The sequence below is a fragment of the Ylistrum balloti genome, unplaced genomic scaffold (genome assembly GCF_031769215.1).
Source record: "Ylistrum balloti isolate Yb309-2 unplaced genomic scaffold, AGI_CSIRO_Ybal_v1 Utg369578, whole genome shotgun sequence".
Lineage (NCBI taxonomy): Eukaryota > Metazoa > Mollusca > Bivalvia > Pectinida > Pectinidae > Ylistrum > Ylistrum balloti.
In genome coordinates, this window is record NW_026781870.1 from 37,729 (window position 1) to 109,817 (window position 72,089).

The 72,089-nt window shown below is 33.6% G+C and overlaps 5 protein-coding genes and 1 long non-coding RNA gene across 7 annotated transcripts in view; 4 read left to right on the plus strand and 2 right to left on the minus strand.

The window, feature by feature from the left end:
* Positions 1-8,521: 8,521 nt before the first annotated feature.
* On the plus strand, positions 8,522-11,976 carry LOC132543068 (uncharacterized; the record flags this gene model as incomplete). The annotated part of the gene is made up of 4 exons (XM_060206526.1): positions 8,522-8,612; positions 10,075-10,314; positions 11,320-11,457; positions 11,912-11,976. Coding segments are annotated over 4 exons (534 nt in total), but the record flags the coding sequence as incomplete, so codon positions are not given.
* Positions 11,977-14,526: 2,550 nt separating this feature from the next.
* LOC132543078 (receptor-type tyrosine-protein phosphatase alpha-like) lies at positions 14,527-28,049 on the plus strand. The gene is made up of 16 exons (XM_060206536.1): positions 14,527-14,682; positions 14,960-15,047; positions 15,483-15,541; positions 16,152-16,188; positions 18,840-18,937; positions 20,239-20,367; positions 21,795-21,940; positions 22,286-22,421; positions 22,788-22,910; positions 24,146-24,245; positions 24,827-24,900; positions 25,367-25,498; positions 25,870-25,995; positions 26,296-26,453; positions 27,303-27,438; positions 27,960-28,049. The coding sequence occupies exons 1-16, from the start codon at positions 14,527-14,529 to the stop codon at positions 28,047-28,049; spliced, it is 1,788 nt and encodes a 595-aa protein (XP_060062519.1).
* Positions 28,050-29,747: 1,698 nt separating this feature from the next.
* On the minus strand, positions 29,748-40,587 carry LOC132543187 (ras-related protein Rab-10-like). The gene is made up of 6 exons (XM_060206661.1): positions 40,250-40,587; positions 39,227-39,287; positions 38,463-38,601; positions 37,221-37,310; positions 36,344-36,445; positions 29,748-35,340 (listed from the first exon to the last, which is right to left on the minus strand). The coding sequence occupies exons 1-6, from the start codon at positions 40,374-40,376 to the stop codon at positions 35,257-35,259; spliced, it is 603 nt and encodes a 200-aa protein (XP_060062644.1). The 5' UTR covers positions 40,377-40,587; the 3' UTR covers positions 29,748-35,256.
* A 1,855-nt stretch (positions 40,588-42,442) lies between these two features.
* LOC132565731 (uncharacterized) lies at positions 42,443-45,476 on the plus strand. Its single transcript, XR_009553958.1, has 3 exons — positions 42,443-42,464; positions 43,516-43,628; positions 45,401-45,476. It is a non-coding gene; the product is annotated as an uncharacterized LOC132565731 (long non-coding RNA).
* Positions 43,968-60,059, minus strand: LOC132565727 (serine/threonine-protein kinase ICK-like). The gene is made up of 13 exons (XM_060230463.1): positions 59,786-60,059; positions 56,299-56,353; positions 55,263-55,384; positions 54,649-54,728; positions 53,256-53,388; positions 52,793-52,964; positions 51,674-51,841; positions 51,093-51,332; positions 50,438-50,670; positions 49,879-50,105; positions 49,161-49,259; positions 48,606-48,726; positions 43,968-47,876 (listed from the first exon to the last, which is right to left on the minus strand). Exons 1-13 carry the CDS (start codon positions 59,884-59,886, stop codon positions 47,864-47,866), a joined length of 1,764 nt encoding a protein of 587 aa, XP_060086446.1. The 5' UTR covers positions 59,887-60,059; the 3' UTR covers positions 43,968-47,863.
* A 4,462-nt stretch (positions 60,060-64,521) lies between these two features.
* The window catches only part of LOC132543001 (phosphatidylinositol-glycan-specific phospholipase D-like), a 23,640-nt gene continuing 16,072 nt past the window's right edge, over positions 64,522-72,089 (plus strand). Inside the window, exons 1-10 of one of the 2 annotated variants that reach the window (XM_060206457.1) lie at positions 64,522-64,605; positions 66,463-66,521; positions 66,801-66,879; positions 67,306-67,403; positions 68,612-68,722; positions 68,884-68,932; positions 69,079-69,142; positions 70,853-70,960; positions 71,075-71,102; positions 71,599-71,738. In XM_060206457.1, the coding sequence (XP_060062440.1) occupies positions 64,560-64,605; positions 66,463-66,521; positions 66,801-66,879; positions 67,306-67,403; positions 68,612-68,722; positions 68,884-68,932; positions 69,079-69,142; positions 70,853-70,960; positions 71,075-71,102; positions 71,599-71,738 (782 nt within the window). In that variant the 5' untranslated portion in view covers positions 64,522-64,559. Of the gene's footprint in view, positions 64,606-66,462; positions 66,522-66,800; positions 66,880-67,305; positions 67,404-68,611; positions 68,723-68,883; positions 68,933-69,078; positions 69,143-70,852; positions 70,961-71,074; positions 71,103-71,598; positions 71,739-72,089 lie in introns of those variants that run through there. The other variant, XM_060206465.1, reaches the window with a different exon arrangement.

A 72,089-nucleotide genomic window follows, 5' to 3' on the forward strand; every position in this document is an offset into this window, starting at 1 on the left:
TCAAACACTAGCAACTAGCCCCTTTATTGTCTTTTTTGACAAGTCATCACAAATGTGACGTCATAAATAAGCGCCTTTCAAGAGGCTCGTGACAAAGCAAAGCTGATGGGTTTCCTTGGTCGGATTTAATACTGCTCATTTTCAAAGCTGCAAACGCTCTTATTTAACTTTTTTTCCATTTTCGCGGAGAGAATGTAATGAAAACTGGTACATTATTACTAACAATCAGAGCTGACTTCCTGAAGAAGAAAACAATCCAAACCTCTTGAACGCTTTCATTTAGTACTGTTTTTTTTATTTAACTATTAAATGTCTTTTTGCTGTTCGTCATCAAAGTTTGGAAATACTTCTGCCACACGTGAAATGATCTTTGTAATGTTTTATATGTAATTGATACTGGTTGTTTAACTGAAGTGTGAAGAATGTTCTGTCTTACCTGTGAAGTTGAAACATTTTATATCACATAATCATTTTCATATTAAATTAATTATGCACCTGTAGCAGAGAGGTGAGTTTATTTCTAAGCAGTATTATATTTTTCATCATTCATCATTGTTTCGGGGTTTTAGTGCACATAAAATGTATTTTCCTCTATGTAAGAACATAGATTCAAAACGGCAGCTTTGCTAAGGAAAGCTTTATCTATTTCAAAGACAACACCCAGAAGAATAATAAAGAATGTGAATGTATGCTTAGCAATTGAAAACCATATGTTTACCATTTACAAAAAGACTAATCAAGCTTTAGTACATTACACTTCAATAATAAAAACTTTTTAAAATTTTTTCTGTTACTTAGACTTTATAGTACAATTATTTAAATGTTGCATCTTATACACGTCCCATACTTGTACTTAAAATATTAATGAAATTCCGTCACGTTTTTATCAGAAAATACTTTAAACGTTAAGAGGGATGTACTGTTGTCACATTTCTGGCTGTTTAGTCATGTGTTAACTCTATCTAATGACTTTGAAACTAATGTCAACATCATATCTTTCTTAAGGTCACATTTGACAGGCAAGATCGGTGGAAATGCATAATGATATATAAAAAAACATTAAAAAATACTGTTTTATTTTAAAAACGGCCACAAAACACATGGTATCTGAGCGAATCTGCACTGGGCGATATAGTAGTGGGGAGTTATAGTTGAAATTTTGGGGCAAATAACTTGTAATTGGGCGATATGAATCAAATCTTGGACATAACGGTCGAAACGGTTTTTAAGTGAAATATCTATAAATCAGGAAAGGTAGACCAATGGATAAAGACTAGACATTTCAGTACAGTAATAGTGAAACACTGTTTGCTTAAACCTACCACGTAAAGCTTGGTACTTGTCTATCTGTCAATGCTACCTGTCAAAAATAAAACAATGGCAGAGCTTTTAAGTGAAAGCTTCAATACATGTAAGTGTGATTTTGGTTGTGGGTGGGGGCGGGGGGCTTGACACTGGACAAAAACAAATAATTTGATGGGATAGCGTAAGCGTAAGAATACAATATTGGTTCTCTAACATCTGAATAATAAATATCTATTAGTAAAAATGTTAAATATGTTAGATTCCTCTCTCTACGATAAAACATAAATAGAGGATGCAGCATTCTCTATACTCCAATGGATACAATCACTTTCGCTCTCTCTGCACCACTGGAAAATGTCATGGCAAAACTGAAGGTTCCATGTGCGACATCTTGTTTACAAGGCGGAAAGACTATTCTAATCCTTTGATGTACATTAAACGGAGCTTGGGGTCGCATACTGGTATATTGTAATGGTTTCGAAGTTGGGTGTAGCTCCTTTGTAATCTTCAAACGGAGCATATCGGCATGTTATTTGTGGTTATTGTTTTCTCCTGGAACCAATCATATCACTTCACTTTTGCCTGCAATTCTACGGAGTGTTGCCGCAATAGCAACAGTCAATCAAAATAAATCATGTTGGAGTCTATTAAGTTTTCAGATTTAACGAGTAACTTCCCTTACAAATGATATCTAATTTTCAATTTAATCGATAGTCGCTAACTAAGGAAGAAAGTAATTAATCATGGTTTGAAATTAATAATCGGTCAAACACTAGCAACTAGCCCCTTTATTGTCTTTTTTGACAAGTCATCACAAATGTGACGTCATAAATAAGCGCCTTTCAAGAGGCTCGTGACAAAGCAAAGCTGATGGGTTTCCTTGGTCGGATTTAATACTGCTCATTTTCAAAGCTGCAAACGCTCTTATTTAACTTTTTTTCCATTTTCGCGGAGAGAATGTAATGAAAACTGGTACATTATTACTAACAATCAGAGCTGACTTCCTGAAGAAGAAAACAATCCAAACCTCTTGAACGCTTTCATTTAGTACTGTTTTTTTTATTTAACTATTAAATGTCTTTTTGCTGTTCGTCATCAAAGTTTGGAAATACTTCTGCCACACGTGAAATGATCTTTGTAATGTTTTATATGTAATTGATACTGGTTGTTTAACTGAAGTGTGAAGAATGTTCTGTCTTACCTGTGAAGTTGAAACATTTTATATCACATAATCATTTTCATATTAAATTAATTATGCACCTGTAGCAGAGAGGTGAGTTTATTTCTAAGCAGTATTATATTTTTCATCATTCATCATTGTTTCGGGGTTTTAGTGCACATAAAATGTATTTTCCTCTATGTAAGAACATAGATTCAAAACGGCAGCTTTGCTAAGGAAAGCTTTATCTATTTCAAAGACAACACCCAGAAGAATAATAAAGAATGTGAATGTATGCTTAGCAATTGAAAACCATATGTTTACCATTTACAAAAAGACTAATCAAGCTTTAGTACATTACACTTCAATAATAAAAACTTTTTAAAAATTTTTCTGTTACTTAGACTTTATAGTACAATTATTTAAATGTTGCATCTTATACACGTCCCATACTTGTACTTAAAATATTAATGAAATTCCGTCACGTTTTTATCAGAAAATACTTTAAACGTTAAGAGGGATGTACTGTTGTCACATTTCTGGCTGTTTAGTCATGTGTTAACTCTATCTAATGACTTTGAAACTAATGTCAACATCATATCTTTCTTAAGGTCACATTTGACAGGCAAGATCGGTGGAAATGCATAATGATATATAAAAAAACATTAAAAAATACTGTTTTATTTTAAAAACGGCCACAAAACACATGGTATCTGAGCGAATCTGCACTGGGCGATATAGTAGTGGGGAGTTATAGTTGAAATTTTGGGGCAAATAACTTGTAATTGGGCGATATGAATCAAATCTTGGACATAACGGTCGAAACGGTTTTTAAGTGAAATATCTATAAATCAGGAAAGGTAGACCAATGGATAAAGACTAGACATTTCAGTACAGTAATAGTGAAACACTGTTTGCTTAAACCTACCACGTAAAGCTTGGTACTTGTCTATCTGTCAATGCTACCTGTCAAAAATAAAACAATGGCAGAGCTTTTAAGTGAAAGCTTCAATACATGTAAGTGTGATTTTGGTTGTGGGTGGGGGCGGGGGGCTTGACACTGGACAAAAACAAATAATTTGATGGGATAGCGTAAGCGTAAGAATACAATATTGGTTCTCTAACATCTGAATAATAAATATCTATTAGTAAAAATGTTAAATATGTTAGATTCCTCTCTCTACGATAAAACATAAATAGAGGATGCAGCATTCTCTATACTCCAATGGATACAATCACTTTCGCTCTCTCTGCACCACTGGAAAATGTCATGGCAAAACTGAAGGTTCCATGTGCGACATCTTGTTTACAAGGCGGAAAGACTATTCTAATCCTTTGATGTACATTAAACGGAGCTTGGGGTCGCATACTGGTATATTGTAATGGTTTCGAAGTTGGGTGTAGCTCCTTTGTAATCTTCAAACGGAGCATATCGGCATGTTATTTGTGGTTATTGTTTTCTCCTGGAACCAATCATATCACTTCACTTTTGCCTGCAATTCTACGGAGTGTTGCCGCAATAGCAACAGTCAATCAAAATAAATCATGTTGGAGTCTATTAAGTTTTCAGATTTAACGAGTAACTTCCCTTACAAATGATATCTAATTTTCAATTTAATCGATAGTCGCTAACTAAGGAAGAAAGTAATTAATCATGGTTTGAAATTAATAATCGGTCAAACACTAGCAACTAGCCCCTTTATTGTCTTTTTTGACAAGTCATCACAAATGTGACGTCATAAATAAGCGCCTTTCAAGAGGCTCGTGACAAAGCAAAGCTGATGGGTTTCCTTGGTCGGATTTAATACTGCTCATTTTCAAAGCTGCAAACGCTCTTATTTAACTTTTTTTCCATTTTCGCGGAGAGAATGTAATGAAAACTGGTACATTATTACTAACAATCAGAGCTGACTTCCTGAAGAAGAAAACAATCCAAACCTCTTGAACGCTTTCATTTAGTACTGTTTTTTTTATTTAACTATTAAATGTCTTTTTGCTGTTCGTCATCAAAGTTTGGAAATACTTCTGCCACACGTGAAATGATCTTTGTAATGTTTTATATGTAATTGATACTGGTTGTTTAACTGAAGTGTGAAGAATGTTCTGTCTTACCTGTGAAGTTGAAACATTTTATATCACATAATCATTTTCATATTAAATTAATTATGCACCTGTAGCAGAGAGGTGAGTTTATTTCTAAGCAGTATTATATTTTTCATCATTCATCATTGTTTCGGGGTTTTAGTGCACATAAAATGTATTTTCCTCTATGTAAGAACATAGATTCAAAACGGCAGCTTTGCTAAGGAAAGCTTTATCTATTTCAAAGACAACACCCAGAAGAATAATAAAGAATGTGAATGTATGCTTAGCAATTGAAAACCATATGTTTACCATTTACAAAAAGACTAATCAAGCTTTAGTACATTACACTTCAATAATAAAAACTTTTTAAAAATTTTTCTGTTACTTAGACTTTATAGTACAATTATTTAAATGTTGCATCTTATACACGTCCCATACTTGTACTTAAAATATTAATGAAATTCCGTCACGTTTTTATCAGAAAATACTTTAAACGTTAAGAGGGATGTACTGTTGTCACATTTCTGGCTGTTTAGTCATGTGTTAACTCTATCTAATGACTTTGAAACTAATGTCAACATCATATCTTTCTTAAGGTCACATTTGACAGGCAAGATCGGTGGAAATGCATAATGATATATAAAAAAAACATTAAAAAATACTGTTTTATTTTAAAAACGGCCACAAAACACATGGTATCTGAGCGAATCTGCACTGGGCGATATAGTAGTGGGGAGTTATAGTTGAAATTTTGGGGCAAATAACTTGTAATTGGGCGATATGAATCAAATCTTGGACATAACGGTCGAAACGGTTTTTAAGTGAAATATCTATAAATCAGGAAAGGTAGACCAATGGATAAAGACTAGACATTTCAGTACAGTAATAGTGAAACACTGTTTGCTTAAACCTACCACGTAAAGCTTGGTACTTGTCTATCTGTCAATGCTACCTGTCAAAAATAAAACAATGGCAGAGCTTTTAAGTGAAAGCTTCAATACATGTAAGTGTGATTTTGGTTGTGGGTGGGGGCGGGGGGCTTGACACTGGACAAAAACAAATAATTTGATGGGATAGCGTAAGCGTAAGAATACAATATTGGTTCTCTAACATCTGAATAATAAATATCTATTAGTAAAAATGTTAAATATGTTAGATTCCTCTCTCTACGATAAAACATAAATAGAGGATGCAGCATTCTCTATACTCCAATGGATACAATCACTTTCGCTCTCTCTGCACCACTGGAAAATGTCATGGCAAAACTGAAGGTTCCATGTGCGACATCTTGTTTACAAGGCGGAAAGACTATTCTAATCCTTTGATGTACATTAAACGGAGCTTGGGGTCGCATACTGGTATATTGTAATGGTTTCGAAGTTGGGTGTAGCTCCTTTGTAATCTTCAAACGGAGCATATCGGCATGTTATTTGTGGTTATTGTTTTCTCCTGGAACCAATCATATCACTTCACTTTTGCCTGCAATTCTACGGAGTGTTGCCGCAATAGCAACAGTCAATCAAAATAAATCATGTTGGAGTCTATTAAGTTTTCAGATTTAACGAGTAACTTCCCTTACAAATGATATCTAATTTTCAATTTAATCGATAGTCGCTAACTAAGGAAGAAAGTAATTAATCATGGTTTGAAATTAATAATCGGTCAAACACTAGCAACTAGCCCCTTTATTGTCTTTTTTGACAAGTCATCACAAATGTGACGTCATAAATAAGCGCCTTTCAAGAGGCTCGTGACAAAGCAAAGCTGATGGGTTTCCTTGGTCGGATTTAATACTGCTCATTTTCAAAGCTGCAAACGCTCTTATTTAACTTTTTTTCCATTTTCGCGGAGAGAATGTAATGAAAACTGGTACATTATTACTAACAATCAGAGCTGACTTCCTGAAGAAGAAAACAATCCAAACCTCTTGAACGCTTTCATTTAGTACTGTTTTTTTTATTTAACTATTAAATGTCTTTTTGCTGTTCGTCATCAAAGTTTGGAAATACTTCTGCCACACGTGAAATGATCTTTGTAATGTTTTATATGTAATTGATACTGGTTGTTTAACTGAAGTGTGAAGAATGTTCTGTCTTACCTGTGAAGTTGAAACATTTTATATCACATAATCATTTTCATATTAAATTAATTATGCACCTGTAGCAGAGAGGTGAGTTTATTTCTAAGCAGTATTATATTTTTCATCATTCATCATTGTTTCGGGGTTTTAGTGCACATAAAATGTATTTTCCTCTATGTAAGAACATAGATTCAAAACGGCAGCTTTGCTAAGGAAAGCTTTATCTATTTCAAAGACAACACCCAGAAGAATAATAAAGAATGTGAATGTATGCTTAGCAATTGAAAACCATATGTTTACCATTTACAAAAAGACTAATCAAGCTTTAGTACATTACACTTCAATAATAAAAACTTTTTAAAAATTTTTCTGTTACTTAGACTTTATAGTACAATTATTTAAATGTTGCATCTTATACACGTCCCATACTTGTACTTAAAATATTAATGAAATTCCGTCACGTTTTTATCAGAAAATACTTTAAACGTTAAGAGGGATGTACTGTTGTCACATTTCTGGCTGTTTAGTCATGTGTTAACTCTATCTAATGACTTTGAAACTAATGTCAACATCATATCTTTCTTAAGGTCACATTTGACAGGCAAGATCGGTGGAAATGCATAATGATATATAAAAAAAAAACATTAAAAAATACTGTTTTATTTTAAAAACGGCCACAAAACACATGGATATCTGAGCGAATCTGCACTGGGCGATATAGTAGTGGGGAGTTATAGTTGAAATTTTGGGGCAAATAACTTGTAATTGGGCGATATGAATCAAATCTTGGACATAACGGTCGAAACGGTTTTTAAGTGAAATATCTATAAATCAGGAAAGGTAGACCAATGGATAAAGACTAGACATTTCAGTACAGTAATAGTGAAACACTGTTTGCTTAAACCTACCACGTAAAGCTTGGTACTTGTCTATCTGTCAATGCTACCTGTCAAAAATAAAACAATGGCAGAGCTTTTAAGTGAAAGCTTCAATACATGTAAGTGTGATTTTGGTTGTGGGTGGGGGCGGGGGGCTTGACACTGGACAAAAACAAATAATTTGATGGGATAGCGTAAGCGTAAGAATACAATATTGGTTCTCTAACATCTGAATAATAAATATCTATTAGTAAAAATGTTAAATATGTTAGATTCCTCTCTCTACGATAAAACATAAATAGAGGATGCAGCATTCTCTATACTCCAATGGATACAATCACTTTCGCTCTCTCTGCACCACTGGAAAATGTCATGGCAAAACTGAAGGTTCCATGTGCGACATCTTGTTTACAAGGCGGAAAGACTATTCTAATCCTTTGATGTACATTAAACGGAGCTTGGGGTCGCATACTGGTATATTGTAATGGTTTCGAAGTTGGGTGTAGCTCCTTTGTAATCTTCAAACGGAGCATATCGGCATGTTATTTGTGGTTATTGTTTTCTCCTGGAACCAATCATATCACTTCACTTTTGCCTGCAATTCTGCCATGGCATGTTCCATGGCTGCAGAGAGCGAAAGGGTTTGTATCTCCAGGGGTGTCGAGGATGACGATGCAGTTAATATTTTGTTATTTCCCTTACATTGTATGGGGAAGGTAGGAAGGTATTGTTTCTACTATTGTTTATTATCAGGATACACTTTGCTTTTCTTATCACTGTTATGCGCACTACAGTTAACACTTTGACTATTTGATTACTGGAGAAGGCCAATTAAGATTTCTTGTTCATATTACAGAAGATTTATCACGAGGGCGTCAAACCAGTTCCACAAAACCTCGCTTGGAAAGAGGAGGGCCTTCACGTTTAGTTGTTGATGGGAATGATTCCGACAGCCTATATGATCCGAATAACAACTCCATTCCACAATGCCTGTATACAACAAAAAACCAAAAAACTGCCTTCTGGCAAGTTAACCTTGAGCAAGATGTTGTGATAGATCACGTGGTAGTCATATTCCAGAAAGGAAATACTTCGCAAAGAAAACGTAAGTGTTGACCATTTTGTAGCACAGCAGTGATTTAAAAGAAAAACATTAACAACATAAACATGATAGGGAATTCTCGATCGTTAATGAAAAGTCTTAATTATCCATGCAAAAAGCCGAGTGAATTAATTGTTCCTAATGTCAACATTACATGATTCACAATGGACTTTGGTGTCTTTTCTCTATTCTTTCTACTTATTTTCTTTATAATAACCTATGCAATATCTAGATATCTTCTATGTGTTAAGCGTCTGACCAAATGGTGAAGGTGACGGGTTATCGATATATAAGCTTTTAATGAATTGCAAAGCCTGCATTTTACGTTCTCTGTCAGCATCATGTTCCCGAAAACGGTGATAAGATAAGCTATATCAATGTAAGGTCATCCGAAATCATCTTTGATTTTTTTTATAACGAAAATAGCTTGACTTTACCATCAAAAACGATTTGTGTGAACGATATACATTGGTTCTTCAATGAAGTCGTTATTTGGATCCGTGGATTATTTAAAGTTATCGATACTTCTACAGATATGTTTTAGTTTCTATAACATAATTCAAAGTTTATTCTTAGAATTGTTTAACTTCACATTGCTGATTCTCATATTGTAGATGGGTATGTTATTTACTCAGTTTTGAATCTTTCTTTCTGATGAAGTAGTAGCCATGCAGACGACTACTTTCAAAGTTATAGAATATATATCGTGTGTAACAGTGTACAATAAGGATATTGAAATCATCACGTACAGCATACAGTTTGATGGAAAATTGTCCATGTTGGTTTCGTTGTAGATCAAGGTTAACGGCAGATGTGGAAGAGTCTTGCGTGTCTTGATTTCCTAATCTGTCGGATATGTAAGATGGGAATGGTCAACAAATTGTCATTAAATCAATACGTCATCAGTGTTACTGAAAGTGAAATTGAATTATTTTGCAAGATGTTTGTGGGCTGGCTTTGTAAGCACTTCGATAAATTCAGCCACGTATGTTCAAAAGCAAAAACAAGTCAGTCAGGAGAAGGGCACATGTATGCCGGTAGTCTGTAAGATCTTTCCGCCGAAACTCCACGAAGATTTATGATTTTTATATACAACTAATTATTTGACAATCTAGTTACAGGATAAGAAGAGATCATCAAGACTCCAATAATTTTATAAAGATAACAATTGTACATCTCTTAAATTTAAAAACAAAAATCTGAAAAATGAAAAACTGAGAGACAGAGTATAAAATGAAATTTATTTATCCCCCATTCTATGGGTTTGGGCTTACACTAACAGCGTGAAATACGTTCAATCGCGTTCCTTTTCAAAACAATATATGATAACCTCTCATCAATAGTTAATGCATCCTAATAATTTTGTATGCACTTAAAAAAAAATTCAGATATATGAACTAAGAAATGTATGAATAATGGGGTACTGTACATTTCTTTCCATCCTTTTCTTGTATTGTAACCACAGAACAAAAACGTCGGAATGGATATTCCATTATTGTAACGGATTCTCCTACATACCTACCCATGACATCTGCTAACACGTGTTACAACGATAAGGATCCTGACCTGAGTGCAGAGAACCATGAAAATAGATCATGCAGCATCATCGGAAAATATGTCACTATTTATAACCAAAGGAAGACCCTTTCAGGACCAAATTATAGCAAGAATGCTGTACTAGAATTGTGCGAGGTTCATGTTATGGGTATGTATTTAAACTTTTTTTCCGGTAAGGATGTACACTCTTATTGAACAAGAAAGAGAGAATTATTGATTATTGATATTATCACCATTATAAATCTTTTTACAAAATTTATCAATGGGAAGATGTAAACAAAACAATAGGTATTGTCTTAATGGTCATTTATAGGTGTCTTTCTGACGTTTCCATGAGTTGAAGACTACAACAGATCATCTTATTATATACCTGCGGAAACAGAACAAATATTTGTTCGACTTTTTAATTAAGACAGTAGGCATAACTTTTGTTTAGTTCCAATAGTTTATCCAAAACAATCAAAATGTCACATTTCCACATGCATCAGCTTACTTAATAAAGAGAAACAATAAAGATCATCGCACGGGCGTTTATACATTTTAAAAATGGAGGGAATGAGCAAGAATTGAAATCAACAAATACCTGAGTAAAGACGCTTGTTATTCAGTATTTTCCTTTAATTGATGTACAAATGTTCTATCCCTTACAGCATTTCTTTGTGTTTACAATATGGGTAAAATATTACTAGCGTAACAACAGAGAAAACTTTTTTAACAATACAACAATGGATTTGTATATAAGTAAGGTATTAATATTGTAAAACAAAACAAAAACAAAAACAACCAACCTATTCAAGCTATGATGTATCCCATTTGTAGGATTGAATCGTGTATTTACAAACATGACACAAATCTCCCCTTTAGAATCTTGTAGAGAGATTTTATGGTGAAAATTGAGAATATGCATTTATCTTAATGACCAGGAACGGAACCATCTGGTCCATGAAAGAAATTTCCCAATGAGGTCATTATAACGAACATAAAAGTTAAAAATTTCTATATAACTGCATCTCTCGTAATTTTCGTTACAGTATGAAAAGAAAGATCAATCAGAGTGACAACAAACGGTAAAGTACGCTAATAAACATGAAAAATCTATCCCCACATCACATTTGTGTTAATAGCACATAATACAGACGGTGTTTCCTAACAGGTTGTCCATTAACCAAATATGGTACTGAATGTAAGGAAGACTGTCCAGAAAACTGTAAAAACCGATTGTGCTTTCCCAGAAATGGAACCTGCATGAAAGGATGTTCACCAGGTTACCTTCCACCAAAGTGTGGACAAGGTAAGTGTTTGTGTGTATTATTGACTTAAAGTTATTGGACATATTGTTTGATGTTTGTTGTGATGATATACATGAAAAATGAATGCTGTGTAAGTAAAGTAATATTTCTCAGCTAATTTCAACCTCATTGGGTGAAAATTTTCAAACGTTGGAATATGAGTTTGGTTTTTAGAATATTAAAGTTCATGAACACGTTAGATAATTGGCGTCGTGTAAGTCATACATTATCGAAAGTGTCAGGTTAAATTACACCATGGTATTGCAAGACATTATACCTCGCATCATAATCACACCTGCAGTATGCACCACTTTCACATTTGCCAATTCGCATGTAACGATCGTTTTTATCCATTTTGATTTCGGAGTAAACATTTTGACAGTATTTTCGTGTTACTGTTATTTAATAATATGGCTGATACTTATATGGTTTGTAGTGTGTTTCTGTTATATTCAGGATTTCAAACAAAGAAAAAGAGATTTTTAAACTGGTTGTTTGAAAATTCTATTGGCGAAGTCTAGCAAAGTAACTAGAATCATACATTTTATAGATACCATATAGAATGGGTATTTTTCATTAAATGATATATGTTTGCTAATTTAAACCACGTGTAATTATTATATTTCATATAAGATATGATGCATTTAAACCCATTCAGAGATTCATTTGCATTACCGCGGTCACTCCAAAATGCCGATTAAGAGAGGAAGAACGGATATTATGTGGAATTATATGTCTATTTACATTGTTTTATTCAATAGAACAAAGACATCCAGGAAATTTCTATGATCCGTTTCTATCTTGAGTCGAAAGAAGCTGTGATTTAACAAAGGGTAAAAACAAAGAAACAAACGTACATGACATAACATATACAAATATATATTGAGTAATCGGTAAACTATAGTCCGAATATTAAATATAACAGTGAAATAAATCTGTTTCCCTTTGAATGACGTTTCTGTGAGCTTTGGGGCTCAAAACATGGGTAGCAGTGATTCGATCATGATTAAGAGATGTTTTCATTGTAAAATTAAGATTACTGTGTAAATTCTGAAGCGGTAGTAATGGTGACGTGACATGCAATACTTTGGAGACGTCAGAAAGTAAATGTTTCCAAAATTGTAAGTAAGTGATGATATTACTGATTCAAGGAAGTCTTAAATATGATAAAGGGATGACAGAAAGCTTTCAATTCTTTCTTATTAATTAGCGCATATCGCGACATAAAGAAAATGTATTTTCCAACTTATCATTTTCTTGCTTTATATATTGTTATTCGCCAACTGCTTAATTGCGCTTCCCAAAAATTTTCGGGGGAGAATATTGTCGGCGTCTTCCCGTCCGACCTTTTGTTTTCGGATCATAACGTTGTCAACTGTTAAGCTAGGGTCATTTTTGATGATGAACAGTGTACAAAATTCAGGGCCCGGGACCCCTCAATTAAACAGTTATTGCCCCTTGTTAAAAAAATTATCCAATAAAGTTGTTTTCGAGGATCATTCATCAGTTTTACTTATACTCTTGTTCGGAGATTTTTTCGGATATTATGAATGTGTATATTACAATCATGGAAATCATAATGTCCGTTATAGAATGATTAGTATAAACCATCGACGCTGCAGTGTGCAAATCGGACCGATAATGTTTCTGTAATAAAGTAACGCTTTATAATGTACACACATATTATACGATACATAATAATGTACGAAGTTATAATATTAGTTTGTATTGTTACTGGCTCGTTGTGCTGACTAGACACGTGATAACATGGAGAGCTCCACTGGTTGATGCGCAAACAATCTGTATTAATTTTTGTGTTTTCAAACGAATTTTGATGTCAAATTTAGAATTAACATGGTGTAAGTATTTGTCATTGTATAATATCCACAGAGAATACAGGACAAAATTGCAATATAGGAGAATGTATTTAAGGCGGATTGACGAAACCCAACGCTCGATGTCAAAGTGATAATATTTTGATATGATGATTGAAATAAAGTAAATTATCAATCGATTCTTGAATGTCATCGATAGTCATATGATATTCTTAGTTTTTCCAGCATTATTTGCAGCTCCCAAATCTAAGTCCAACTCTGCTGCAGGGATAGTTGGTGGTGTTGTATCATCAGCAACTGTGGTGATAATCTTATTGGTTTCCCTGGCTACTGTGGTGATAAAGAGAAGAAGGTAATATTGTCTATGGTTATGTTTGTATTGATTTCGTAGGATTAAAGTCCCATTCTTTTAATATTCATAACGTTTTCAAAATTCATAATCAAAACAAATCATCAAACCTTTTTCTCATTGAGCTATGTTGAGGGACATTTTTGTAGAACACTTTCGTAAACGTTTCTGTAAATCAACCAGTTGAATTGAAATATTTTCTTTTTATCTTTGCAGACATTATAGAAATATGTTTTCCATAAGAAATGCAGGCAATGATCAAGAGCAAGGTACTGTAAACATGCTATAAGCATGAAAATAGAATTAAAACTGATTTCTTTTACAGTTATATTTACTGATGTTCAGATATACTCTTCGCCCTGATGCATGAATATCTTACCTTTACCTAAAAATTAAAAATAAAGTATTGGTAAAGTTTACAGATGTTTACTACATGAAAGTTTTTTTTTTTTAAAAAATCATTAACAGGATTTCATTCTCAAATACCGTTTTCATTCTCGATGACGAATTCATCGATCGCTATTTTGACTACTGTTCTGTAAATGTTGATTTTGATTTGATTTTCAAATATTCGTCGTTTTACCAGAAGTATAACGTGAACAGATGTTTTTTCGCCTGAAATCATGATATGATGTCACACTTTGTAATGTCATAATGAATATATATATACATTTAGTCGCGATGACTCAATGATTTTACATTAAGAAAGATGAAATAATGACAAAACAAGAAATCTGAAATAAGTTCTATTCTTATTTCATAAAAAGGAAATATGAAAACTCATGGTCCGATTGTATATGTATAATAGATTATTAAAAACCCTCTTATTACATACACACCAATTCTAACCAGGTGTCGTGTATGATGACGTTACATCAGATATACATATGGATGACGAACCAAACCATACAGGTATGATAACGTTTGAGAGCGTCATCAACAATTGCAGGGAAAACGTAGTATCAAGGAAAACGCTAACAGAGCATCTTCGAATGGAAATCGCCAGAAAAGAAAACTGCGACGAATTTGAAAGGGACTTCAATGTTAGTATATAGATGTAATGTATACATATGTGAAATTAAAATGAATTGCTAAATAAGAATGGTTAATATATATTGTACGAAACAATTTACACCAGAAAATTGACATAGAAACCCCACGACGAATTCCTGTATACTTCTCTAGTAGGTCTTTAAGTTGATTTTATGCCATTGTTACATCATCGTCTCCTCCATAATTGACATTGGATATTAAGAGGCATCCTTTACATATTGAAAATACCACTATCCTCGTCTATGTAATTTTTTGTTTACGATTTAGGATTTTCAGTCTGGTATCCAGTTCCCTTGTGAAGAGTCAGTTAAGGATGAAAACATGAAAAAGAACAGATACACGAATATAATTCCGTGTAAGTGTTATCAAAGAAAGCTGCACAATATTCTTTTGTTTAATGTTTCAGCGAAAATATTCAACATAATTAATTCAAACTAAAAAAACAAAGAAATGTTTTCGCGATTTTGTTTCACGTTTAAAACGATGAATGATACAGCTGACCCCCGAATAAAGTTATATTTTATATATGTCTCAAAGTAAGTTCTTAAAGCTTAAACATTAAAATTTATGTAAACAGACCCGGGAAGAGCGGGGAGGGAGACAAAACGATGATGGCAAAGTAAAAATGTAGCTCATCAAAACCAAAGAATAACAGTAACATAGATTACTTTGATATGAACAAATGGTCAGGGACGAAACAAAAGGTGTTTCATGATGAGAGATATGATTGAAGTAGCCGATCAAAATCAAGGAACAAAAATCGATAAGACTTTCTTTTCTGGACTTACAGACGATCACTCCAGGGTACAACTTGGAAACCGAAGTTACATCAATGCTAACTTTATAAAGGTCAGTAAAGAGGTTATATTGATGTAAGTTTGCATAGGCTCAAATTCAGAATGTTGATAATGCAGTTGTTGAGAGACACTTTAAATGCAGTTCAAAAGATTTTAAGCCAGCAATTTTTTCCATTAATACTTTGTTTTTAATTTCGCTTTATAAAAATTGTAGAGATGATAAGTAGTATCTGTTGCAGTAGCTGGGTCACTCATTAAAAAGTGCCACTGAACGGAAAACGGATGTCTCTCTCTCTCTCTCATGCACACCACCACCACACATACACACACACACTAACTAAAACACTTATTGGAATGGGGAATGCAACAGTTTTCCTTTTGGATATATATATATAAACTCTCGATCCATTAAGTTTGTCGTTAAAGAGCATTATATGTCTGGTTAAACGGAATGTAGAAAAAGGTAAGATGATCAAGATTGATATTCAATAGTGTCGGCTAATTCCCTAGTAAGTTTCAAGCAAAATGTGCAAGTCTCTTTATTTATTTGTGACCTTTAACTTAACTAAACGTTTTGATTTTGTCATTCTTGAACTACACTGAGAAGAATATTGAATCACGTTGGTTTAACAATGCTTGATACCACGTACGATTGCTTTCAGAATTTGGAAGGAACAAATGAGTATGTGGCAACACAAGGCAAGTAGTAAATAACTGAAATATGACAACACGTTCTATTTACATTAAGACATCATCCGATATATGATCATGAGAAAAGAAAGCACTCCTGTGTAAGCAAGGAAAAAGTTCTTTTTTCCAAGACACAAGCAGCCTAAATTTGATTTCCTTCGTCGCATTATGTTCAGGAAGTTTGCCTGCGGCATCAATCCTCCAGAAAATAGTTCAATATGAAGCCCATGTAGGATTAAATATAAGTACTCAATAGCTATCTAATATTCATCGTGTAATACTATATTGAAATTTAAAAATGCAAAAATATAGATTGATTTGTTGGATTATAAAATAACCTTATATATATATATATAAGGTATACACGATATATACAAGGTATACATCAAATAAATTCATACGCAGATGTAGTAGTCTCTCTCTCAAATAGCGAATCGAATGATGTTTCACAACAAAAAGTAATTGAATGCTCCTACGTCTTTTTCATCTTAACGTCTACAAGGTACCATACTGTGTCACAATTACTTACCATATCTATTATACGTTAATACTGACAACCACGTTGCGATAGCTCTGAAAGGAGGAGTGCCAGTTTGGGACTTCCGGTGGCCATGACGAATACTTTTTATTTTTTGTCTATTAAAAACTTGAGGTCAGGCGGTAATGACATGAAATTAATCTAAGGTCAGCTCAAGGCTGTTCAGTTGTTATAGGGGGACGAGTGGTGGATCTAATTCATAATTATTGCAATATTTATCAAACTAAAATTTTTTTTTTAGTTTTTTTTCTCTTAAATGTCATTTGCTGATATATTTCAAAACCTTCATTAGAAAAAATGACCAAAAAATACGCCATTGTTGAAAAGTAGGTCACGGTAATTAAGTGCCCTAATTACTAATTAAGTCACACTTGAACACCGTTTTTTGTGTTAATAAACAATACGTTTTTCACCTGCAGTGTATTTATTTGAAATATGTTTGCATGAATTAGAGCAATGAAGAAGTTACAGTCAGGATAAGAGAGGCATGCCATTTAAATAGACTAGTTACAATTTAAAGTGCAAGAGCACCAGTCACTCTCTTATTCCAGTTAATGAAAATGAATATTGAATTATACTGTATGAAAAATTATTTCAAATAAATTTCACAGTATAATAATTCTTCCGTGCATTAGTTGTATTCTTGAGCTTTAACATAAGATTGTTTGACACTAGAGCTTTAACATAAAATAGTATGACATCATGACATCTCCCTGATGTATACCTTGTTAATGGTCTTGTTTCAAACACTAGCAAACTTTAGTAATCTACAATGCAGTGTATGTAACACATGGTATATCCAGATATATAAGGATACTTTGTTCTGTGCAGTTCGTACATTCATTGACTTATGCACATATCTTGTGTATCACTAAACCGTTAAATACAATTTCATTCATACAAGTGTGACATATATATAATAGTATTATAGTATTTTGTTTAGTTTATGTAAACTTTTTGTTATTTTTGCAAAATGCCAGTAAACAATCAGTGTGCATGCTGCAAAGCAGATTATAAAGTCAGAATATATTGTCTGAATCAGGCAGATGTTCTGTCTTTCTTGAAAGATAACATCAATAAAGATTTATGTTTAGGTGACCCTGTATGTAAGAAATGCAGAGGGAGATTCTACAAACACCATGAACCAGTAGAGCATTCTAACAGTGGTTTAGACCATCAGAATGAGACACCTGACTCTAAAACAATCAGACTTTATAAATCTTAGTTTTCCAAGCTTTTACAGTCAGTTTACACATCTCTGTACTCTTCACTAAACAGTGCAAGGACTGCATTAGCTGTTCTTCTTGTAAAGTTGAAAACGGGCATGTCCTAAGCAATTTTAGTTATTTTTTCAATGTAAGGTTGGTGCCAGAGTAGTCGGCTGCTGTGCCCACATTGCATCTGTCCTATGGTATCTTTCTTATGACCGACACCAGTCTGATACTGCATAAACAACTGCCCCCTCAAGTTTCCTTAGTTGTGTTGATGACACAATGACGGTGGAGAGCTGGTCAGATTGTGACAGCGACAGTAACTCCTAAATGAATATCCCAACACCACCATTCCCCTTACTAAAGCAGTAAACAAACATTCAGTCCCGTAAGTAATAGAAAAAGGTCATTTATGATCCTGTGAAACCCGGTGCTGAATTGATTATTTCCATTTTAATATCATCCATATTTGCAAACATATTTCAAACAAATACACTGCAGCTGATACACACATTGTTTATAGATGTATTAAGACAAAATACGGTGCTCAAGTGTGACTTAATTAGTAATTAGGGCACTTTTAGTTTGATAAATATTGCAATAATTATGAATTTGATCCCCCACTCGTCCCCCTATAACAACTGAACAGCCTTGAGCTGACCTTAGATTAATTTCATGTCATTACCGCCTGACCTCAAGTTTTTAATAGACAAAACAAAAAACAAACAAAAAATAAAAAGTATTCGTCATGGCCACTAGGAGGCCCAAACTGGCACTCCTCTTTTTCAGACAATCAAGTTCAAGTAGGTGTAATATTGAACTTACTCGTGATATCTAACTAAAAGCAAAGTATTTCTATAGTGCGGCAAAGCATTCTTGTTTAAAGAACCGTTATCAATTTGGCATTATAGGTCCGAAAGGTTGCACTCTTGGTGATTTCTGGCAAATGGTCTGGCAGCTTAAGACGAAAAAGATAGTGATGCTCGCAAAGTGTATAGAAATGGCAAAGGTTTGTCTTTTCTTTGTAGAAACATTTTTCCTCCTTTTTAAACTCATCATGATCGAATTGTTGAGGATTGTACAAAAGACATACAATATATTAGCACATTTAGAAACAAATCTAGAATTAAATACACTGTACTAAAAAATGAATTACATTGGAACACACAGCTACTTCGTCTTTCTAGGTGCCGCCGTCCATGATGCTTCAACTGTTATGTATATGTCATACTGGTCTGTGTGATATCTAATTATTTCATATTTTACGGTGTAAGGTCAAATAACACCATTTCGGAATTTGGTTGATTTTATTATTAATTTGTACGTAAATCAGGATAAGTTCTAAATCATAATCCTGATTGAAGCTAAATAATCTGAACCTTGAAGATTGAGTCTAACGTTATATTTTAAGCAAGGACATCATTTTACATTCAAAGTAAACTATAAGGCCTAAAATGTTGAAACCTAAGAGATGACTGAGAAAACTTTACAGTGACATTCACTGACCCCATAATTTCCTATTATTATTCATTTCAAAAGAACGTCAAGTATACTTGTACATCCTTAACCGCGCTTTTATTCAGTTAAAGAATAAAAACATGGCTTGCAAGTAAAAGCAAACATCGGAGACTAAAAGTCCACCAGCAGTGGTTGCAGTCTGAAAGGACTGTACAAAAGACACAATTATTTATCTCTTTCAATATCAGTTTTGAATTAAATACATTAGAGACGCATAATTAATATCATTTAGAATTCGATACAGTTAGCATATAACCTAAAGTTTAGATTATTCTAAAAATTATTGTAAATTGTACATTTACTTTAATGCAGACAGTTTAATGTAAAGAATACTCCAGTTGCCAGCAATATGATAAATGTTTGCGAAACAGTCGAAGTTACAAATTCGTTCTTTCTATTAGTATTTAAACAGTGCTCTCTTCGACAGCTGTTAACAGGAAAGTCTTGTATCCTAATCATCCATCAAGGAAGTATCTTGTATTGGAATGATGCGAACACTTACATGTACATGCTTTTCTTCAGTGAAGTTATTAGCATCTCGAGACTTTTGTACCATATTTGATATTCTCATTGTTTGATATTCTTGTATTTGTAATCCGCCCACAAAGAGAGGTAGGGCTTTATATTGAATGTTTACCTGGCCTATTTGACCTGTAAAAAGACGGCATATGATTAATTTGCATGCTGAATAATAAGCATTATCAATATGTTACTCATATGATTTCTTAACATTAATCTCAAACATGTCTAGTCATATATATGTGTGTGTGTCATAAACCATCTTCTTTTTAGCGTAAAGTTGATCAGTACTGGCCTGATAGTGGTGATCCGATCGAACACTACAATTTGAAGTTAAGCTTAACATCTTCCAATCAATATGCGGCATATACAGTTCGGGAGCTGATGCTTGAAAACAAAAAAGTAGGTTAAATACTTCATCCAAGGTTGAAAACTTTTCTATTTTGCATGCTGTCATATAAAGAATGCTAATAAATTGAATGAGCATCTTCCGTTATTATTAAGATATTCATTTAGTCATTTCAATACTTCAAGCAGTTTTCTTTTCCACCATTTTCGAGGATGAAATTAAACGAAAAAAAAAATGTCTTGAAGATGAGAGTTATGAATCCTTTTCATAACTCTCAAAAGACTTCATTTTTCCTTCAAGATTTAAAGTAAAACTGAAAATTTGAATCCAATTTGATATTGTATGGCGATAAATGGAGTAAACGTCAAAACATCATTATACGGTTGTTTCTCTGTTCTGGGAATCTGGAGATAGCTGGGCCAATGATAAGAATGTCCAAATAATATTAAAAATCTGCCTTTGAAATATTTATATACACCTTTCCCATACTGCAATAACCATATGGTAAACTAATACGATAGACGTTTAAGTATCTTCGTCCATCTAAATCAATTTCACTATTCATATTCAGACAATGTTTTAGGTTAAACGGATCACAACCAACGTAACCCAACAAGATCTGTTCTGACGACACAAATGTAATGTAAATCAAAGAAAAATACAATACATTAATCTTTATTTGAAAATTTTAATTAAATTGATATTAACACGCCGGTTCCGTGTACATTATTGTATCATTTCTAACAAGTGTAGTCATTCGAAATATGAGGATATCAAAAATGCCGTCGATTTCGTAACATAAAATGTTCAACTGTTATTCACTGCAGTGAAAAAGAAAAGAGAAGAAAATGCCGACATGTTAAAAGAATATGAATTTGATGTAATGTGAAATATGTCATTGACATAGGATCTTAAATGAATTTTCATTTTATATAACATTTTTTTAAACTGGTCTCTAAACTTTTAATTTAGGTTTGTCAAAATTTAAGCTTAGAGACTATTTTGAAATCTCGTGTGAAATGTACAGAGGTAGCTAATTTGTTCCGCCATTTTCAGTTCATGACGTAATATCATTATCCATAAAATCACATCACAATCGATTTCTGATTGTCAATGAGAAATGCTCGAGGGAATATTATAGTAATGACATATTCAATAATATTACGTGGGCGAATTCATTGCCCAACAGGCGGATTATGTGAGAAAAGCATATACTATTAATTATTTCAATATATATGCAGGAAACATTTTGTTCAGAAATCATATTTTATAGCGCTGGTGTCAAGCTTAATAATTAATTGGTTATTCCAGACAGCATGGTCACTAAATCATGGTCCTAAGATTGAAGGATTATTGGAAAGTCTGCATTTAGCAAAATCACTAACAGCATTAACTATTATCCACATTCATCTGATTAACTTATAATGGAACAACTGTGTGCAGCTAAAACAAAACATTTGATTCCTTGATTTTTTTTCAGACAAATGAGAAGAGAGTGGTTACTCAGTTCCATTTCAAAAAGTGGCCTGACAACGACATACCTGACGTCATGCATTTTGCCCTCTTCCTTCTCCATGTAGAGTCTGTCAAACCAAGTTCCTCAGGACCAATGATTGTTCATTGCAGGTAGATATACGTGCAATCCTATTAAGACAACAATAGTTGTTTTCAGAGGTACTTACATGCTTAAATTTGTAACGAAAATAAAGAGAAAATAATTCCTCGTTGATGCAGGAAAATGTACAGAAGTTTGACGACGAGTTTAGTAGATAAGTATATAAATAAAAATACACTATCCAGCTACTTCCCTCCGCAATCTGATTTCTCCTCTCCTTCTCCACTTCACCTTCAGAAATGGTTTTGACATATGAAGCTCAAACACAACAAGGAATACCAATATCAACATAACAAAGTGTGTACAAATGAGCTGTGCTATGCTCTTTCATGTAAATTCCTGTATCTTTTCTTCAGTGCTGGTGTTGGACGTACCGGGGTATTCATAGCTAGCGATGCATTGTACAAACACGGAAAGTACACAGAGGGAGTGAACCCAGCTGCATACATTCACAGCATGAGAAAGGACAGGATGGATATGGTTCAGACAAAGGTTTTTGTTTCTACCACTGTATAGGATCTTTAAACAATGCATTTATTGTAACCAAAATACGAAAACTGTAAATGCATGAATTCTAAGGCAAACGTTATCTAACGAATGTTTTATACCAATTTCATCAATGAATCGGTCCACAGACAAGCAATTTTGTTTGAAAACACTCATGGGGAACTTCTTTCTGAATTATACCCAAGTCTTATCATTGATATCATTAATTTATTTGACATCTATTTATATTTTTCTATTTTAAGTAAAAATCAGAGTTGGTTTTCAGTGTTGTTATTAGATACATATATATGTACATACTATTCAAATAAGCTGTAATCAAATTTCGTCATAGATTGTTATATTGTATTACAGCCACAGTACATCTTTATCTACCGTGCCTTACTTGAGCTTTTTCTCATTGACAAATCAAGTCTGACCATGGGCGACTTCAAATCCCAATACTTGCAGTCATCTTGTCTACTTCAAGATTACCATGTAAGTACACTGAGGATTTAGAAAGAGGAAAACCATTTGCGATGTACACAAATATTGAAAGATCAAGGAATGTTAAATACACAAGTCAGCTTCTGTTGACTTCTGAACACACATCAAATCGAAATGAAAATAAAGATAAGGAACAAAGAGAATGCTTGTGGTTATGCGTAAAATGCTTTGCGTGCTGAGGTGTGAAGCGTTCATAGAATTTAATGCAACAGCACCGATATGGAAAAAACTGAGTAGTTTAGTGGTGTGACAGATAAAGAACTTTCCCAATGGCGACGAAGTTGCGATTCCCTTATCGAATGTGAAAAGATGTTAAGGCATGTGCCCGTTCATTCAATTGGACATATATAATGGTTTCCATTTTTAAGATCCACTCCCATCCCACCTGCTCTCTCTCTCTCTCTCTCTCTCTCTCCGTTCCCTACTTCAACACACTTTCATTTAGGTAATCACTGAGTTTCTTTATACGCGAAGAAAATATATTTTCCTTATTTTTTCTACTATACACATTAAGCTTTTGTTCCTGTCAATTGTAATTGTAGGGATTAACTTGATAAAACAGTAAAGACACGTATTCTCGCGTAGTTTTTCTTTAAAATTCAAGGAACTCGATTCAGCATGATTCTTCATATCACACGCACTAAACAAATATTATTTCCATTTCAATGTCATAAAACATATACATCAGCTACAATTATTCATGTGTAATGTAGAAACCTAAGAAATATAATTTGCTGATGCTAAAATGACTTGCATATCGTTGTTGATAGATACAAAAATTTGCAAAAATATTTTGATGAGTTTGTTGAAAGTATTGTTTGAAAAGATAATCAGTAGAAGCATTTTCCAGCTGGTTGTGATGAACGGAAATTTATTAAAGAATATTTTTTATCATTCTGAGGAAAAGAACACAGTGTGTCTGTGCCTTCTTTGTGAATTTCAAATCTTTAGTGGTTATCTTGAAAGACGCAATGTAATTGCATCTTGAATCATTTATTCTTGGTAGTTTATAATGACCAACTTCAAAGCTGAGAAAATATCTACACGTATAGTTGATATTTGATCAATCACGACACACTTTATTCAGAAGTTAAATTGATGTTAGTTTGAATCATGTCCGCATCAATCAGTGATTTTGTGAAATAATTTTACAAATGGTTTATCAAGCTGTTATCATTGTTATTTAATGTTACTTTTTCACTTAATGTTATATTATCAATTGTCAGATGCTCGATGATAATCGTCCAATCCTTCCCAACGATCAAATAGCAGGTGGCATGGAGCCAGAAAACGAAAAGAAAAACAGGGACCGAAAAATACTGCCAGGTAAGTAACTGTTGTATTTCTTTTTATAAATACTCTCTGGATTTTCTGAAAACACTTTGAAACCTGAAGTGTAGTAATTGTGCTTTAGAATCAACGTGTCTGAAAGCCATATCGTCAAAAATGTTTATTATTTTTATAGTTTTACATACATTCATCATTCTCAAAACTCAATGCGAAAATGAACATTAAAGTGCACTACTTAGGTATATTTTCAATTAAATGAAAACATTAAACGTTCTTTTTTATGTTCTTTTGTTACTTTGGAATGTTATTATTATTGTAATATTTACTTGGGCCACATTGGATTGTTATCATTATTGTAATATTTACTTGGGCCAATCGTCGGAGTCGTCGACTCATGATTTCTATATGAAATTAAAACACAGTATAAATAATGCAAAATGAATTATATCAGTAATTAAGTTACCAAACCTTCTGTCCAGTAATTTACACATAAGCAAAATAAACATCTGTAGTAGAATTCAATCTGTTTTAACGACATCCTCCATGATCCGAGTCCCAATAAGAGAAACACATCTAACTGACATTTTCTTTTTAAAAGATCATTTCTTTTTATGCAGGCTACACCCACCGTCCTCTACTGTCGTCACAGCCAGGAAACAGGACGGGTTATATCAACGCTGTTTTTCTTCCTGTAACATTTAATAAATTAATATACTGTATTACATCGTATTTTCTCTGCTAAATGCTTTCAAAATAAACTGTATAACAGGATATTAAATAAATCCGGTGTTTTCAGTCATTCGAATAACCTAAATTGAAACATTTTACAATAGATAGCTATAACTTATATTTGCCGTTTGAAGAAAAGGTATGTTCTTATTAACATATGTTCATGAGATATAAGAAAAAAAACATTAGTCGATCAGTAAAAATATACTTTGTTCATCTCATTAATTTTCAATTTAAAAACAATTAAAGCTATTTGCGGTAATTGTCATAGTTAATGGCCTAAATATCATGTTCAAAGGGAACAATTTAATCGTACGATTAAATGGTAAATAATAAATGTATATTGGACTCAATACATACCACAAGTTTTGTATTAGACATCATTCATGGTATTGAACTAAATGCCGATATAAATTAACATATTGCAGAGTGTTCAGAACAATGAGAGGTATATAGCTACCCAGTGGCCTCTTCCTCATACTGCTGATGACTTCTGGGCGATGATTTATGACCACAGATCTACGGCCGTAGCCATCCTGGATAGCGATGCTGATACTAACGTTTGTAAACCTGAAAATTCACAAAAAATTACCAAAACATTTTCTCTCTCCTATTTTGTGTAATGTTATACATGTATGTTTCATAAAATGATGAGTTCACAAATACATATAAATGCAAATTTCTGTATTATATTTGAACTATAAATAAGCGTTATTTCTTAGAATTACGATCTGTGAGAATTATAAACATTATGATTTAAATAATGCACATCCATTGGTTATAGAAGTATTACGATGATTTTCATGTTTGAGAACAACATAAACCTATGTGAAATGTAGTTTTTCATACACTTAACGTCTAACAGTTCAAATCTTAATAGTTTCCTGGCGTTTACAATCGTTTCATCACTTCTTATGTATCTGTCACATAGGATCCTTACCTGATGCCCTCAAAAGAAGAGGCGGAGATAACAACGGCGCATTTTTCTATACGTTTTAAAAATAAGCCTCGTATTGAGAATTCCGTCGTCATAGCAGATATGTACCTGTCTAAAATTGTAAGTTACCCACTAACGAATACTCTGTAGAGTCCTAAAGGCTGCTTATGCGTATTAATGAGTAGGAAATGAGTAGTAATCAACAATCATCAACACCTGAGGTCAAATAAGTCTTTAAAGTTGGTACTGATTTCTGATCTCGATCAGACTAGAACAAGCATATTCAATCAAATAATATCGCGCTCTTTGACGATAAGATTAAAATCCTCGACTTTGTTTCTGTTCTGCTTAACAAAGGCGATGAAAGAGTGGTGGGAAATATAGGAAAATGCATGGTATAGTTTCGCTGAATTTTTCTAGGGGGATTATGACTCGCTCCAGCTCAAGATATTCAGAATGTGTGACTGGCCTAAAAGCAACCAAACGTGTGTTAGTGGCTGTGTCGTGCAGATGGTGTCTGCAGTGCATCGGTACCAACTAAACGACACTTCCGGTGGTCCGGTGACCGTCGTCTGCAGGTTTGTTGGTGTGATATCAGCATCATTTTTTGTTATGTGTCTTTTATCACACAGGCCGAATGGAACTTAAAATGGTGGCCTTTGTGAGAATGTCCACCTTGCACAACAAAAACCCCTCTGTGGGTTTTTAAAAAATGAGTAGGCATGATAACGCTGGCCCAGAGGTTAGAGTTAGATTCGCAATGGGGATTACTTAGAACAGGACACCCCCCCACCCCACCCCCCCACCCCCACCCCCCCCCCCTCAACCCCCACTTCCTTTTCCTTTCTGTCCTTAACCGATCTTCTCGTTACGACAGGCTTAGTGAGAGTTAGGCTAGGGCTATACTTAGGCCAAGAGGTCGTCATCAAAATTATAGCAGACGATCCCTCTCTACCTCATCTCTGTAACTCACTCTCTCTCATATTTTCCCCATCTACTCACTTTACTATCTATTCTCGTTCGCTGAAAGCCCACAATGTGGACGTAAAACACGTAAAATAAATATGTGCCCTGCTGTCATTCGTTATCGGTATAACGTTTGTAATAAAAACGTCAAATAAGTTTGTCCTCGACTCGCATTTTCACAAACATTTGTTCAGGGTGCATTTTATGAAAGTATTTATTCAATATTGTTACTTGTCCATTTTCGATGGTCTCCAACTGCTCCCTATTTCGTTTAAGCGATATCGATATAAAATCACAATTCTATGTTATATTTTCAGGAAGATTTGCAAACCAATAATCAATTTAATATCAAGAGAGAGATTTTAGAAAATAAATGACACTATCTATGAAATAAAAGATTTTTGAATTTTCAAAAGCGAGACCTAAAAATTGAAAATAATGAGGAAACGACATGTTTTCAGGAACGGTTCCTCGAAATGTGGTATATTCTGTGCTGTTGCCAATGCTATAGAAAATATCAGCCTTAATCGGCAAATTAGTCTTGTTCAGGTGGTGAGACAGCTTCAACTTCGACGGCCGTCCTTCATCAACACCAAAGTAAGTGAAACCGTATAATTAGATAAAAAAGTTAAAGTGTACGTAGCTTTTCATAGAATTAGCATGATGTATGACCTGGTACCAGTTTCTGAATAAAGACATTCTGGTTTTATAAACTATCAAATTTTATTTGTATATATATATGTGTGTGTGTGTGTGTATATATAAATGATAGAGAAAAGCCTATAAAAATCCCATATCCTATAGAAATACACTGTATGTTTTTAACTGTAGAATTAATGTTGATTTTTTTCGTTAAAGCAAATTTTCGCAAGTCAATTAAACGTTTGCAACAGCAAATACATATTTTTCATGGACACTACAAAAATGGCCACAATTTTTTATATGTATATTTGATATTATATATAGTTATTCACACTTCTAATGTTATTTTGAATACTTTCCGAGACCAGGAATTCGGTTACATGACAAAAGAGGTCAAACGTATGTTTTATGTGTTCCAATAGCAACAATGGTAAAACAACATGGCTCATCTTAAAACATATCCTTTCTGATTTCAGACGAGTTACCTCTTGTGTAATCGAGAAGTTGATGCTCATTTCAATACCATGTCAGAGTACCAAAACTTGGGAGGACCTTCTCCACAATAGTATCAAAGATGTCAGTGATATGAATTTCTGTAGATTTTTCTTTTCGGTTGGACTCAAAATCGTCGTATAAAATTTCATATTTGAAAACACATCTTTGTAAAACATGTTTAACTGTCAACCGTTACATTCCGTTCAATGATAAGTTGAAGAATGTATGTTTGAAGAAATGCTGTACATAGTTGCTCAGGTTATCCGGTCACCATTTAATATGTTAACTTATTAATTACTGCAAATGTGTTTCGAGCAATTTTTTATGCATTAACATTTCTTGGTAATTTTTCGGTTGGACTAAAATTCGTCGTATAAAAGTTCATATTTGAAAACACATCTTTGTAAAACATGTTTAACTGTCAACCGTTACATTCCGTTCAATGATAAGTTGAAGAATGTATGTTTGAAGAAATACTGTACATAGTTGCTCAGGTTATCCGGTCACCATTTAATATGTTAATTTATTAATTACTGCAAATGTGTTTCGAGCAATTTTTTATGCATTAACGTTTCTTGGTAATTTAGAGCTAAATCAAATCGCACATCAATATCTGAAATATATCAACAATATACAGTTAATGAAATCCTGTTTAAGCCCAGCGTACATTCCGTGCTAATTTCATGTTTTTCATCAAAGCGTAAATGACACCACTTCAGTTCGTAAAATAGAAATGCATGGTAGTTTTGCTGATTTCAATGGATCGCAACAGATATATTCAAAAGACTTAATGAGCTTGTTTGTAAGTCGACATGCATGAATTAGTTTACATATCGTGATAATGATCAGAACTTTGTCATCTTTATCAAAAATATTCTAATTATTTAGCTGGCGATGAAAAGTATTGACTGTCATATAATTTACTTGTTGATGAACATTTTCAATGTTGCAAACACTTTTGTAACAAATTTTGGTGCGAATCAAAACATCTTTCCTTCAAATTCATCTTCAATACAAGGAAGACAATATATCAATTAATATATACTTCATTTATATTGTCTTTTCACCTTCCTATACTTTATGTTGCGTTTCTTTATACTAGTCCTACCTTCGTACATATTATACATCAAATATCCCTATCGCCTTGATATATATCACCCATGAATGTGAAAAAAACACTTTCGGTGACCGTGTTGGACCCATACTTTTCCTGGGTTCATTATGATAGGTAAACATTCCTTCGGATATCCCTAACCTTACAAGCGTATGGGATGTACATTGACTACTCACTGTCAAGTCATATATTTTTAGTAGATCTTTATTTTGTGGTTTCACAATTTTTTTTTAGGTTTGTTGGCACTTGATTTCGTGGATAAATATAGTCTGTCAACGCTCGTTTTCATTTTGTAGCGATAAATTCATTGATTTAGAGGACCACGAACTAAACGAAAATAACCCCAACAAAAAATTAATGATTTACAGTATAAGGTATTTCTTCATGTAGCTGTGAATTTGTCTGGTTATTTTTCACTTTTGTAATAGCCTTTTTGTCTGCTGTCGTGCCCTTTCCGCCTTTCAGTAAACCAACTTACTCAGCAGAGAGAGATTGCGATTTGAAAATATTGTTCCATGTCATGTCGTTCATCACACAAATTCGGGCTGTGTAGAATCAATGACTTAACAACACGATAATTTTAAAAAAAGAAAGAGTAAAATTTACCTTAAATTTGATATCGCTTGTATATGATTTAATAAATAAAAAGACATGATTTAAGAATTAGAATTCCTTTATTCCTCTTATGTCTCAGTGTATATATACTGATTTGATGCGTGAATGCATGATATTTAGGCTGATACATGTTGTACACTTAAATAATGAACTGTAATCTATGTAAACTGATTAGAAGCTACATCATGTAAAATTATTATTGTTAGCTTGGAAAAGCCCAGATTTTCTAGACACCTTTTAACACACTTCCAATGAGCAACACAATAACGGACAATGCAGCGCTTCTTGACACAAAGGAGCACGCGGAGCCATATCAATACACACTGGATATATACATAACATTGTATATAATAACGGTTAAATCAGGTAGTATTGGTCTACTCAGATTTTTAGGGGGAAAACGTCCAACAATTCCAGGACAAATAGTATCTATAATGAGCCTAAGTGATTTTAACGAAATCTGTGAATTAAAAGATAACAGTTTCATATAGTGACCAGATGAAATGTAACATACCAGCTAAATTGATACAAGTGTTGCCCATCTCCTCTATTCAATTTAACATTGAATAGTCTTTAATTAAGTTTATCATTTATTTGCTTTACCAAAAAATATATATATATATATGTTGATAAAATATTGAAAACGCTATAATGATATAAAACAAAAACAAGAGACTGTTCTTGTTCTCTTTGTTGTTTCTGGTACACGTTCTATATGAGGAAACTTGCTAAGCCAACCACTTATCAAAGCACAAATAAATCACCAAATCCCCTGGCAGTATCTGCCAAAACAGCATGTTAACAAAAAATGGGACATTTAAAGACATTTGGGAGGAGGTGGGGTGGGGGGTTGGTTTTTAAAAACACCACTCATACATTCATACCGGTACTTGCATCCTTTCACTCTAAATGTACACACACATGACAAATAGCCAGATATTTTCAATTCAATTATTTATACTACAATACCGGACATACCAAGCTTAAAGATATCAGGATTTACGTACAAAAAGAAAAAACATTCTACATATTAGAAACCCATAACTCCAAAGTAAACACAAAGTATTAGCTTTACACTATCGTTTACCATGTCCCACTAATGATGGAAGATTGACTTCCATATAGAACTGTTAACACTTTCTAGATGACTTCAACAGATTCTATTATACTAGGTTTTGACTGTGTACCCTTTTAAAATATGATTTTCTATAGCTTTCATATATTGATTCTGGTGATTTTATTATGTCAAGCCCAATGGCAAACGTTTAAAAAACAATCCTCAAAAAAGGATTAAGTTTAGAATAATTAAAGTACACTCGAAAAATGACAGCGAAAACATAGTACTTTACAATATGCTGGTAGTTCAAATTACTGTATCAAGTTCAATGCTGTTTGTTGGTTTTCATTTTAGCCTCACACATCCACGTTTTTATTGTACAGCAGAAGATAATTTGATATTTGAAATCATGAGATTTTAATAATTCTTAATAACAACTGTGTGAAAGGGCTTGAAAATTTAATCAAGGTCAGACAGCAAACAGGTTGTGAAGTGTCCAATGAGGAAATGAACAGCAAACACTTCTCAAAATGAACTACAGAAGTGATTAAGTAATGTAACCTTTGTCCAATTTGCTCATTCCTGAGCTGTTCTAGCCCAATAAAATATAGGCATTTTCCAATCAGTGATCCAACATCATCTTTGGTAATCAAAAAAATGCCTGTAGCATAACACCCACTATGTAACACTCAGGTTCAAGTGAATAACCTTATTCCAAATCAATATTTTTGTTTTTTCTCTTCCACTATACAAACATTTGTCTGCTTTCAGATGAAAATAAGCCAATATGAAGGCAGTCTTAAAAATGATAATTTCTATCAATGTCCCATCTTTTAACCCTAAGGGAAAAACATTTTTTTCTTAAATATATCAATCAAAGAGTTTCATGCATTAATAGATCAAAATCTAGTTACAATAGATTTGGTAGAGCAATCTTCATTCAAAATAGGAAAGAAATTTCCAACAACACAATTAATTCTCAACAATAAAAGAGCATGACTATCATAAATGGTATGAGTGCCAACTGAGGGAAATCAACAATAAGCTAGTATATTCCTTTAAAACAAATCTGAACTTTAGTAACCTTTTTCTGGGAAACTGGGACTTATCATGTGATAAATAACTTTCCCTTCCAAGATCTGGCACATCTACAAACAGAGATATAGAATATTAATACACAACTACAGCAAACGTTATTATGCGATGTAGCATCACTGTACGTTTTCATAACTCCACCACTCAGACTTTAGGTGTCCAGGCTTACATTCACTACTATGGCATGCTTTTAGTCCTACTTCTATATATATTGTGTACAATTAAAAGTCAGTAATACAATACAACTAAAAATGAACAGTAATATAATGAAAAGACTTTCTTTCCTTGTCTTATTATGAATGTCACCAAAGTGACAAAACATTGGCACTCTCCTACTTTAATTTTCAGCCATCGTACCAGGTACTGCATTTTTAAACAAAACACATGTAAACTCAGGACTTTTATAAAAATGTAGAGATATAAACACAAACTACATTATTTACAGCAATGTACACATAAATACTGTTGCAAAATAAGTGCTATGTGATTGCATTACCATATTAGCACTACAAAAGGATGTGAAATGAGGGAGGTAACTCTCTCTAATCTCTTTCAAAGGGGGGACAACTCCATGTGTGTGTAACACAATGACAATGTCCCAGTTTTGCCCAAATCAAGCAACATGATCTTTCATCCTCTGTTACAAAAATGAAACAACTCTCGTCTTACTCATGCACAAGGGACATAACTTCCTCTGTTATGCTTAATCTACATTTCACAAGGGAAGCAACAATCTCTCATTAATGGGACACAAATCTATCACTCTTCCACAAGGGAGGTAAATCAATGGGACAAAATATCACCCTAAAACACAAGGAAGTAACACTCTCTGTTTACTTGGGATTACTTTACAGAGAGATTCATTATAGCAATATAACCAACCTCACTAACAAAAGTACATGTGTTTCCTGTAATTATCTCATCTAAAGTTAAATTTATAATTGCTGAATATACCAACAAAAGGGTAAAATGTAAAAACAGATTGTTTATTTTGAACAATATTTACCTTAGTAATTAAGTTAAATTTCATTAATAATCGTCAGAATTTAAGAAGTTATATGCAAAAGCATAAAGTGCCATATTTGACCTGTGATCTTATGTGTATTGCTAGATTCTTTCTTTAAATGCACTGAATAAATCTAAAATCCTTAAATCACTTTTGACTTCAGTGTGCAACATTGAGGCAGGGACTTGACAATAACTGACACACAAGTTGATCTCTATGTGACATTGAATCAGAGCCCCATGTTTGGTTTCTACATGATACATCAACTTTGACTTTAATATTTGATCTAGAAGGTGGGCCTTAAAAGGTCCCCAGTAAAAGCAGTACAATACACTCAATCTGATGATCATGCCATTACATAGTGGTATACAAAATCACTTCAAAGTAACACTGAGCATGCATCAAACTACCAAAATATTGTACAACGAAAACACCAGATTTGACATATTCTAAAAATCTCTTAACCTTAAATCAAACATAAACAGTTTGTGAAACTCAAGCTACAGTTGTGATTATGGTGTGAATTATTTTTTCTCAAATTTTTGATATCACTGCAGTACCTAAAGTCAATGTAAAATTTTATTGATTATCCTAACATTAGATATCGACTAAAACTAAAAACAGATGTATGTACCTTCTGTGGCTGCCAGCTACAGTTTAAATTGTGTTATATAATGATATAACTAAATCACTTTTTCACATGTGACGAACACTGATAGAACAACATATATGTAGCAAGCTGTACATCAGGCTATACAGTGATGGAATTCAGACATCTTAACACATGGCCAGTGGTTACCACAGGGCACAGCAATTAAAGAAAGTATGACTCTTGAATCACAAAAAACACCCCATCAACTTTAAAAATTAAATTGTTCAAATCTGATTTGTCTGTAACTTGACTTTCTAAAATGTTTATACAAGCTGCACAGGTACTAAGACTTTAAATAAAAAAAAACCTTCAGGAAACCTAGAATGGAATACAAAGAATCAAACTTTGAAGGCTGCAAGAGATTGTGGAGTTAATATTAAGTTCAGAATGTTCTTATTAGGGTAAATATTCCTTTAATTTGTATTTACAAATCTGGAGATTAAGTATTTCATTTCACATCTGATGTTTGAAAATTAAAATTTTAATTTTCATCAGTCATATGAAAATATTAAGTAAGAATTCAAATAACATTACAATACAAAATTGTATACAGTGTTGAAAATTCTAAAATGTAATTAATCATTTATTTCTGTTTGATAAGCAAATAATCACTCCTATGAGAACCTATTTCTCACATTGATACATATAGACCACAGTCAGTACTACAACTTGTGTTCTCTTCTATAACTTGAAAGGCATCCAAAGACATGACTTTAATCGAAACATAAAAAGATACAGGCTTATTTAGGTTTTATCATTACTGAATTTGTACTTCTTTTCTCACATACAGTAACACATCAGAGTGTAATGACCAATGATTTATGAAAACAAGAAAAACATACAGAGTACAGCGACAAAGTCAAGTAATGTGAACTGGTCCACCAGTTGTTTCTGATGAGAAAGATAAGACTCATATGACTGAATAAATAATGACACATACTTCATCACAATTGAAAATATTCTTGAATAATCATATTTCTAATTTTGGCAGTCTGAATAATTTGTTAAATTTATCACACCCCAAAATTTCAACTCCAGCTGTAATCAAAATATCGTGAATGGAGGGGCCTCACTTTATTATGATTTTGAACAATCAGAAGCATGCAACGTAGCAAATTTGGTGGTAAAAAATCAATTGAAGTCAGTTTGATGCAATGAAAAAGCACATCCCTCTTTCTGATGTTACTCTATGTCACATCTAGAGAATTGAATGAATCTGTATCATCCCATCAATCTAGTTCGAGTGGGAAAAAAGTAATTAGTTTTGAGTAGACATCTTTCCCCTAAAAAATGGTTTAAACTCAATATATTAATGTTAAATATCAAACATAAGATATATTCTAATCTTGAATAGCAAATTATTAATAACATTCTATTTCAAGACTGTTTGAAAAGAACATTTTCTGCGCTAAGGAAAATGAGAAGGATAAAAATTTGGTGTAGGAAACTTCAAAAGGCTAAACGACTAGATCTGCTTCAATGCAAAGTGGCAGAATATGAATCTGTGTCTTGTGTGGAAATGCACAAAGTACAGGTCTGTCTGTCACTCCCATCTACAGGGGATGGAGAGGAGAGAGAACCAAAAGTCAAGTCCATTTCACTCCCATCTACAGGGGAGGGAGAGGAGGGAGAACTGACAGTCAGGTCCATCTGTCACTCTCCTCAACAGGTGAGGGAGAGGAGGAAGAACCAACAGTCGGCGAAGGAAAACTGTCTTTGTATATTTGCCCAACATATCATTATGTTGAACAGCAATTTTTCTTTTCTTGTTTAGAACCACCAGTTAGGGTCTCTCCCTTGGGCTCTGAATCTCTACCTGGGGTCTGAAAGGGAAAATCAATCATTAATGAAAATGAACCAAAACACATAACAAAAGGAAAAGACATCCTTTCCTGCATCAAATACAGCCTAGCATAAAAAATTCCAATTTTGTCACACATGATACCCAATAAAATACTTAACAAATCAGCTCTGAATCTACTGCATTTAATTATAATATTTACTATACAAGAACCTTTCATTAAACAATTAACTTATTTCAGCACCTTTCATTAAACAATTAACTTATTTCATCACCTTTCATTAAACAATTAACTTATTTCATCACCTTTCATTAAACAATTAACTTATTTCAGCACCTTTCATTAAACAATTAACTTATTTCATCACCTTTCATTAAACAATTAACTTATTTCATCACCTTTCATTAAACAATTAACTTATTTCAGCACCTCATTAAACAATTAACTTATTTCATCACCTTTCATTAAACAATTAACTTATTTCATCACCTTTCATTAAACAATTAACTTATTAAAAGCTCTTTATTTATTTTACAACTATAGTGTAACAGACTATCTGCATTTTATGTATATAAAGCCATATTTGTCAGTCAGGGGTAAATTTGTGATCAATAGATTTTATTGTTGGAGGAAATTAGTCCACCAATAGAAAACTGACATTGTCGGGCGGATGACCCCATACCTTTTGTCTGTTTGAGGAATCAAACCTAGTTACCTAAAGGGCAAAAGGGTTATACCACTGCACCACCCAAACATTTACATACAAAAGTATGTGGACACTGAAACAGTGCAAGTGTGCTGACTGCATGTAGACAATGTCAATACATAATTAAAAATCACCTGCAAAAATATCTAAACATAAATCTCTTATATAAACCTCATTACAGAATCACTTGCATATGGTATGAAAAGAATCTTTAATAGGACTTTGGCCACCACACTCTACAGACCCAAGTATATTGTTGATCATGTTGGATACTGTATTACTAGTTTATCAATGGGTATCACTGGCCAGTTTACTCACCTTCAGTAATATTGCATTAGCTAAATCCATAAAAGCTTTTTCCACATTTATATTAGCTTTTGCACTGGTTTCTAAAAAGGGTATCGAGTGTTCCTTTGCAATCTGGAAGAAAAGACAGTAACATCTTAACATTACATTTATAATCATAAGAATTGTAATGTCTTTTCTAGTAAAGTTAATTTCCAGTAATTCTATTTTTCAATATTTTCAAGGGTGGAAAAACTATAAACAAAAGACCCCTTCAAAATAGAATTAATGAATAAAATAGTCAATGTCAGGAGCTTCTGAAAACGTATATCCTATTTGCATAAACTGTGAAAAAATTTGAATCATGAAAACAGTCTTTACACTAGTTTGAACACAAATACCATATCTAAATTAACAGCTTTAGTGAGTCCTTTTACTGCCACCATCTGTCACATTGGATTAACTAGTTTTGTGAAAAACTTGTATATCATATAACCAAAATATTTAAATAGATTTGAAAATAATGTCCACAGTATCAAGACATTTTCATAAAATTTAAAGATTTCATAGTATTCACATTAGAAACCATTCCAATTGCTAAAATTCAAGATGGGCACCAATAACCATATCAAATTTCAGATCAGACTATATCATATCTTGCAACAAGTAATTGATATTTGCAATCTTTGTTAAATTACATTAAAACACAGACATTCTTTTAGAATTAAGACAAATTGAGTCGTCACAATATTCTTGCCTTAGATTTAGGGAATAGACAAAAATACAAGTAGGATTTGTCATTATTGTCTGTTAAAGTAGTCAGAAAGCATTTTCCTTTTAAAATGTTAATTAAGTATAAGAATGAAGATTGAAACAAAATGCGGAAAAAGCAGGGTGATATCTGACTTACCGACTCTCCACGGTCCTTTGAGACTTGACGTTTGTTCTCCATGTCACATTTATTACCTAAAATCATTTTTTCTACGTCTTCATTGGCATGCTGAAAAAATAAGAAACAATGCTAATGTTTTTCAAAGTAAATTTTTGAATTCAAATGAATTGTAAATAAATAAAAAACATAAGTCTATCAAAACATTTTTTGCTGTTGAAACAGACTTTACACAATAATATTCACAGGATATTTTGTAAAGACTGCTTTGAATTAACAAATGACATAAGTATGTCTTAAAACACAAAAGCATGAAATTCCCAAAACAGAATCAAGAATTCAGAATCCAAAGGGATACCCATTTTCATTTAGAAGTGTGCTCTGTCTCCACATATGCCAGAAATAATCTACCAAAATATCTATCAGAAGCCAGAGGAAAGTTGGGCAATAAAGTGTGATGCTGTGCTAAAATTGTGCTGTTTTCTACAAACATCATGGACATCTTAAATATAAATCATATTGATTTATCAATCAATAAGTCCTTGTCTGGTAATAACACCACCAATGCATCTTATTATCCTGCAAATGGCATTGGCGAAATACACCTGCCACATACATTTTTGCTATATTTGACAGTGATGGAAAACAATTGTATTTCAGCACCAGCATTACCTCGTCAGAATAACTTTATAAACAAATCTTAATCTTACACTTAAAAATGAAAAAACTTGAAATAAGCAATTTTGTTAAATTGAACAAGTTTATTTAGTAAAATTCATGAAATTGTTATTATATCTATTGAAGTTAGGTACTACATATCAACATATGGAGAAGTTATTTTGACATATGTCATCAAGCATAATTTAGGCTTACTTATGCCTGTTGATATATGTCAAAATAACTGCTCTATATGTTGAAAGCATAACATCAACAATTGGTAAACACAGGTTTTAAGTTATGAAGTTTCAATAGTCTGAATTTTCAAGAAATGTCAAAAGATTTATAGAATACATGGTCAATGTCATAAAATAAAACATAAGTTGCTTTGTTTTTTACTTGGGATCAAAAGACAAAAAGTTGCTTGTCGCTTTTGCCTTTTTCTTAACCATAATAAAAATAATGTTTCAATTTTTGTAACACTATTACTTTTTACTAACCATGTATTCTAGATGCAATGCTGATCATTACAATCACCAACAAATGTTATTTTATGTTTCCTTTCAATCTTATCAATATTGAGTAGAACTGAAATGTGTTATGTACCTCGTCAATATTCCTTAACCACTTGGATATATTTTCGAAAGACTTTGTGTTAGTGATGTCATAGACAAGCATGATGCCCATGGCTCCACGGTAGTAGGAAGTGGTGATGGTGTGGAAGCGTTCCTGTCCAGCTGTGTCCCTGTAATACACACAAACATTTCATAACTCTCTCTGACTGCCACAATACACAAAATTCACACAAGTGTTCCAGTAACATATTATACAGGTAGTTTTATTTCTTATTACAAATGTTAATATTACAGCTATATAAACAAAGAAGCTTATCATACTCATGTTCTAAATCTGTATGAATGTATATGTAACATTTAAAAGTGGTGGTTGATTTTTGGAAATTGAGAGTGGACTTTTTCTTGTAAATTATACATACTAATTTTTTTTTTAAGTATAGGTATACAGCTATTATAGGTAATCATAGCAGGGTAGCTAGATACATAAGTGCAGGGTTTTCAATAAGAGCCGGTCGCCGGCCAATTTTAACCGGCTACTCTGATCATTTGGCCGTCTACACCAATCCAGTTCCATAATAATGTTCCATAAACGACTACACGTACACGGCAGGCCAGCCTCCTTCTTTCACTACACAGCCTACTACTAACAAAATTATGGAAAACCCTGTAAGTGGATTGGCAGAGTACTAGTCCTGTACACATTTATATAAGTCCCATATATAGCTTTACAAGTTTGTATATATTGGGAACATTTGAGTCCAGACTGCTTGATGTTAGGCATATAACTAAACTTACCATATTTGCAGTTTTATTTTCTTGCCTCCTAACTCAACCGTCTTTATTTTAAAGTCGATACCTGAAAAGAGAATGAACATGTAGATTTTGTTGGGACTGTTTATCTTTTTAAGGGGTTTTGCATCAGCTAATCCAACCTCTCTCAGAAGACAAGGAAACATAAAGTGATAAGTATGATTAAAATATGGAGTGAAATTGGAGAAAAAGCAATTATCAGATTGATTGATTGGTTTAATTCATTGCCTAATTGAACAGTAAGTGTGACAGCTTCTTCACTGAACAACATATCAGAGGCCCATCACATGCCATCTAGTGAAAAAAGGTTAAAGTATCTTGCCAAAGGAAACAATGACATCAGCACAGACTGGCTCATTTCTCGTTGAATGGTTGAACACCTTTGCAATAGCTAAGGGTAGTAATGGAACTCCACAAAAATTTCCATGATGAATAATTTGAAGTTATAGCATGCCTAAACGCAATATGTACATGAGGAGCACACATTAATTGTAAGGACATATCCCTGTGCATCAATACTAAAGTATGGTACTCGTGTGAAGACTTCTAATGCTAATTTAACTGGAAATACTGCATAGCTTAAATTACATGTGTCAATCAAATTTGTTTTGATGGGCTATTCTATCTCTATGGCTTTCTTTACTTATTCACAAGACTTAGGAGTCTGACATTCTGTCAGAAAGAATATATAATAATCAGTATAAAAATAGCTATTGAATACTGGTTATTCTACTGCGATTATTACGTAATCTTTATGTCAAACGTCAGGCTCCGGTGACTTGTAATTACTCATGATCATCATTTCTCTTTTTCCAACGATGTGGATACATACACCACTAGATTACACAGTGAGTATATAGTTGATGTCTATAATCATCATATTAAAAACTTTCACTAGACTATGACTCAACACTCGGAAGAGATATGAATGGATATGTCGGTCAATTTAAAATTAGGGAGGGGGCACCTGATCGGTGTCAAAACCGAGGGCTACAGCATTTAACTTACCTATCGTAGAGATAAATGTTGTATTAAAAGCATCATCGGAAAAGCGAAAAAGAAGACAAGTCTTTCCTACGCCGGAATCTCCAATCAAAAGCAATTTAAACAACAGATCATAGGTCTTTTTAGCCATCTCAAGACTTTTGAATAACACAAAATGGCGGAGTTCGATTTAAGTAAGAGCAAGATGATTACTCTTTCCCCGGAGTCTCCTCTACTTAAATTTGGGTAGTCCTCGAATGTCTGTCATTTCATGTGTCAATCTGGCCTTAATGACAGACTAATTTCTATTTCTGGATATTATATCAGATCAATAATCGGCAGACTTCATCAGTCGCCTCGAATCACGACGTCACTTCCTTATACGGGTTCTACTGCATTACTTCATCACAAGGGAAACAACTCTTGGTGACTAGACGTAAGGTATCAAGCAGTAAATTAATGATAGTGTTAGGCTTTTAATATGTGAATATTTGAGATAAAAATGGTCTGCGACGCAAAAGTGTTCAAGTAGAATGCACATGACTGGCACGTTTTTAAAATTTCCAGGCGAAGTTCAAATGTAATAGATTCTTTACATGAAATGGCACGTTATCTCGAAAAAGTTGGGAAAGAAGATTTTGTCACACCGGTAGATTTGAAAGTGATATTGTCATATTGAGTCTCAGTATGTAACTTGATACAAAATTAAGTTTCCATACACGTTAAATGACGTTCTATAATTAATGACTCAGAACCGAAATCGAATGCTCAATGATGCAATGTCAAGCTCACCAGTGCAAATAAAACTCAACACAATTTCTGAAATATATTCACGATATCCATGGAGTCATTTTATGAATCAGTTTGAATTTTGGTAAAAATCAACAAAAATACCCATATGTGAACATGGTAATAATCCAAATCCAAAACTAGGACAAAATATGAAAAGAAAGATTTATACGAAGACTCCCGAAAAAAATACGAGGATAATAATGCAGGTGTTCTGGAAGAGTAAACGTCTTCTGCTTCAGCGACGATACTCTCCATGTAAATCTATATAAGTAACGCCACGTTCTCAAATCAAAGGAGGACAAAGGCCAACTAACGATCATCAAACACATGGTGAATGAGAAAAATAAATCCTTCAATATTTGTAGTGTTATATAACTGTCTTTGGCCCAAATAATTCCTTGTCGATATCAGACACATTTTTTTTTACAGGATATTTGTTGCACACTGATCAATGTTATTTGTCTAGCTATTCGTCTTACATAATTATATATTCACTTTAAATACAATGAAAAAGGAATCTATGTACTTTTATTTGATTTAAACATATTCATTACTGACAGCGCGCGATAGTTTGGAATTAAATTCCATGCAATTCAATTTATTTTCACTTCACAAAGCCATGCATAGAAAAACATATTTGCAAATAATATACACCGAAGTGCGTGTTCATAACCAGAAACACACAACTAAAACCATCTTCATTGGACAGGGTTCATCTAGGATAAACTCCTAACAATGAGTAAATCTGTGTTTACGAGATGAATCAATGGCTAGCTGAAATAAACTAGTCAGGGTCGTGGAGGACAAATGGTTTTGATACAATACGAAGTGGTAACGTATATAATTAGCCGAGGTTATGTTAGGTCTAAAACAAGGTAGCGACCTAATAAAATTTATTATCTGTTTGATGACAGGTATCGTATCGACATTTAATTTTACTATCATTGATGTTGTTCCTTCTTCCGGTTCTGCAAAATGCTCACCTACAATATTTACTAAGCCTCAGTTTTCTCTTACATACTATAACAGTTTTTTTTGTTACAATTATGTATGGAATATTGATATTATTTATGTCTATACAGCATGACAACGAAGTAGCTTTCTTTAAAATATAGACCTTCATGGTGTCACATTCCATGTTTTTCCACCTATCAAGATAAACCTATATGATTAAGAGATATTAAGAGATAGGGTACAGAATTTTCATTGGATAATGGTTTAAACATTCCATGACCAATCTTGTCTTCTATCTCACTAGCTACAACGTACTACATATTTATTTCAGATAAAATCCAATCAGCATGTTTCTCCCAGAAAAAAACGTACCGCTAATTATCTATTTTTATCTCGTTTTCTGATAATGTACACACGAAGCTATGACCACTTCATTTGTAGCGCTGCTGTCCAATAGCGGGGAGGTTGCAGTATTTTTTCTCCTTCATATCCCGTAAGTAAGTTTCCAACTTGACTTCGTTAGGATTTTTATTGTTTGAATGACTGTAGCTATGTATTTCTAAAATACTTTTCTTATCTAATCATCTAATTTACTCTCTTTCCCACGTGTGTATACATGATCTATTTTTACTAGACCCGCTATGATGAAACATTATCTTTCAAATCTGAAAGGATATATACCTCCCTTTTTTCGGCGATATTATGTCTTAGGATCATTGGAATCATCTAAGGCTTTCTAGTCTAGTCTTTAACCATGACATGCACACCGAGGTTATAAACGGCATAAAGAGGTTACAGTTTTCGTCAGTAAAATGCATTATCTGGCCTTTGTGCGCTACCGTTTAGCGACTACAAGAGAGGACCGAGATATTCGAATAATAATAATAATAATAATAAAAAAATACAGGTTTCCGTTTTAATTACACATTATTTAACAGGGTCTCTTAATCTCTATGATGTTATATTCTCAAGCGAGCACACGGTAAACAATCACGTAACCGCCTAGTTTAAGGAGCATAAAACACGTCCATCTTCATATCGCACAGAGAAATAGAATGTTGAAATCCTTATGACGACCGCAAACTTGCTCCAATCATCTGCCCACCAACATTAAAAAGCTAGTATGCTTATTATGCAACTGACGGAGGATACCAGAGTTATGAAAAAAACCACTTGATACATTCGTGTTTAACAGGAAGTGGAAACGGATGTGTTACACTTGTGTCGATAACAGAATTGATGTCATGGATGTTAATAAACCGCTGAGTTCTGTCACTATTTATCAACTTCCTTAATCAATCTATGAAACTCGACATTAGAATATTCTAAATTAAATGAGTCACTTATCATTTTACCTTTGAGTTCAATTAGATGTATACTGTTTACTGGTGAAATTATCTTCAAAGTACAAGGATTTCATTCTCTGTATGCAAATTACCTCTTCTTAGGTCTTTTGTTCAGAGTAATTAAACATATCATTACAATGATATAGATTATTTGTCATTCTCACTCCATTTTACAAACAGCTGTCATCATCATTCCAGGGATGTACCAGCTGAAATCTTGACTGTACCAAACGTTCTTTAGAGGTAGCAGATGAGAAAACGATTTAGATATTATGCCACTGCATAAGCCCACCTGGCCCATTGAACCTGAAGTAAGCTAATACTTTGTGTATAGTACATGCTTGGAAAGGTTTCATGTTTTAAACAGTATATTACTTCAAAATTGAAGCAAGCTATCGCTATGAAAAATCTCTTTCCCCGAAAAAAAGAGAGAATTTTTTAATATTTCCTTTCCTCCAACTTCTTTTGGGAAAACCTAACATCTTACTAAGGACCTATGCATTTAGAATTGATGCTAAATTTAAAAACAGGAATTTGAAAACTATAAAACCGCATGAACTTCTCGTAGCAGATGTTGATTTGGAGAGTAATATGCATCTATTCATAGATAAACCTTCAATTAACACTAAACAAACAAGTCAAAAACAAAATGTAGCTATTTATATTTATTTGGAGAGGACTAAAATAGTCTCAGTCTTGTGAGAGGTCATTAAAGAGTGATATATAACACAGACACGGCCAGCTCTCTGCAGTTACTGTGTGAAAATAATGTAACAAAGTGTTACCTAAAAACCAAACAATTTTCTCAGTCATAACATATTGCATTTATGTTGACAAGCTGATGTTGAAGAATGGAGACAAGTCTCTTTTCTTTTCATGATAACATAAAAATACAAACATTCCTATTTTGATAGAAATAACCACTTGGACGGATTATGTGAAATTAGACATCAAGCTAAAAATCACACTGAACTACAGATATGTTGAAAATTTTCTGTTCTTTTATGAGTAACAAATCCTTTTAATTCTAACTTGTTTCTATTTTAAAAACACTAATAATAATAAATCAGATTTGATATTAAATATCTTCCATTTTTCATATTACCATGTCAGGTATATATAGAACTCCATAAAATGGAACTCTTTTGTCATTGATTACCATTAATTTATCATTAAAAAGATTACTTGTAGTAAGCTTAAAAAGTGCACAACTACCTAATGAACAATGAACATTGGTTGACATAATGGCAGCTACCCTACAACTCTCATTCAACTTATAGCCTATCACACAATTAAAGGAAACAACTTGCCCCATTACCATATAAAGATGAAAGTTGGTTTTGTCTAATTCTCTACTATGTTAAGTATCAACTGTACTTTGTTGATTTTATTTTTAACGAACAAAACAAAAGATTCATAACTGCATCAAACCTTCATTGTTTCTAGTTTTTCACCCCGAATTGCGTATCTATAGTTTTTATTCTGCAACACAATAAGAATTATATATACCGGTATATATTACAAGGGTGAAAGTTACATAGCAACTGACTCATTTCAAAACAAAATTTTTGTTTAGTCATTCTTAATGCTTATAAAAAAACATCCCATTTTATGTATGACAAATATTATAGCAACCACGTATCTCTATTCATTTTGTCTTAACTACTGCAGTGAAAACGATCCTTTATCATTAGCATAGTGTATACATATGCTGTACATACATGTATATTCACTCATTTAAAACTGTTCATATCAGGGGAAAGTCACAAGAGCACAAAATGTGATGTTTTTTCCATGTAAAATAAATGAATATTTTCTACAACTGACAGGGAGATAAATTGATAAAACATTGTAAGTGAAAATCTTAAAACACATGACAACATCAGTGAGAAAATTTCAAGTGCTCTAAAATGTCTATGTTATAGGAATGGTAAAAGATTAATTCTGTTTAATTTTCCAAATGAGATATTTTTGAAAACATGTACATTTTTGGTATAGCATGGAGACAGGGCTTGTTTGCAAGTTATACAAAAACAAAGATTTTCTGAAAACAATCAGGTAATTGAATTTTATGATCCCTCAGATATACTCCAGAAGCATATGTGACAGATCAAAGAGCCAGGTCCAGCTAGACTCATGCCTTGACGACAGGTAACAGGTATAAAAAGTCGTACATTCTGCATGTTAGAAGCAGTGATCTGGTGACACAAATCTGAAATTAAGTCCCACGATATTAAAAGATCTGAAATTTTACTTGAGAAACACAGAAAGCACCTGATCTTGTAGGTAAGGGATATGATGAATTCATTTGTATGAATGAGGAGGAAAATGACACAGTGTCCATGTTTGTGAAAAAATAGCATTCATGTCTGAAGGACCTTAGGACACAGACACAATAGTCAAGTTGTTGAAATTTGAGGGACACAGGGACAACAATGTTTATCTGTGAGGGACACATAAACCTGACATCTACTTGAAAGACACAGGGATTTTCAGCCTTTCAGTGAGCACTGCCATATTGTTATCAAGGTACCAAAAGATTACAAACAGTTTAAACTGGTTTATTGTACAGCTGGGACACATCAGCATTGACAAGCCCTGGTTTTATCTGCTTCTTAGATAATAAATACATTCAGGAGATTCAAGTTTTGACGGAATGGTTGTTATTAGCATCAGGTCTCCATTCCAGATTTTTACTAATTTATTTGTAAACACAAACGAAAGCTTCACTTTCAATTTTTCTACAACATAGTCATAATCCAAAAAAGCAAAATTAGAATCCCAACAGTATTTACAATGACAATCAGGATGAAAAATTTTGTACCATATATATATCACAGTGTTGTTTCAATATTTACATATTTTCTTATTTACAGGATGGAAAAAGAAAAATATCACAGACACAACTATTGGGATCTCATTATGATGAAACCACCCGAGTACAATACAACAACATGAACAAATTGATCTGTGTAAGTGATTCCACCGTATAAACTGACAGTGATGATAATGACAATTGATGACCATGATTAAGGTTGTACGTTGAAATGTTCACAAGAAGAAAATGCAATAACCTGTATTAAAAGTAGCACCAACTATGGTTAGTAGTCACTTTTTTTTTTACTGAAAAAAGACAAAAAGATCGCATTTGTGAAAAATGATGTTCTTAAAATAGTAGTTGAAATTGTCCATATTAATTTTATTTCATGAATCGGACTGATTCAATACAGTAATAATCCAAATTTCAAAGGAAAAGAATTAAAATTTGCCAAACTAGAATTGTTGTAAGGATACTTTCAAAATTTAAAACTTGGGATTAAAACTGGACAATTCTTACCTTTAAAAGGGAATGCTGCTGATAATTAGTGTATTTGTGAAAAAGAGACTCAGCAGACTAATAAATACTACAGGCAGAGGCCATGGTCAACAATATTTTGTGAATGTTTCTTTTTTAATCTCTCCTCGATGGTTCAAATTTTTATACCATAAACTTGAAGCAAGACAAATGTGTACTAAGAACTTTTCTGTCAATTGTATTTTCACTGTATCCATTGTTCCTGATTCTCTTCCATTCTCGAAAATAGCAAAAAACTGAACCTCTAAAAAAATAAAATTTGCAGTAATCTGGAGATTTTAACCACAGTGACATCTATTTTATCATACCACACATTGGTACATTACGGTATCATAAATACAATTTCCTAATGATGCTTTAAAAATCAACAGGAAAACTCACATGTTCTCTAAATCAACATACCATGATTAATCAACAAAACAACTTCAGTAACGTTGCACCATCTCCATGGTCAGAATTATAAGACCATTTAATCAAAAGAATGGCAATCTTAATATAACCAGTCCCACTCTGTCACGTATCTAACTTTTCTTGCTGAATGTTAATGGGTTTATTTCTTTTTCTTTTTTCTAGTTTTACCAAAAGACTATAGCAAATGCAAATTAAAGTTTTTTCACTAATTTTTATCTACACAGTATGTAATTTTTGTTGTTTTATTTCATCCCTAAAAAAGAAAAAATAAAGCCCCTCAATAATATGATACCATTTGTTATATCTTATCTCAAGTCCACAATATAGAACAAGATGGTGGAACAGTACATCAACAAAAATACCTGCCACATCAACAACGTAGACAAAACAACAACATGTGTCTTCGTGTCTGACCATCTAAAACATTTAACACTTCAGTATCAATTCAAAGACACTAACAACTTCTTGTATGATATAAAATGAACACGTTATAATGAAGTTCAACCCTAGCATTTCAAGTGGTTTACTCTCAACAAAATTTGAGTACATAATTCTGAATGGAATTATCATTTTGCCCATTCTATGGTTTTACAGAGTGCTTTATAACATCACATCCCCACCAGAACAAGTTTTCTTTGGATCTGTGTTATATTCATTAGCATTCATTGAAGATGATTTTTTATGGATAACTAGCACTGGCCGTCTCCGACAAATTCATAACGTCTGTAGTACATTGTCCATGCTTGGCACTTAGTTGTCATGAAATGATACTAAATTCCATCACTTTAAATACCTGAAAGATAATAAGAAATGGAATTACTTATTTGGTTGGTAAAATAAACCCCAAAAATCCAACAGGAAATAGAGAAACAGTTTTTCTTTCTAAAAATCATTTAAAACAATTTTGTGAATATGAGTCTAACAACGGTTGTCAGTAGATTGGTGAGGATGGGCTGTGGGGATGACATACTGGATGTAGTTGGGAATATGTGCTTGGCATTGTAATAGTGGAATGTTGGGACTCTGTGATTGAGATGAGAGGATTACGTGGGTAGAATAGTGATGATGGGATGTAGGGACTCTTGAGATTGGAATGGAATTTGTAATGGTGGGATGTGGGGATATGTGGACAGAATTGTGACAGTGGGATGTGGGGACTGAGACTGAAATGTAGGGACTATATCAGTGGAATTGTGACGATGAGATGTTGGGACTTTGAAGTTGGGATGTAAGGATTATGTAAACTGTATGCGAGTTGTAGGGATTGTGAGATTAGGGTATGAAGACTGAGGGCAGGCTAAGGAACTGAGAGAGATATATCGGAATTGTTAAAGTGAGGTGTGAGGTTTGTGAGTGTTTGGTTGCGAGGTCTAAGAGGCCATGATACAAGGTTGGTAAAGGTGGATTGTCAGTACAATGTGTGGGGACTTTGCGGGTAGGATGTAGGAATTTATGAGGTGGGGAGTGGAGATTAATGGCAAAACAATAAGGTTAGCAGATTTTAGAAGTGTATAAGACTTACTTGGCAGCCCAGTCTGTCCGTGTGTTGGTTGCTCCAACAGGTTGACGAAAACCTGCTGAATTCTTATTCAAGGACATCGGAGCTGCTGGTTGTGCTCGCTTCCAACTCACATTGGAATAAGCTGATTAAACAGATAAATACAACATTATAGTAATGCTACATTCTAAAAGACACCAAGAGGATCTTTCAAGTCAATGTATAATTTCATTTAAATACATCAAAGTTTAGAAAGTTAAAAATCATTGGTTTTCACATGGTAATTCATCACATTCTTTCATAAAAATTTCAAGAAAATGATTTTTTTTTCACCTTTTTCTATCTACCTTTGAACTAAAGTTGAAATATTACCCTCCGTGATAAATGAAAGCATACAACTAATTGACTTTGGTGGTAAGTGGAACTCTAAGTTTCAAGTGTTACACTGAAAGATTACATAAGCATCAATTTGTGAAATGGTTGCAGTTGAAAAGACAAATTTTCAGGCGTGCTTTACAGTTTTTGATGACCATCAATGCAATTTCAGACAACAATGTGAAAACTTGACTTAATACAAACCATTGCCTTTGGTTGGCGACAAAAAGGATGGAACATATGAATTATCTTGATTTCTCGACGAATAATCTTGATTGGTCCGTGTATTGTAACTTGGTGCCCCTGAAAAAACAGAACAATAAAAGAAAACCATTAAGACACAAAGTGGCTTCACCTAGCCTGATAACCTTATCTAAATCTTGACCTCATATCAGTCCACCAATATACACTGAACAGATAAACTCAGCAATATCTACCATATCTAATTTGAAACAAGCCCAGGACTCAGAGTCAGGGGACCAACCTACAAACTCTGACACACAGTGAGGAGCCAATCTACAAACTGAATAGCAATTAATATGGATGAACTTATTACCAACCATGGGCTTCAATGCAATATGAATACCATATTCTGTTGTCAGTTATATGCTTCATAACAGTTATTATCAATTACTGGACAGTGATTACAAAGTAGTAAGAATAATTTATATGATGTATACCTGGATATTTTTTGGCCCCACATTTTTTTATACACACATTCATGTACATTTCATCTCTGAGGAATGTGTAAAAGAGTACTACAAGTGTACAAAAGTTTCACCCCATTTTAAATTCACCCTCCATGTTTATGAATGAAAAGTGCAAAAATTAAACAGGTTGAAAATTTTCTAGTATACAGTAATCACACTCCTTGATTTTTTCAAAGACATTGTTAGTGCACCAAAAATGAAAATTAACTCACCCAGTGGTGGCAGAGGATTCCGACCCATATTGGTCCCACCACCAGTGTTTTTGTTTATACCAGTATTCCAAGGACTGCCAGTGTCTTTCTTGGCACTATTCCGAGGGTTTATACCTGGTAGGTAGCGAGCCTTCCCCAAGTAATGCTGTTTTGCTGAGGATGCTGCTGACGACCGGCCTGATGGCACTCGGGGTATCCTCTGACTTGGTTTTTTATTTAGTATGCTTCTGAACACAGCAAATATAGTAAAGTATACACATTAGTCCATACTTAATTCCAACCAGATGAACTGGCTTACATTTATATAAATGCCTATTTGATTTAATACTTATTTAGTAACAGTATTCAGGGAATGAATGGTAACATGTTGTATTTAACTACTACAGTAAGAATTACCACAAGTTTATCTAATTCAATCAATCTTTGACAATTTGACTTGACATTTATCAAAATGAAAATAACATCCAAGACCTACTCTAATCATGGCCATGTATTGCTATGATTGGGATAGAAAATGATACAAAGTCAAATCTATTCTAGTTGGTCAAGACAAACTCACCCCAGGAAATCATCATCGTCGTCATCATCAAAGTCCTTGTTAAATTTTTTGTTTTCATTTTTAGGTTTGATGGATGGTATGATGCCTTTGTATGTGTTTTTGGGTTTACTAGGCACAGAGAAGCTCATGTCCAGGTCATCACCCCAATCATCAAAGTCTGAGGTACCTACACCCCATCGCTTTCTTCCTCCACTCTTCTGTGGTGCTTTCTTCACTGCCACTGCAATCGGGTCCTGAAATGTAACAGTGTGCAGTACAAACAACTGTAACATTTCATCAGTAATCTTCTTTTAGTGCTATTCACAAGTGCAAGATTATTGCGTTGAAATAATACTGCACTAATAACAGTTTGTGTTTCATTATAGCACTTTTTCTGGATGTGCTAATTCATAACGTCACTAATGTAAAAACTGATAAAGCAGTAAATTTGACTGCATCGAAAAAATGACAAATTGATTCTATATTTAGGACCAGTCAATACATCAACCATCACTTAATGTGACCTCATTTACCTGTTTTTGTAATGTACAAACATAACTTCATTATCATTTTCTATTTCACAAACAAGTGCAATCAGTAATATTAGAGATTTTATTGCTTTGATTAAAATTCTTAGCTGAACTTATCAGTATCAATAATATACACTGTTTCTTACATTATCAAACTTATCCTTGCCATAGGATGGTAGGGGATCATTGATTTTATTGCCGTAATCCACCTTCTCCTGGAAAGGTTTAGGGGGAGAATATCGACTTTCCTCCTTCCTTACTGGGGACACTCTCACTGGCGAGGCTGCCGCTGGAGCAGGGGAGGCCATAGTCTTAGGCTCATTCCACTGTGTCTCTGTTTTGATACCTTTATTTGGACCAACTTGGAAATATTGGTACCGTAAACACTGCAATAACCGTCAACAATTTTGAGTTAGTACACATAAGTGTGGTGACAATGCATGAAACAAAATTGGATCCTAATTGCGCTCTAAGACAGGCTAAAGTAAAACCTGTCTTTAGTGAAATTTGTTTTAAATGTTAAACAAGAAAGGTGGTGGTAAAAAATATAGTGACTTTGAAATCTTTTTCAACAATTATAACTAAAGTTACTGTCAGAAACCATGGAATTGCATTGAGAAATATAGCCAGCTATTAATCTGATGTAATATCAGATCTGTTCACTGTGACACTACAATTTCAAAGAATCCTATCAAAAGGAGCAAGAGAAAGTATCACTCAAACCTACCTGCATGGAGGTGGGCCTCTTCTTGGGGTCCCACAACATGCTGTCTTTCAACACCATGATAGCCTCATTACTAGCATTAGGTATAAGACTTTTTAGGTTTGCTGCTACACACTGCGGCCATCTGAAATTCATTGCCGCAGCCAATTTGGCTCCTTCAGGCCAATCTTCCTGTAAACGATAAAAAAAACATGAGATAGTCACAGTGCATCAGCTTGTTACACAGAGGGTTACCTCCCCTTCCCCCTCTCTAATTAAAGGATACACCTAGAAGTTGAAAATTAACAAGACGTGTTTATGAGACACTATGCCTTCAGTTGCAAAAAAAAATTCTAAAGTTAGACATTAAAAATGTACTGTGTAAGGCATGTAACACAGTGTGGTAATGACTTTCAAATGTTGGTAAAATGTCAAAGTAAAGATCACATCATCAAAACTTTTGGTACCATAAGAAAGGCCTTGTTACAAGGAACTAACATGCCAAATATCAAAAGCCATACCTATTATGATGTGCTAGTTCTGGCCAATGTTGATTTTTTTCCCACATGTAGGTCAAAGGTCATGGTAAAGGTCAGATGGTCAAAACTTTTGTACCATCAGAAAGGTCTTGTCACAAGCCATATATATACCAAATATGAAATTGTTATGGCCAATGTTAAAATTTTTCAAGAATAAGTCAAAGGAAACAGTCAAGCTCACATGGTCAAAAGTTTGGTACCACCGGAAAGGTCTTGTCGCAAGGCTGGCAACAGACAACACAAAAACAATATGCCCTCGATCTTTCCAGCCGGGGACATAAAAATAATACTCCAGTTGTTTGGTAAATAAAACAAACTACAAATTTTAAACACTATTGATCTGTCAATAAACTCATGCTTGGCAATAAGCCAATTCTTAAATTACTCTTCAATACCAACCAATGCTATTTCATTACACTGCAAGCCCACCATCTAACTTTGAGTCAGAGGTAATAGGTAGTTCCTTCATCATATTTTATCAGTCATACTTTTAAAATCTCCATTTCATCAATTACAAGGCAGGAGTTATAGGAATATTGTCAACGTTTGAATTATAATAAACACAGTCTATAAACAAAGACCATGAAAATCAAACTACAATTACCTTTTTAGGTGTACCTAAAACTGAGCAAATTTTAAATATTTGGTCAATCTCTGAGCTGCCTGGGTATAGAGGCCTAAGGGTATAGAGTTCTGCCATGATACAACCAACGGCCCATATGTCTATGGGTGAATTGTAATTTGTCGACCGAAGTAGTACTTCTGGTGCACGATACCTGTAACACCAAAACATTCAGTAAAGAATTTGTCAACTTCAAAAATGTTATACAAGATTCTCTCTTCTCAGTTCTTATTGTTTTGTTGAATGTCAAAAACTTACATCCTAAATACAGAAATATTCAAGATTAAGGTATTGTCCGATATTGCATTTTGTAGTTTATATTTTGTTTTTCCTAAATTTCCTTTTTTTCTATTTTGAGGCTACTTTGATATAAAAGTAAATGAGACAGTTGTATTTGGCCCTTGTAAAGACTTGCTAAATACACTCCATGTAAGACCGGACTTACCATCTGGTAGATACATAGTCTGTGTATGGAGGTCGTGACCGAATTTCCCTGGCAAGACCAAAGTCTGCAATTTTCACTAAATCAGCACCTGAGCATAGCAGATTTTCTGGCTTCAAATCTCTGTGGAAAAAACCTGTAGAAACACATGTAAACAAACATTGAAGTAAATAAATATCCACCGTCAGCTTAAAAAAAATATTAATGTCAAATTGTAATTATCTAATGCTTACTACATATCATGCATTTTCTATCTTATCATTTCAACCCAGGGAACAGCTTCTTCATGAAGACCCAAACCTGACCCCTTCAGTAAAAAGGTCTGATCTAATGTATGTTACAGTCCTTAAGGGTAATTTTTATCCTGGAATAAGCCCAAGGGGCTCAAAACAGTGTGGACTTATTATAGGACAATGACAAAACATTTGTTAATAAATTCTATGGTACATCAATATATTGGTATATATTGGTGGACTTATTACTGGACAATGGAAATACATCTACCTCTATGGAACAGCAGTATGCTGGTAGATATGTATATAGGCTTATTACCATGACAATGGTAAAACATCTACCTCCATGGAACAGCAGTATGCTGGTATATATATATATATATATATAGATAGGCTTGTTACCATGACAATGGTAAAACATCTACCTCCATGGAACAGCAATATGCTGGTGTATATATATATATATATATATAGATAGGCTTGTTACCATGACAATAGTAAAACATCTACCTCTATGGAACAGCAGTATGCTGGTATGTATGTATCTCATAGTTGCCAATCTGACAGTCCAAACATACAAATGTAGAATCTGTTACAAACTGTGGTCATCTACTGACAGTAGCGACTGCCATTTATAATTTCCATATTTTATTATCAAAATCACATAAATCCACTCCACCACACAAACACGTAAATAATTCTTGAAGAAATACTAGTTCATCTTATTGACATCTGACTGAGAGCCAGTTCAATCTTTTTGCACAATAAACTGCTTTTATTGCAAATGAGCAAAAAAAAAATTATTATTCACAAAATTACACTTTCAATCAAGTTAAATTTGTGAATATACTATTTCATACAGTTGTTATTTATGCTGTCCTCAGATTTAAACTTCCTGCATCAGTATTTGGTCGAGTAGGAAATTTAAACAACATATTCTCATTTATGTTTTGTTTTTTTTATAGATATTTGATAACGGAAATATGAGTAATAAACAGTTACCAGATGAGGTATACAGTTGATATGAAGCCAAACCCGGTTAACAATAAGTATTCATGTGACCATTATGTTTTATATAAATACTATGATAGTATGCAGTAGGCGTTGACTGAAGTTGAAACAATCACATTTACAAGTAAAAAGTATATGGACAAAATATTTACCATGTTTATGCATGAAGGCTAATCCCTGTAGTACTTGGTAGGTTACGTTTCTTATTGTTGACTCAGGTAAGACACGATCTCTGAAAGGAACATTAAATAGATGGCTAAATGATTTTTAGGGATAAAATTCACACAATTACAGATATTGTCAACATGGTGGTAATGTATAGTAAAATCAGTAATTTTTGTGGGGAATTTATTTCCTTTGTTTTTGTGGACACCCTTCCTCCTCAAGTTCACAAATGCTTTATTAAGCTTTATTTTTCTATGAAATCAAGTGTCCACAAACTTAAGTGCTTCTTTCAATATCCATAAAAATTGAGCAACACAAAAATGTATGATTTTACAGCTAAATGCTACCAGCCATGCCTGAAGTCTTCAAAGGTAACACTAATTCAAAGAAAATACCAGCAGAAAGCTTGATTTTATGTGTGTTAAAATGATGATGAAAAAGAGTTGTTAAGTGTCTCTAGCAATTTTAGATCTTAATGTATCATCCTTGCTTTTGTCATATCAACATATCATATTGTCTTCATCTTTTGAAAACTGTTTTGCATTTAAAAGAATTATGATAATTGTCATTTTTGATTATACCAACAATTCACAGCACTCACCTATCCTTCATCATCTGATACAGATTTTCCTTCATAAATTCAAAAACAAAGAAAAGCTGGTCATTTTCTCTAATCACCTCCTTTAACTTCACAATATTGGCATGATTCAACTTCCGCAGCGACTGAAAATTTTAAAATATCTATAAAGATAAAGTCTGACAAACATCATTATTCAAAACGAAAGGATTATAAGACTTTAGTCAATAATTAGCAAATGACCTCCATGTATGTAATGTAAGCAAACAGAAAACAGGGTAAAGAAATAGTATCAATCTAAAACACTCCAAATTGTAATCACATTTTGTAACAATATCTCATTTACAATATAATTTATGATGTACATTGGGATACAATTGCTCAGTGATTTATCTTTTAATCTATTTCAGCTTCAACTTCAAACATATGCACCAATCAGTGTTTTATTTTTGTGCCAATGGGCACTAGGCTAACATAACAGGTCAAAGTTGAACTGAAATGATTGTTTCCCCAGATAGTTCCTTTAACATAATCATTACAAATATTGATTGTATAAGATAGAAAAGACAAAATGTACAATCATATTTCTGACCTTCAATAACCTTGACGTTTTGATTATGTGATGTATGAATATAAAATACTAAGTACAATAAAGATAATTATAGTTTGATTTCAAATCACAGCTCTCATTCCATGTACTGTAGGTGTAGTGTATTCATTTTTCTCTTGTTATATGAGGTATTACACAAGTAATGAGAAAATAAATTGCACTATTTTCAGTCACAGTGAACTGACATGATTAATCAGATTTAGGTAATTATATCGTTAAGCCTTTCAAGGAACGTTATAGTGTTAAATGACAAGTTCTGTATTGTAAGTGTCAAACTTCTGAAAGTTCTGTGATGTAAGTGTCAAACTTCTGACAAGTTCTGTATTGTAAGTGTCAAACTTCTGAAAGTTCCGTGATGTAAGTGTGGAATTTCTGGCATGTTCTGTAAAATAAGTGTGGAATTTCTGATTAACAAATTAACAAACAAGTGTGTTGGTCTGTTCTGCTTACCTTAACTTCTCTGAGACTTAAACATTCATCCCAGGAATAGTATTTCTTCTTCATCCTGAAATTGATACGAGTGTTTATTATAAAAAAATGCACTGCACAAGAAAAAAAAAGCCTAACACTTTTATAGTATATTTTGTACTGTAGTCATTCTTGTCTATATGAGAAAAATGTTTCCCTCACCGACAAGTTTGGAGAGATGACACATCAAGGGCTAAATGAATAAACAAATACATAGCTGTAGTTTTACTTGATCCTGAAGAACAGCTTTAAATTCAAAATGACTATCATCCTTCCCTTCATTTTTTGTAAAGTAATTGTCCAATTATATTGAACCTGTTGCTTATTGATGTCTCCCCTTACTTTGAATTATTTGGGGTCACTTAAATCAGATATTCTGTCGTTTTGTGTACAAATAACCATAGATAAATAACAATCCCAGGCAAGTCATCTGTAAATCGGAGATTATTAATTACAATGTTGGTTTAAATTCACCTTGGAATTCTTGTATAAACGTGTGTCTGCTTTCAGTCTCAAAACATAGGCCACACCAAGGTAGTTTTATGATGTTAGGAACTGCACCACTGATCCAGGATTGCAGGTTCTTTTCAGTTTTTTTTAGTGTTGTATAAACTTTTTCTGACAGTGATATTAATATACATTTCTGATGGGGCAAAGCTTATTTTCTTTTGTCCTTATGGACTTAAGCACAGTATTAATGTGACCAAAGTATACATGTTGTATCATTATACCTTCAATAAATGCTTAAAGTCAGAGAGACCTTACGTTACCAGCTTAATATAATCCCTGGTCCTTGATATGTCTAGCCAATGGCAAGGAGACTTCCTATATTCATTTACTCTTAATCACTTCTGTCTCTGAAGGTGTGTGCTTTATTGCATGTTAGTTTTTATATTTCAACCCAACAAACAATATAAGTAAGGTAAAACATTGATCCAATTTGTGTACATAAGAAAATCTTGATTACATATAATACCCAGTAATTATATTCAACTGCCCTTCGAATATTAATAATTTACAAAAGTGCAGACTAATGATCATCATGGCAAATTAAAGATTTTCACCAAATTACTAAAATGTCCCTCAAATGACTGATTATGTCTTTCTGTCAGTATTACAATAATTTCTGGACAGATCATTTTCACAAGTACACTTTTAAAAGAATCCAAAATATGGAAAACTGTACATGCATGCACTGCAGTAGCTCTGTACTACCCACAACTGGTACAGGTAGAATGCCCTTTAGCTGTGGCTTTAAAAATCAAAGATACATAAAAGATGTCTTGGCCAATTATAGCCATCTCCTACTTTCAAGTGTCTAGCTAGCATGATCAAGAATGGTCGCCGCACCAGTACGTATTTAGACTTATTCCACTATACAAAGGCAGAGTACGGGAATTCTAGATGTATACAGGCTATAAATACCATGAGTGAAAATCAGTTCGGCTGAAACTTTATATTTTTACTTCCTGCCACACCTCTAACATATGAGGCCACTGATCAGCCCAATCATTATCTCGCATTATAATTGCACCCATTGGTACAAGGCAACTGTCAAATATTTCTCACCATGTAAACACCTAATATACCTGTGTTCACTCTGATACACACTATATAAGTAACTAATATACCTGTGTTCACACTGTTACACACTATATAAGTAACTAATATACCTGTGTTCACACTGATACACGCTATATAAGTAACTAATATACCTGTGTTCACACTGATACACGCTATATAAGTAACTAATATACCTGTGTTCACACTGATACACGCTATATAAGTAACTAATGTGTTCACACTGATACACGCTATATAAGTAACTAATATACCTGTGTTCACACTGATACACGCTATATAAGTAACTAATATACCTGTGTTCACACTGATACACGCTATATAAGTAACTAATATACATGTGTTCACACTGATACACGCTATATAAGTAACTAATATACCTGTGTTCACACTGATACACGCTATGTAAGTAACTAATATACATGTGTTCACACTGATACACGCTATATAAGTAACTAATATACCTGTGTTCACACTGATACACGCTATATAAGTAACTAATATACATGTGTTCACACTGATACACACTATATAAGTAACTAATATACCTGTGTTCACACTGATACACGCTATATAAGTAACTAATGTGTTCACACTGATACACACTATATAAGTTACTAATATAAATGTGTTCACACTGATACACACTATATAAGTAACTAATGTGTTCATACTGATACACACTATATAAGTAACTAATATACCTGTGTTCACACTGATACACACTATATAAGTAACTAATGTGTTCACACTGATACACACTATATAAGTAACTAATATACCTGTGTTCACACTGATACACACTATATAAGTAACTAATGTGTTCACACTGATACACACTATATAAGTAACTAATATACCTGTGTTCACACTGATACACACTATATAAGTAACTAATGTGTTCACACTGATACACACTATATAAGTTACTAATATAAATGTGTTCACACTGATACACACTATATAAGTAACTAATATACCTGTGTTCACACTGATACACACTATATAAGTAACTAATATAAATGTGTTCACACTGATACACGCTTTATAAGTCACTGATATATACATGTGTTCAGACTGATTCACACTATATAAGTAACTTTAGCTATCAGTTTGATATAAATCAGCTCATAAAAAATTTAAGTAGTTTTTGTTGTTTGTTATAAGTACTCTATCAAGTGTTGGCTATGAAAACAGATATCAATCAATACTTCCTGATAAGAGACAACAGGCAAGTACATACATGTATATATATATATTAGAGTTTTACTATACATAGATTATCATGTCCCTTATCTTCAGATCAACAGTGACAAATTCTCTAGATAAGTAATATCTGTATACATCTATCTTGTCATATGTAACATAAACACAAATTGACAGGTACATACACATGCATGCTTTTAATCAATAGTGATGCATTTAAAACTTTGAAAATCCGGAATAAAAAATACAATATACTTACAAATAAACACAACATATTTTGTAGTAGATTCCACTACTATCATATACAAAACAATATAATTCTGTCTGATCCAAAAATCAATAAATAAAAGGTTTTTTGTGACAAAGAGATGGATGAGTCAATTATCTACAATCAGGTCGTTTTTAAGTCCTGTATAAGTTGAACCTATTTTGTATGGACTGTATTGATAGAATTAAACCGTCTTTTTTTAAGTGCAGCTGGAGGTAATAGAGATATCTCTTGCAATAATCCTGGACAATAAAACAGAATATTTTGGTAATTGCATTATTTTTAATTAAGTTGTAGACCTAAAAGTAGACATGTTTATATATCACTCCTTAAACAAAATTTAAAAGTGTTGTTAATAATGATGACGACAACAGTGATGATGATGTTTAAGAGTAACAAACAGTAAAAACTCACTTTTTAATAGCCACATGCTCTCCTGTTTCTGTACTCTTGGCAAGCAGGACACTACCATACGTCCCATCTCCCAACTGTTTCATTATCGAGTAGCGATTCATCTTGATATATATTGGTAATAAAACTTCCTAACTAATATATTTTCTTTGATGACTTAAATTTGCATTCAAAGGTGTGGTGTGACCTTTTACCCCTGACAGTGGTTATGGTGGGGTGAAGGTTGGCGGGGACTGGGTGTATCCCCACTGGTCATACTGCTACATTTCATTACTCCACCACACAGTCTGAAATAATTCAACAGAAAACACATGACAAACTTAAGCAAGTGTTAACATAATCGAAAAGTTTTAACATCATGGTTTATTACATATATATTACAATGCAGTTAATTACCTGCCAGTTACCTATTGCAATTATCTTTGGTCTATCATCATCTATCGATTCGTAAATATTTTTCAACTTTGTTTCAACATCCCTTGAACCAGTTTCAATGAAATTTTTTTCAGAAATCTCCCTTTGCCAAGCATGAACCAAACAGTAAATGATATGGTCCCCATGGTCTTGGGGCCTGAAGGGCAGGCCCAAATGGGGTCAAATTGACTAATACAAAAACCTTTTCCAAAAAAATTGCTAGGTTGTGAGAAGGTTCATTAGGTGTTTTACCAAAATTGTAAAGTTAATGACCTCAGGGTTTTACATTTCCCACATGGAATGGAGTACAGTTTATATAAGAAAATTACTTTTTTCAACATAATTACCGTTCAATTTAGAAATGATTCATTCTGCTAGAATTATGAAATATTAACATCAGATGGCAGTTAATATTATGCACATGTAAAACTTTCAATGTATGTAGTTCAAGTTAACTTACTCTGTTCACAATTTTGATATCTATAACACAATGTTACAAAAATGATAACAGGACCTAATTTGTTATCTTTTTTTATCATTTGGATATCTAAAATTTCTCTTAGATTTATACCAGCTGATTGGGACTTCGAGTCACCTACTATAGATATTTCATTAATTTTCAAATAAATGTTATATGTCAATGTCCTACTGGAAAAACAATTCTGTAACACTGATTAAGTCAGGATCATGGTTGAATTATGGAGCCAAGTGGGTAAAGTTTTTCTTTTTTTTTTTTATCACTGGAAGTCATATGATATATGATCAAACTTGCCTTAAACGCCACCTGTTACAGTATATAACAAATACCTATTTATAAGGACCACTGATTTAAGGGCAAAATTAATTACTTTTGAAATCAAGGAATTTTAGACATATCATTGAGAAAACTGTAAATAAACAACAAACAACTATTTAGTGATGTTCAACAATCTCAACAGTATAACATTTTCTTCACATATATTCAAATATGGCAAAAATTTCTAAGTATGTTGAAATTTAAACCAATGACATCTCATTTACAAAGAATTACAGAAAAAAGGAAACAATGAAATGGCAAATATTTTATCAAATATACTGGAACTTTTCCAAACCGACCATGCATAGGACATGAATATTTGGTTAGTTTAGGGAGAGTTTGGTTTGTAAAAGCAAACCAAATAGACCGGTCTCGACACAGATATAATTGGACCAATTCCATTTTGTACATTACATCAACCATTCCATCAGTATTAACTTGCAGTTTTGTTAAATCAGAATGCTTGTACTAAAAGTTTAAAGTCATTTGACACAGAAATCTCAGGTATATTGATACTATTGAAGTCTACATCTGTCACAAAACATTCAAACTAGGGATATAATTCCTTTGCAATCACGAAATAACCCTAACTCTAACCTGCAGAGTCTAGATGGTCAAATCCTATTATTACATTGTAAAATAAATTAAGATTCCATGAATCCAGTACTCACCACAGGCACAGTGTACCAGTTGACCATGATAATAAATTTTCTAATAGGGAAATAGGGAAACAGTACCAAAAATGCACTTTTTGCACTTATGAGGCAAATATGATATCAAGGTACACTGCTAGTAGCTAATATTGGGACAATTTCCATTCTTCATATTTAACACAAAATCTTGCATACACGTAAACCCCACCAGCCAGACCTTAACCATATTTCTTTAGTGTGACAGAACAATATCAACATTATTAACTTACAGCATTACATAAATGATAAGGCAAATGCTCAACACTCAATCGTGCGTACGTACCGTACAATGATATCTACCGTCACCATACAATGACAATGCTAATTAAAGAGTTATTTCCCTTCCCTTCTTAATGTTTTAACCCAAATTTATCAATTATCAACATCACGTATCAATTTATACATCCATAAACTATATCGATTGCAATGTCTGAACACAATTCAACATTTATCTGATGGTATTCATATTACCAGGATCTTGTCAGAAAGCCAAGAAATCTGGAGAGAAAAAAATGTTTTGACCTACGCCTAACGATAAGCCATCATGGTCAGCTTTTATCTAGCTCTTCGTGATGACATCGCATGTGTTAATTTTCTGACAAAATATCTAAAGCCTACATATTACGTATATATTTATCTGATATGTGACATATAAATTACTATCTGCTGTCCAGCGTGTTGTTGTATTGTGAAGTCCGAAGCAGATCAAAGAAGGAGTAAATGACAAATATACACAAATTTTAACAATAAACGTCGATAAATCGGATTAAACATACTTCTGGAAGTTAAGTTCAATGCCTGAAATATACCGACGAATCGATGTTTTAAGTCATCACTGAAAAATCAACAAATAAACATGTGAATCGGTAAAAGCTAAAGCACATACCTCCGCCATGACAGTTGTTGCTATTTGCGAGGCTATGTTTATCACGTGATCAAGATATAGCAACGAGATCACTTCCGGTAAGTAGGAATCTCGAAGATGATACTTAGAAGCGGTTCGAAGCTTTCAGGGACTTTTTTGTCTCAAATTGATAAGGCCTGTTTATTTTTTCTCTCACAAAACGTTGAACAATACTAAATACTGTAATCAATGTAAATGAACATCCAATCTTTAAACAAAATAATCTAATAGCCACGATAAATAAATAAGCCTCATAGATTTCGAAATGAAGGCCCTAAGCAATCGATGACGAGTCCCCAGAGGACAGCTGTATGTCGCAATTTGATTCATTACTTGGCTCTACTCTCTCTAACTCTAAATTTGTATTAAAAGGCCCGGGCCGTGCCAGCTTCATATTCTGTAAAAAAAAAAAAAAAAGAATCTTGTTTCAAGAAACTTGTTAGATAAAGCGGGACGGTTATGATAAGATCTTGCATTGTACATTTTGGAAGCAATACCGTCTGCATCAACATACCTCTTCAATCAATGTTTAGTAAGCCTAATGTTTCAGCAGAACTTGTCTAGATACTCCAATTCGCCCATAGTATTATTGTCATCAGTGTGTACAAAATACAAGAAAGTTTATTCTCTATCGTATACAATAAAACATGTGTAACATTAGCTCAGCAAAGATATTATAACGGCAAATATATACAAATATAACACGATAAACAAAAATCACAGGAGGAATATTGAAATAAAATTCTGCAAAGCATGCATAATGTAATAGGCATGGTATCAACATAAAAGTTATCACAGTGAGTTAAAGGTACACAGTACAACTAAAAAAATTCATAGCTTATGAAATTACACAATTTAATTATTATCACAGAACTATAAATCATTTAGATATAGTATTTTGGTAAAAATCAGGAAATAATCAAGAACTTATATTGGTAGTCAAAATAATGTTGAGTAAGAAAAATAACGATAATAAAAAAACTAGTTTTAAGACACATAAAGCACGAGAAATGCCTGAATAGCAAAACCACAACCTAGTAAATCGGCAATATTACTGAAAGTCAAAGAGCAGGTGGTTGGGCCAGTCCCTACCGACCAAATTCGGCCAGATTAAGCAGTAGAGAATACAATTGTAAATATAACAGCCAAAAGAGATCAATCAAATAATCTTTTCACAGATAAAGCAAGTACAAATGGGACCATCCCAGGTGTGGTCAGCCTCCAGAATTCTGGAAAGTATTCACATGTACATTTGGGAGGCTGTTCTACAACCCGACAGCCTTATAAGAGAATGATTTTGTCCATTCCTTGAAGATTTTATTCCTGGAATTTAGTCTCTCCTGAAATCATACGCAGATTTTAAAAATTTTACTAAATCGTGTATAGGTTCAGGGACAGCTTGTATTATGAGTAAACATCACAAACTTCTTTCAGGTAATTCTGTTAGAGAGAATTCTAACTTAATCGTATCTGCTCTAAGGAGAGGTGAACTCGTATTGAAACGCATTTCAGCTAAAGTGGCAGCATTCAAAAGAAAATGACACTCGCAATATATTTGGAATACACAAATCCTGTTTATATCATGCTTTATTCGTTTTTATTTCAAAGAATGTGGTTGTTGATTGATATTCTTTTTTCTTTGATAAACTCAATCATAATTTGAACGCATCATTATTTCTGGATATAAGACAGGAAACAATCTGCTACTTATACACTGTATCCCCTCGCGTAGTGTTAAACATCAAAATCAAAATGTAAACACAATTTTCAAATTTAAAAACTTGTGTGGTAAAATTATTCCACGGACGAAGAAGTACATATTTCAATATTTATTATAGAAAGTATGTCAAAGTTTGTTAACTCGACTCTGTTCACCATGTCTCACATGACCGCCACGTGACCAAACAGAGTATGGACAAAATGGCGGCGCGCTGTCGGGCCTTACTTTCTCTGTTATTGCCTCTGTCGTTTATGTTGTATGTGGGCGGTTGTGGCATAACAACACACATTGTCATTTGTGGGTACACATGGAACTTGATTGTAAAACTTATGTAAATTAATTAAATATTGTCTATCCAAATTTATACGAAGTGAAACGACGAAAAGTAATAAAATTCAATATATAACTTGCAACAGTCGGCAACTCTAACCCTTAGCTACTCTGTTTCACACTATAAGTTGACACTTGTTGGATAGTCTTCTTATTTTTCGTAATTTCATTTAATACTAACAACCCTAGGGAAAGTTGTTCGTACAAACTCTTGTGGCAGACTTTGGGATCTGCACCCATTCCTGTTGTGAGAATATAACTTACATTATATCAAATTACAGTCGTAAAATAGTAAAGGAAACGGAATTCTACAAATCACAATGTTCATTGACAATATTTGTATAAGTGTTGGTTCTTTACATACATGTATGTACACATATATTATGTGATATTATGTACACGGATGTGATTAACTTTGATACAAAATGTACCCAAGGATAAGCTGGCAGGCGTCCTACATTCTATATAGCTACATTATGTATCAGTACTATGTTGTTTGTATGCGTATTTTGGTCACATAAGACATTCATGGATGTACATGTTCATGAAATTATTCTGTGTATAGTATGGCAGTTCAAATATCCTAAAGACGTCCGAGGACCTGTAGTCTCAACTTCACTAAAACCGCTTCTCTTCCATGAATGCACATGTAATTGTTCAGTCAAATTAAAGGGAAGAAGTTCAAAGGTTAAGCAAGTAAATAAGAGTTTTTTTTTTGGGTTTTTTGGCAATTCAATGTCTTATTGTCCCAGAACAAAATTATTGACTACTGCAGGGTTGGGACCCTGGATTCAGCATCTGTACAAATATGTCCTCATGCAAAGTGCTCTCTTTCAACACTATAATGACATTCATTCATTTGTCATTTGTTCGTTTGTTTGTACATTCATTTATTCATTCATTCATTCATTCATTCATTCATTCAGATCTTCCTATAATTAGTACGTTATTCATTCTGTAATTCATTCATTCAATTTGTAATTTATACATTCATTATTCAACTCATTCATTCATCGAGAAATAAATTTATTCTTATTAATAGACTTTGCAGTGAGCTTTATCTCAAAATCATTCATTCTTGTTTACAAGTCTGACAAAATATTGCCCAGAGATAACATATAAAATAGATGAGGAAGGTAATATAAGTGTGTACCTCTTGACAAGTCAACTGGACACTGAATAATCCACCCATTGAGCCAAAAACAATATACTGTACATATTAACTTTCATCAACAAGGGGAGAGAACTTACCTTTTACTGAAGAATTACAGTATTCCTTTGTTTTCCCTAAGAGTATATGTTATTCAAAGATTGTTCAAAAACACACCATTTATTCTGGAAGAGAAGTAATGGTCCATTTCTTCCTGATATATTTCTGCAATTTCATTGATTTTGCAAAAACAATTTTACACATTCTGGAAAATGGAATGGAGTTTTTCATGTGATTATAATATATACAATGTTTTATGAAAGTGAATCAGGGTCAATCTCAACCAATCAAACGAAAAGGTGCAATATCTTTCAATGTTCAGCCATGAGATAATTTCTTCCCTCAGGACAAAAAAAACCAATTTAACCAATAAACAAAACTGAAGAATCATATTTAAGACTATAGATTATAGAACACAATATGCAGGTAATCATATTAGAGTAGGAGAGGTCTGATACCTTTTCCTTCAATGAAAACAATGCTATAGCTAATAATCAGGAAATTGATCAACAAATTGATAATTATTATTTTCATGAGAGGTATGACTATTTTTTCATTTTTATTATTCTCAATTAATTTATTCTTAATATATCTTTTTAAAATCTTTTGTACAGCTGAAAGAGCACAGGCAAATTTCGGTAACATTGGTCCTTCACATGTTGATTATAAAGAGGTTTGTATTTTTTGACATATGATATGAAACACATAGTTTTTAGTTTGTCATGCTTTTGGATTGTTTAGAAAATGAATTGGCTATTCTGATATACAAGATCTTAATATCATTAGGCACTAGCATCCAGCACTTTTTTCTTTTTAAGAAGAAAATGAAATAAGATATGTAACCAATTTTTTATAAAGAATTTTGGAACTCTTTAAATGCATATAGCTTATAATTATGATCTAAGTTTTTTTTATCATTAATGGAAACTTGTGAATGATTGTCCAACTTCAGATTATAACCAAGCATCATGATGCCTTTATGGCTGGTAGTCCGTACCCTGATGCCTTCTACAGTTCTCTGTGTGATAAAGGTAATCCTGAAAAATCTGTATCATTTCCTATATAAATGTATACATTATAATTTATCTTCAATAAGAGAAATAAATCATTAGTAGTTTATAGAATCTTTACTTTTTGGTGATTATGTTTTAGGTGAAACTTTCGTCTTTGAAAATGTTTCTTTCACTATACCTAAATAAATAAATACATTTAATCTGACCTGTTCAAGTTTTCAAATAAACATCTTTAAATTCACCAGTTTCACCCTCCTGGCCAGAGCTAATTAGATGGTAAGAAGTCAATAAGTCCGCTTTTGTTCATGATTATACTTAAATTTTCAAAAATAAGAAAACTGGGAAGAGGAGAAACTGTTATTAAAACAGAAGGAAAAAAAAGTGTATTTTAAATCACTTTAATAGGAAAATCAAATTCTTTTGAAATTGAATCTTTTATCTCAGGAAATTACCACAATGTGTCTGAGGACACTCACTGGTCTGGTTTTCTTAATGCAACCATCAACTACATCAGGAATCATTATCCTCAACCCTGGGACACGGTAGGTGTTATTGTCTTTTCTCCTGAGACATAGTAGGTGTCACCCTCCTCCACCCTGGGACACGGTAGGTGTCACCCTCCTCAATCCTGGGACAAGGTAGGTGTCACCCTCCTCAACTTTGAGACACAGTAGGTGTTATTGTCTTTTCTCCTGAGACATAGTAGATGTTATCCTCCTCAGCCCTACATGACATAAAAGGTGTCGCCTTCCTCAACCCTGGGACAATTTTGGTGTCGCCCTCCTAAGCCCTATAAGACATAATAGATGTCACCCTCCTCAACCCTGGGACATGGTATCTGTCAATCTTCTTAACTCTTGGACATGGTAGGTGTCACTGCCCTCAACCATGGGACATGGTAGGTGTCGCCCTGCTCAGTCCTATAGGACATAAAAGGTGTCACCCTCCTCAACCCTGGGACATGGTAGGCACCACCCTCCTCAACCCTGGGACATAGTAGGTATCACCCTCCTCAACCCTGGGACAATTTAGGTGTCACCCTTCTCAACCCTGGAACATAGTAGGTATCACCCTCCTCAACCATTGAACATGGTATATGTTAATCTCCTTAACTGTTGGACATGGTAGTTGTCACCCTCCTCAACCCTGGGACATGGTAGGCACCACCCTCCTCAACCCTGGGACATAGTAGGTATCACCTTCCACAACCCTGGGACAATTTAGGTGTCACCCTCCTCAGTCCCAGTTAGTAGGTATCACCCTCCACAACCCTGGGACAATTTAGGTGTCACCCTCCTCAACCCTGGGACATAGTAGGTATCACCCTCCTCAACCATTGAACATGGTATATGTTAATCTCCTTAACTGTTGGACATGGTAGGTGTCACCCTCCTCAACAATGGAACATGGTATTTGTCAATCTCCTTAAATCTTGGACATTTTAGGTGTATTGGTCCTCATCCCTGGGACATTGTAAATGTCACAGTCCTCAGTATTATGTAACTGTCACTGTCCTCAACATTAGGTCACACCTATAGTGGATCAGTTGCCAGTTTATTTGTTCTGAATGATGAATATTTGGGAGATATCCCCCTTTTTCCTTTGATGTTTATGCTGACTGTTTAAAACTTGTTTGTATTACAAGACCATTGAGAAACTAGTGGTACATTGTACCACTGTTTTAGGGTTAGAGTTGTCTTCCCTTACTCATTTGAAACCAATGTTGAATGTTACCTTGTTTGTATTACAGGCCACAGAGAAACTGGTAGCCTTCATGTTTGGGGTTGTCTCCCACCAAGTGTCTGATGTTGTATGGCACAGTCTCGGCATGGACCAGGGCTTCATCACTGCCATGGGAATGGTGAGTGTATAAACGATTTATATTGTCTGTTGAAAAAGTGAAGTTAAGGATTTTCCTTGAATAAAAAACGTCTGAGAAAATATATTGAGTTGCCTAACATCTTTTAACAAGAATCAATATGATAGAAGAACTGATTAACATGTTTGTTTAACTTTATCTAGGAAAACTTTCATGGCTCCTACAGTGATGCTCGCTCAGCTGCTGATTTCGGTAAGTCAGATGTAAATCAGTTTGAAAACTGATTAAAGAAAGGATTTTAATTAAAGATGGTCCCTTTAAAGGTCAATATTTTCAGATGATAATTGGCTTTGTTCAATCAGCAAAAATAATTATTAAGATACTTGTTTTGTTTCTAGGTGGAGATGTAATGAACCTGTATGATATGGATGTTACACTGTTCATGGATCCTCTCAAGGAATGGTAAGTCAAATCTGTTTCTGATGTTTACATTGACTCTATGATGGAATGAATGGAGCGTCAAAATCTATTTGATGTTTGCATGGACCCCCTGAAGGAATGAATGGTATGTTGAAATCAGTATTATGTTTACATGGCCCATTTAAAATAATGAATGGTGAGTCACATTCTGTTTACATGGACCTTTTAGAGTAGTGAGTGGTGAGTCACATTCTGTTTGATGTTTACATGGACCTTTTAGAGTAATGAATGGCGAGTCACATTCTGTTTACTGTTTACATACCTTTTAGAGTAGTGAGTGGTGAGTCACATTCTGTTTTATGTTTACATGGACCTTTTAGAGTAGTGAGTGATGAGTCACATTCTGTTTGATGTTTACATGGACCTTTTAGAGTAGTGAGTGCTGAGTGACATTCTGTTTGGTGTTTACATACCTTTTAGAGTAGTGAGTGGTGAGTCACATTCTGTTTTATGTTTACATGGACCTTTTAGAGTAGTGAGTGGTGTGTCACATTCTGTTTGATGTTTACATGGACCTTTTAGAGTAGTGAGTGCTGAGTGACATTCTGTTTGGTGTTTACATGGACCTTTTAGAGTAGTGAGTGCTGAGTGACATTCTGTTTGGTGTTTACATGCCTTTTAGAGTAGTGAGTGGTGAGTCACATTCTGTTTGATGTTTACATGGACCTTTTAGAGTAGTGAGTGGTGAGTCACATTCTGTTTGATGTTTACATGGACCTTTTAGAGTAGTGAGTGGTGAGTCACATTCTGTTTGATGTTTACATGGACCTTTTAGAGTAGTGAGTGCTGAGTGACATTCTGTTTGGTGTTTACATACCTTTTAGAGTAGTGAGTGGTGAGTCACATTCTGTTTTATGTTTACATGGACCTTTTAGAGTAGTGAGTGGTGTGTCACATTCTGTTTACTGTTTACATGGACCTTTTAAAGTAATGAATGGTGAGTCACATTCTGTTTGATGTTTACATGGACCTTTTAAAGTAATGCATGGTGAGTCACATTCTGTTTGATGTTTACATGGACCTTTTAGAGTAGTGAGTGGTGAGTCACATTCTGTTTGATGTTTACATGGACCTTTTAGAGTAATGAATGGTGAGTCACATTCTGTTTGATGTTTACATGGACCCTTTAGAGTAGTGAGTGGTGAGTCACATTCTGTTTGATGTTTACATGGACCTTTTAGATTAGTGAGTGGTGAGTCACATTCTGTTTGATGTTTACATGGACCTTTTAAAGTAATGAATGGTGAGTCACATTCTGTTTGATGTTTACATGGACCCTTTAGAGTAGTGAGTGGTGAGTCACATTCTGTTTGATGTTTACATGGACCTTTTAAAGTAATGAATGGTGAGTCATATTCTGTTTGATGTTTACATGGACCTTTAAGAGTAATGAATGGCGAGTCACATTCTGTTTACTGTTTACATACCTTTTAGAGTAGTGAGTGGTGAGTCACATTCTGTTTGATGTTTACATGGACCTTTAAAGTAATGAATGGTGAGTCACATTCTGTTTGTGTGAATTGTGATTTGACTGACACTCTGGATTCATTGGGATAAGCCTGCCTGCCTTTTAATTAGTTAATTAATTGATAAATCACCTAATATCAGTGTATGTAGGTTTTCCTTATATGTAGTTTTTTAATGATATATACAACAAATATTTTCAATGAAATATTTTGATATGTATGATAGGTATGTTCCTGTAGATGACCTGACAAGGATTTATCAGGAGTTTTATGGTACGACCAGGATCACCAGTCCAGTCATCGACAACTGTTCTACTTTACTCCTTGTAGGAGGGTGAGCATTCTGACTTTATATGAAACAGGTGATTTCTTCTTTGTATCAGTGATAATTCCCAAGCTTTGAATAATATTAACAAGTAAACAGGTTATGAATACATTATAATTACAGGTATGCTGAGATCGCTGGTGGCTCAGATGTAAGTATCACAGTTCATTGTCTGTATATAGTCATGTGGGGTACATGACTAGAAGTACATGTGTGTGTCCTGGAGTGTTTTTCACAAGGATGATGGACAGCAACCCGGGGCAGTTTAATTGTATCTAAGGAAGCTGAGAAACTGATCGTCTTGTGCACCAATGGCTGTGTTGTTGGTCAAGAAACTTAACCCAAAATACTTTGGATGACAGGTGGCACACCTCCCTTAGGTTGTGAAGGGCATAGCTACTAGCTACTAGACAAGGAGATAAACCCAGCAAAAAAAACAACAAAATTACATATTAAGATTAGACTGTAAATCAAACATTTTTGAATGATGTATAGTTTTCATATGGCATGCCTGATGGTCAGTCATAGTATTAAACAGATTGTTAATTTCCATAGTGTCAATGATTCTCACAATAAAACTTAAATTGATTCATACCAAAGTCTGTTGTATGATATCATACAAAAATAATGTGACATTGGTTTGACAGGCATATGCTGCTGTTGCCAATACCAGTCCATTTCTTGTTGATGAATACCTTGATTACTTCCTGGGCGGAGTTAGAGACATGGCAGGTTGGTCAGCTCGACTGTGGAACCGCACCATCACCATGCTGGAGAACGGCACCAGGTCAGTAATACAACTTTAAACATTATACTATTTCACCAGCAATGAGCCTATGGTTGGTACTAAGCTCACCAAAAATGTACTGCCTTTGAAAAATAGTTGAGAATCTTAGTTGTAGTTTTCTGATGTGATGTCTACAGGTTGTGGTGTTGAGAGCCTTAGTTGGAGTTTTCTGATGTGATGTCCACAGGTTGTGGTGGTGAGAGCCTTAGTTGTAGTTTTCTGATGTGATGCCCACAGGTTGTGGTGGTGAGAGCCTTAGTTGGAGTTTTCTGATGTGATGTCTACAGGTTGTGGTGTTGAGAGCCTTAGTTGGAGTTTTCTGATGTGATGTCCACAGGTTGTGGTGTTGAG

Bases quoted from the DNA above. Each gene is read 5' to 3' on its own strand.
- LOC132565727 (XM_060230463.1), bottom strand. From the start codon at position 59,886: ATGAATCGCTACTCGATAATGAAACAGTTGGGAGATGGGACGTATGGT. The intron at 53,389-54,648 runs GTAAATATTTTG...GTGTTTCTACAG, and splicing joins AGCCTTCATGCATAAACATG to GTTTTTTCCACAGAGATTTG. The intron at 48,727-49,160 runs GTTTGTATTAAG...CTGTTTAATCAG, and splicing joins GTCGCCAACCAAAGGCAATG to CTTATTCCAATGTGAGTTGG.
- LOC132543078 (XM_060206536.1), top strand. From the start codon at position 14,527: ATGGATGACGAACCAAACCATACAGGTATGATAACGTTTGAGAGCGTC. The intron at 22,911-24,145 runs GTAAGTACACTG...ATCAATTGTCAG, and splicing joins GTCTACTTCAAGATTACCAT to ATGCTCGATGATAATCGTCC. The intron at 27,439-27,959 runs GTAAGTGAAACC...TTCTGATTTCAG, and splicing joins CGTCCTTCATCAACACCAAA to ACGAGTTACCTCTTGTGTAA.
- LOC132543187 (XM_060206661.1), bottom strand. From the start codon at position 40,376: ATGGCTAAAAAGACCTATGATCTGTTGTTTAAATTGCTTTTGATTGGA. The intron at 37,311-38,462 runs GTACATAACACA...TTATTTTTTCAG, and splicing joins GGTTAAGGAATATTGACGAG to CATGCCAATGAAGACGTAGA. The intron at 36,446-37,220 runs GTAAGTCAGATA...CTTTTCTTCCAG, and splicing joins CAAAGGACCGTGGAGAGTCG to ATTGCAAAGGAACACTCGAT.